Raw genomic sequence first — 72,089 nt, forward strand, 5'->3', positions numbered from 1 at the left:
AGAATTTTTCTGAATTATTAAAGTCAAGTTGACCTTAGTCCAAACATTTTTTCTTTCATGTTATGATACCCATTTTTAAGTGAAATCACTTAATTATAAGGATAATACGACTTCATTGAAAAGTTTATTGACTTTTGGACAAGGAAAAAAACTTTATGGTAGAGAATTGCGTCTTCCGTGCTAAGCAAAATTTGTATTTTAAAGACATGAAATCTTTGACCTCACGACAATATTTTTTTCAGTGTACGAAGCCAGTTCGGAAACTTCTTAGCCTACCACAAAAAGCGCGGTATAAACAAAATAAAGTTGTGTTATGAACACATGTTGAATTTTGTTTCGATCTGGCAACTCCTTTATATAGAAACAGGTGTTCAAAAAAGACACATCCAAAGTTTTTTTACAATGGAAAAATTAGAAATGCGTGCTGTCATTAAATATTTACATAAAAAAGATTTATCGGGACAAGAAATTCATAATGACATGGTGAATGTGTTAGGTGAAAGTGCTCCTTCATATGCAACAGTAAAAAATTGGGTTACTGAATTCAAACGTGGTCGTACAAGCATTGAAAATGAACCACGTACTGGACGTACAAAAACAGCAACAACAACAGAAATTGTAGCTAAAGTGGATGATATGGTATTAAATGATCGACGAATAAAAGTGCGTGAAATTACTAAAATCATGGGCATCTCAAATGATCGAGTCCATTTAATTTGAAAAAGATGAAAAAGCTTCCTGCAAGATGGGTGCCGCATTTGTTAACAGTACAATCCAAACAATGAACTGAAGCTGGAGGAAGTCCCCAAAGAAGGCAAAAACAATTCAATCGGCTGGTAAGGTTATGGCAACGGTTTTTTGGGACTTCAAAGGTATTTTATTGATTGACTATCTGCAAAAGGATAAAACAATAAATTCAGAGTACTATTGCAACCTTTTGGATCAATTAAATGTACAAATTCGAGAAAAACGAGAAAAAAAACACAAAAAAAAAATAATTTTTCATCAAGAGTGTTTTAACAATGGCTAAAGAGTGTTTTAACAATGGCTAAAGTCAACGAATTAAAGTACGAGTTGCTTGACCAAGGGATAGAATTGCTAGAAACGCGTTAGACTAAGTGTATTGAAGTTTCAGGAGATTATATTGAAAAATAAAAATATTTTTGAAAAACTTACTATTCTCTTTCATTGATAGGCTAAGAAGTTTCCGAACCGCCCTCGTAGTATTGTTGGATTTTGCATCTTGAGTATAAAACTAAAAAGCGTTTAAAAATATATGACCATATAGAAAATAATTTATTTATTATTGCTAGAAGTGTTCTTTAACTTTTCTGCATATGAGGGATATATTTTAACACTTTATTTTAAAGTCGTTTTTTATTTGAAACATAAAATAATCTTCCCTTGTAGTCGACAAGAGCAAAGACAAAATCTATGGAACCGTGAATGTTTTTTTTCCAGTGTGGGTTTAGATACCATTTCAATCACAGAAAATCGAATGAAAATTTCGCGTTGTAGGTCTTGGGTCAGGTTTTATTTTTTTTGGACAATTTTAACCCCAATACTCGAATGTGCACAAGAAGTGGGATATTAGGATTGAGCTATATAATAATATGGGCCGATATGGACCACATTTTCCGCCATTTTGGTCCGATCGGACCAAAATTGGTCCAAAATATTTCTAATTTTTAAATTTGGTTCGATGGTCGGACCAAACGGAAATTGGTCCGTTTTGGTCCATTTGCATAAATTTGGTCAAAATTATAAATTTTTTAAATTAAAATTTTTTATTACATATTCAATAGTATCTACGCACTGAAAAAAATATTGTCGTGATGCCGAATATTTCATGTTATTAAATACGAATGCGAATTTTGCTTAGCACAGAAGACTCATTTCTCTGATATAAAGTTTTTTCCTTGTCGAAAAGTCGATAAACTTTCCAATGAAGTCGTTTTGTCTTTATAGTTAAACGATTCGACTTAAAATTGGGTATCCTAACATGAAAGAAAATTTCGTTTTACTTAGTTAAGTCAACTTGGCTTTAATACTTCTGAAAAAAATCTGCAAAATTAATGAAATCATCTATACACTGAAAAAAAGCATGCCCGGTTCCAAAGATTTTGTCTTTACTTTAAAAATTTTGGTATTGATTCCGAGCCAAAGAAGCGGAGAATACAAGTAAGGATACTTTTAAGACACAATTCTCTTTTAAATTTGGGTTTTGTGTACTTGCTTCTAGGAAGCAAATTTTAATTTTTCGCTTTTTCAGCTTTTTTTCTTCATATGCTATCAAAGTCCTTTAAAAACGAGTTAACGACAACTTTATTTTCCAAATTAAGACTTGACTTCCAGTAGAAATTATGATATGTTTCAAGTAATAAACGTCTTTAAAATGAAGTGTTGAAAAGTATGTCCTATATTTGAACGATTTTTTGCTTTGTAGTCAAGATGCCAAAAGGCAACAAATTTAAAGACAATTTCATTAAATTTAAAGAATTTTTCTGAATTATTAAAGTCAAGTTGACCTTAGTCCAAACATTTTTTCTTTCATGTTATGATACCCATTTTTAAGTGAAATCACTTAATTATAAGGATAATACGACTTCATTGAAAAGTTTATTGACTTTTGGACAAGGAAAAAACTTTATGGTAGAGAATTGCGTCTTCCGTGCTAAGCAAAATTTGTATTTTAAAGACATGAAATCTTTGACCTCACGACAATATTTTTTTCAGTGTACGAAGCCAGTTCGGAAACTTCTTAGCCTACCACAAAAAGCGCGGTATAAACAAAATAAAGTTGTGTTATGAACACATGTTGAATTTTGTTTCGATCTGGCAACTCCTTTATATAGAAACAGGTGTTCAAAAAAGACACATCCAAAGTTTTTTTACAATGGAAAAATTAGAAATGCGTGCTGTCATTAAATATTTACATAAAAAAGATTTATCGGGACAAGAAATTCATAATGACATGGTGAATGTGTTAGGTGAAAGTGCTCCTTCATATGCAACAGTAAAAAATTGGGTTACTGAATTCAAACGTGGTCGTACAAGCATTGAAAATGAACCACGTACTGGACGTACAAAAACAGCAACAACAACAGAAATTGTAGCTAAAGTGGATGATATGGTATTAAATGATCGACGAATAAAAGTGCGTGAAATTACTAAAATCATGGGCATCTCAAATGATCGAGTCCATTTAATTTGAAAAAGATGAAAAAGCTTCCTGCAAGATGGGTGCCGCATTTGTTAACAGTACAATCCAAACAATGAACTGAAGCTGGAGGAAGTCCCCAAAGAAGGCAAAAACAATTCAATCGGCTGGTAAGGTTATGGCAACGGTTTTTTGGGACTTCAAAGGTATTTTATTGATTGACTATCTGCAAAAGGATAAAACAATAAATTCAGAGTACTATTGCAACCTTTTGGATCAATTAAATGTACAAATTCGAGAAAAACGAGAAAAAAAACACAAAAAAAAAATAATTTTTCATCAAGAGTGTTTTAACAATGGCTAAAGAGTGTTTTAACAATGGCTAAAGTCAACGAATTAAAGTACGAGTTGCTTGACCAAGGGATAGAATTGCTAGAAACGTGTTAGACTAAGTGTATTGAAGTTTCAGGAGATTATATTGAAAAATAAAAATATTTTTGAAAAACTTACTATTCTCTTTCATTGATAGGCTAAGAAGTTTCCGAACCGCCCTCGTAGTATTGTTGGATTTTGCATCTTGAGTATAAAACTAAAAAGCGTTTAAAAATATATGACCATATAGAAAATAATTTATTTATTATTGCTAGAAGTGTTCTTTAACTTTTCTGCATATGAGGGATATATTTTAACACTTTATTTTAAAGTCGTTTTTTATTTGAAACATAAAATAATCTTCCCTTGTAGTCGACAAGAGCAAAGACAAAATCTATGGAACCGTGAATGTTTTTTTTCCAGTGTGGGTTTAGATACCATTTCAATCACAGAAAATCGAATGAAAATTTCGCGTTGTAGGTCTTGGGTCAGGTTTTATTTTTTTTGGACAATTTTAACCCCAATACTCGAATGTGCACAAGAAGTGGGATATTAGGATTGAGCTATATAATAATATGGGCCGATATGGACCACATTTTCCGCATAAAATTATGGGTGCGAAGCAACACTACAGCAAATTCGGAAACCTATTGTATTCTCTCAAGTAGGGTCTACATGGGGCAAAGGCAATATAAACCAAATGCGTGACTGTTGTGGTCTTTAATTTCCTCTAAGTCGGAAGCTTAAATCAACTTTTTGTAATATTGAATTTCGACTTTTGATGTCAACTAAAATTGACTTTAAAATTCGACCTTGTCAAAAAGTCTATTTTTTCAAATTTAAAAAAACATTGATAAGTCGACGTTTTGATTACTATGTCAGCCGCTAAATCATATCAGTCCTTTCTGGTTTACTTTACTTTTTTTTAATAAAAGTACTATATACAACAATAAAATAAGTTTTAAGGCATTTTTCTACGAAATTGGAAATTTGGTCCGTTGGAGGGAATTTTGGTCCGATTTTGGAAAAAATTTGGTCCAAAATAAAATTTCGTTGTGGCAACGCTGTATGGGAAACATTTAAATCTGAAGCAATTTTAAGGAAACTTCGCAAAAGTTTATTTATGATTTATCGCTCGATATATATGTATTAGAAATTTAGGAAAATTAGAGTCATTTTTACAACTTTTCGACTAAGCAGTGGCGATTTAAAGAGGAAAATGTTGGTATTTTGACCCTTTTTGTCGAAATCAGAAAAACCTATATATGGGAGCTATATCTAAATCTGAAGCGATGTCAACCAAATTTGGCACGCATAGCTACAATGCTAATTCTACTCCCTGTGCAAAATTTCAACTAAATCGGAGTTAAAAACTGGCCTCTGTGGTCATATGAGTGTAAATCGGGCGAAAGCTATATATGGGAGATATATCCAAATCTGAACCGATTTCAACCAAATTTGGTACGCATAATTACAATGCTAATTCTACTCCCTATGCAAAATTTCAACTAAATCGGAGCAAAAAAATTGGCCTCTGTGGGCAAATGAGTGTAAATCGGGCGAAATCTATATATGGGAGCTATATCTCAATCTGAACCGATTTGGCTGATATTTTGCAAGTTTTTCGAGACTCATAAAATATTCGGATGTACGGAATTTGAGGAAGATCGGTTGATATACACGCCAATTATGACCAGATCGGTGAAAAATATATATGGCAGCTATATCTAAATCTGAACCGACTTTTTCCAAAATCAATAGGGATCGTCTTCGAGCCGAAACAGGACCCTATACCAAACTTTAGGACAATCGGACTAAAACTGCGAGCTGTACTTTGCACACAAAAATACACCAACAGACAGACAGACAGACAGACAGACAGACGGTCAGTCAGAGAGACAGACAGACAGACAGACGGACATCGCTAAATCGACTCAGAATTTAATTCTAAGCCAAACCGTATACTAAAAGGTTGGTCTATGATTACTCCTTCTTGGCGTTACATACAAATGCACAAACTTATTATACCCTGTACCACAGTAGTGGTGAAGGGTATAAAAATCATACAATTGGATAATTTCTTCTACAATGTTTGTATTACAGAAAAAGGTGCTAAGAACTAAAAAATCTCGTGGAAGTGAGAAAGATGTGGGGGAATATACAATTGGGCAGAAACAAAATTTTGAGCAATCAGGTCGAAAACCTATGTTGTTAGCACCTATATTACCTGTCTATTTTCATAATTCATTATGATTGTAAATATATAAATAAATAAATAAAATTTTGAGCACAATATTGTTTGGGAGAATTTTTTTAAGCATATAATATTTTTGGGTGCAAAATGCTTCCAAACATATTATATGTTCACATAATAACATATTGTTTTTTGGAAGACAACATTATTGAATTTGGATGCAAAAATACAAAATGTTTGGAACTTAGACTACCCAAACATATATTGTTTAGACCAATATGCTTTCAAACATATTATATATTGGAAGAGATCAAACATATAAATGTTTGGGCAATACCCAAAAATGTATATGCTTGAAGCAAAATATGTTTGGGAGTATATGTTACAGAAGCGATTTTTTTGTGAGCGTGTAGACAAGGCTGTAAATAAATATGAACCGATTTGAACCAACATCGGTTAAAAATTGCAGAGTTGGCAGCTAAAACAAAATCTCATACCCCCGAGGTGACCAACTTTCAACGCCTACAAGTTCACTCACAGAAAACATTATGTTGATACCTTTATCCGTTCAAAAGTTAGAGAATTATTTCCAAAAAAAGCGATTTGGAACCATGACCCAGAACATGTATACGTTATGGCGTCTGGAAAGAATATTTTGATGTGTATGGGATATGAATAACATATTAGAACAGTTTTTGATTTTTACTCAAGGTCACTTTTTGTGTTTTCTAATTTAGTTGTTTGAAATGTATTGAATTAGGTCGGGACGGCGCGAACGCCATTCCCGGCTATCAAAAATTGCACGCACGAGTTATTCACATTAGGAATAATCGCAGGGGTCAACTCAATCGAAAGTGCAATGATCAAGTCTCGCCCTGGAGGAACCGCCTTCGTGATCACGGTTAACCTCTACGCCAGGTAAGTATGCTTTCCTCAACACAGATCAGACTATTCATACGATATACGCCATGAAGCCAATGAGACTTATTAGGATGTATGATTTGTTTTCCCAACGTACATTTCATATTGAAATACACATTTTCATAGTAAAACAAGTAAGGAAAGTCTAAAGTCGGGCGGGGCCGACTTTATTATACCCTTCGCCACTTTGTAAGTCCACATTTTCGATACCATATCAAATCCGTCCAATGTGTTGGATGCTATATGAATCCATACACATATATTCTGTATATCTGGGCAGATCTGTACAGAGTTCTGCAATACTTATAGATTTTACATTTAAGTCGGCTAATGCGCTGAGGTGGAACATAATGTTAGTAAAAAAATATGGGAATTTAAATATGAACCAATTTTGAGGCAACTTCGCAAAAGTGTATTTATGATTTATCGGTCGATAGATGTTTGATAAGTTTTCGACTTAGCAGTGGCGATTTGATAAGGAAAATGTAGGTATTTCGGCCAGTTTTGCCTAAATCGGAAAAACATATATATGGAATCTATATCAAAATCTGAACCGACTGCAATCAAATTTCACATGCATAGTTACTATGTTGAATCTACTCCCTGTGCAAAATTTCACGTAAATCGCATAACTTTGACCTCTGTGGTCATATGACGGAAAATCGGGCGAAAGATATATATGGGAGCTATATCAAAATCTGAACCGATTTCAACCAAAATAATCACGCATATGCAGAACCTTAATTCTACTGCCTGTGCAAAGTTTCAAGTTCAATTATACTTCCTCTGCAAAATTTCACGTAAATCAGAGTAGCACTTTTGCTTCTGTGGGCATATTAGTCCAAATCGGGCGAATGATATATATGGGAGCTATATCTAAATCTGAACCGACTTCAACTAAATTTTGCACACTTAACGATGCTATAAAACGTACTCCTTGTGCAAAATTTCAAGCAACTCAGGGCAAAACTCTGGCTTTTGAGGCCATATAAATCCAAATCGGAAGAAAGATATATATGGGAGCTATATCTAAATCGGAACCGATTTTAACGAAATTAAGCACACTTAACGATACTATTAAACGTACTTGTTGTGCAAAATTTGAAGCAAATCAGGGCAAAACTCCGGCTTTTGGAGCCATATAAGTCCAAATCGGTCGAAAGATATATATGGGAGCTATATCTAAATCTGAACCGATTTCAACTAAATTTGGCACAATTAACGATACTATTAAACGTACTCCTTGTACAAAATTTTAATCAAAACAGGACAAAACTCTGGCTTTTGAAGCCATATAAGTCAAAATCGGACGAAAGATATATAGGGGAGCTATATCTAAATCTGAACCGATTTCAACTAAATTTGGCACAATTAACGATACTATCAAACGTACTCGTTGTGCAAAATTTTAAGCAAATCGAGCAAAACTCTCGCTTTTGGGGCCATATAAGTCCAAATCGGACGAAAGATATATATGGGAGCTATATATAAATCTGAATCGATTTAGGTGATATTTTGCAGTTTTTACGGGACTGACAAAATATTCAGATGTACAAAATTTGAAGAACGTCGGTTCATAAATACGTGAAATATGATCAAATCGGTGATAACTATATATGGCAGCTATATCTAAATCTGAACCGATTTTTTCCAAAATCAATAGCGATTGTCTTCTACCCGAAGAAAGACGTTATGTCAAATTTGAGGACGATCGGACTTAAACTGCGACCTGTACTTTGTGCACAAAATTACATATACAGACAGCGGACGGACGGACAGACAGACAGACGGACATCGCTAAATCGACTCAGAATTTAATTCTAAGCCGATCGGTATACCAAAAGATGGGTCTATGACAATTATTTCTTGGCGTTACATACAAATGCACAAACTTATTATACCCTGTACCACAGTAGTGGTGAAGGGTATAATTATTCACAAAATCAAAAACTTCACCAGGCATATGACCCAATAAGAAATCTCACGATTTGTGCCATTTTATGGGGGATGAAGTGCATGAGCCTTTGAATGAGGGTTGGTGATCGAAGAAGCAATCTTGTCGATTTATGCCGTTTAGGTGAATACGAGTATTCATTTAATTCGGATTGACGTCGACAATAGTATGCATTTGTATATGTTATCTAGCCATGCCTGGAATATCATCGGTGCACAACTCATGAGAGTTCAAAGATTTTTTGTCTCGTACACACCGACAGCAAATAATGTATGGTTCAACAATTTTGCTCTTCGATGCCATACTCGCTTGTTCATTTATAGATATGTTGACCAGATATGTTCTGCTTATAGTCTTATGAGGTACTTTTGATGGGTACGAGTATGTGAAGTATATGACACTAGGTTAGGTTAGGTTAGGTTAAAGTGGCAGCCCGATTAAGATTCAGGCTCACTTAGACTATTCAGTCCATTGTGATACCACATTAACTAAAAGTACCTATTACATATGGGCACTTCTAGTTTTAACCGCTGAACCTTCTTGATTATTTTTCTTTGTTGAACCAACCAGATTGTTCCAAAAACAGTAGCAGACTGCTTAAGTTAACGTTTTCCAGATCCGCCAGTAATCTGAAGCTATATGCTCCTAAAAGTTGCTTGCGCTTTACACAAAATGCAGGACACTCACACAAGAGGTGTTTAATTGATTCTTTTTCCTCCGCATCATGACAGCTCATACAATAGTCATTATACTTCGCGCCAATAGTTTTTGCAAAATCGCCTATCAGGCAGCGACCCGTTATAGCAGATATCAGGAGTGATATCTGACGTCTCGAGAACATTAGCATATCTAGTGTGCGGTTTAAGTTGAAATGGGGCCATATTTGCTTGGTGTCGTTACAACCCTTGCAATTCTCCCATCGAACATTTGCCATCATAACAGCCTTCTCACGCAGCATGAGCTTGCAGGTAGCTAGGGGCATACCAACAAATTCTAGTTCCCCTGGAATATGTAAGGTAGTCCCTAGCCTTGCCAACTCATCCGCTTCGCAGTTCCCCGGTATGTTCCTATGGCCAGGCACCCATATTAGGTGAATATTGTACTGCTCAGCCATCTCATTGAGAGATTTGCGGCAGTCGATGGCCGTTTTCGAGTTGAGGAACACAGAGTCCAAGGATTTTATTGCAGGTTGACTGTCTGAGTATATATTAATGCCCACATTTTTTGGAACATTACTTCTCAGCCAATTCGCCACCTCTCTTATTGCTAATATTTCAGCCTGAAAAACACTACAGTGATTAGGTAATCTTTTCGCTATTCGAAGTTCCAGATCATTAGAATATACTCCGAACCCCACTTGTCCATCCAATTTGGAGCCATCAGTGTAGAAATCTATATATTCTTTATTCCCCGGGGTCTGTGTGCACCACGCCTCACTGTTGGGGATTAGAGTCTCAAACTTTTTGTCGAAAAGTGGACTCGCCAAAGTGTAATCCACTACGTTAGGCACATCTGGCATTGTTTTGAGGACAGAACTGTGACCGTAACCTTTTTCCGACCACAGCGATAGTTCGCGCAACCGCACAGCCGTTGTTGCAGCTGACTGTTTGGCCAAAATGTCTAAAGGCAATAGATGCAGCACGACATTAAGGGAATTTGTTCCTGTCTTGCTGAATGCGCCTGAAATACACAAACACGCCATACGCTGAACTTTATCTAAACAAGTCGGTTTCTGAAGTGCCGGCCACCAGACTACAACACCATATAGCATTATAGGTCTAACCACTGCCGTGTATAGCCAATGCACAATTTTTGGTTTCAGTCCCCACTTTTTTCCTATTGCCTTTTTGCACGAGTACAAAGCTACAGTTGCCTTTCTCGCCCTTTCTTCAATATTAAGCTTAAAGTTCAGCTTCCTGTCCAAAATAACGCCAAGGTATTTTGCACATTCACCAAAGGGAATTTCAATACCCCCTAAGGAAATAGGCCTAACCGTGGGAGTTTTGCGATCGTTGCAGTACATGACTAATTCTGTCTTTGCAGGATTTACCCCAAGACCATTGTCTTTCGCCCATTTCTCAGTCATCCGGAGGGCCCTCTGAATAATATCTCTGATTGTGGATGGGAATTTTCCCCTGACTGCCAGAGCCACATCATCTGCGTATGCCACCACTTTTATCCTTTCTTTTTCTAGAGTAACCAGAAGGCTATTTATAGCAACATTCCAAAGAAGAGGTGATAGGACTCCTCCTTGGGGAGTGCCTCTGTTCACATACCTTTGTATGTTTGCTTGTCCTAGTGTGGCTGAAATACGTCTCTTCATTAGCAGTTCGTCTAACAGCCTGAGTATACATGGATCAACATTCAGAGTTGTCAGTCCATTTAATATCGAGCTCGGATGGACATTATTGAACGCCCCTTCGATGTCTAGAAACGCCACGATTGTGTATTCTTTGACAGATAGTGAGCTTTCAATAAAGCTGACTAGTTCATGTAGTGCGGTCTCAGTAGACCTGCCCTTCGAGTATGCATGCTGTCGTTTCGAGAACAAACTTGAATCGATGCTAGTTCTAAGATAAATATCTATCATCCTCTCCAGAGTCTTAAGTAGGAATGAGGATAAGCTGATTGGTCGGAAATCCTTCGCCCTCGAGTGAGAGGCTTTTCCCGCTTTAGGTATGAAAACGACTTTTGTTTCCCTCCACTTTCCTGGGATATATGATAAGTTGATACATCCTTTATATATCACCGACAACCAGGGGATAATTTTGTCAGTTACAGCTTGTAACTCCGCCGGAGTAATTCCATCAGGTCCAGGGGATTTGAATGGTCCAAAGCTATTTAGCGCCCATCTTATTCTAGTTTCCGATACAATTTCCTCGACAGGAAACGACCGCTGAGCAACTGTGGCACCGCCAGTACATGGTTCAACCGTCTGATTTCCAGGAAAATGTGTGTCCAATAGTACCTCCAGCGTCTCCTTACTGGACGTTGTCCAATTGCCCTCCGATGTTTTAATGAAACCTGGAGCGGAGTTGGTGGATGCTAGAACCTTCCGTAGTCTGGAAGCCTCGGACGTATTCTCAATACTGCTGCAGTAAGCATTCCAAGAGTTATGCTGAGCCTTTCTCAGTTCTCGCTTGTATCCTCTCAGATTCTTCTTGTAAGCGTCCCAGTCCTCAGGGGCTCTGGTGGACTTTGCCTTGTTAAAGAGCTTCCTGCAGGATTTCCTCATATTACTTAATTCCGTAGACCACCATGGTGGTCGATGTTTCCCCCTTGGCTTTCCTCTAGGGCATGCAGCTTTCAGTGAGATGTTGAAGGCCTTAGTAATCCGCTCCACTGCGTGTTCGATATCTTGCACATTTCTCATATTTGTCTCTGTTATTTCCGGTATCATCATATTGAACGATTCCCTATACCTATTCCAGTCAGCTTTCCTAACATTTGGCGGAAATATGATCTTGGTGATATGAACATCAAATTTGAAACTGATGTAGCGATGATCTGAGAAGCTGTGTTCACTTAAAACCTGCCACTCAGATATCATTTCATTCAGTTCTTGCGAGGCCAAGGTGATGTCCAAAACCTCTTGCCTGTTTTTAGTGACAAAGGTTGGGACATCTCCCTTGTTGCAAACTACCAGATTAGTACGCAAAATAAACTCTATTAGCGACTCTCCCCTTGCATTAGTATCACTACTTCCCCATATACTATGATGTGCATTCGCATCGCATCCCATAATGAGTTTCGTCCCTGTTTTCAGTGACTCCTCCACTAAGGTCTTAACGGCATATGGAGGCATCTCCCTGTCATGTCCCATGTAGACCGAAGATACCCAATATTTGCATTTGGCTATTTCTAAACTTGCAACGACAGTGTCTGTATTGCACATTAAAGGAAGCAGAAACAAGTTGAGCTCGTTTTTAGCAATTATACAGGCTCGATTTACATCATTACCAGTATACTGCAATAGTTTGAACCCCGGAGTACTTAATTCACATATTTTGTTTTTATAAACATATGGTTCTTGAATAAGAACTATATCTATGTCCCCTTTCATCAGGAGAACTTTTAAGGCAGCACATGCAGCCTTACAATGATGAAGATTTATCTGGAGGATCCGTAGGACCATCGAGATTTTCAACAACCGTCACATCAGCCGCTTCGATCGAGTCATCAAGAATGTCCTCTTCAGAGATATCGGTGACTCTCGCAATAACCATAGGTTCGACTTTGGTGAGTTCTGAGGCAATAGAAGCCTCCTCACGCATACGGTATCTATCCATGTCTTCAACTTTGGTATCTCCCTCGACTTCGCAAGAGGATCCGCTTACTTCTGATTCAGACAGAGGCTTGTCCATTTCTGAATCCTTTAGCTGATCGTTTTTATACACCTTCATTTGGATATAATGAAAGCCATAACATACACGGCCCTGGGACTTTGCCAGATGTGGCAAAGACTGAGTGTTCAATATAAACACTGCATGCCGTCTTGGTCCATCCACTTCATCCAAACGGCCAACCTTCCAATCAGCTGTTGGAAGATCTGGATTGCATCGTTTCAGTCTATTTAAAATAGATTCAGGGTCAGAAGGGTTTGCAGGTATCCAGGCATGTGCTCTAGGTCTAGCCGGTATGTCTTTCTTCTCGACTAACTCTAGAGCAGCTCCTTCCCAAACTTCACCAATTAGTATCAGAGCAGCTTTAAAACATTCTATAGACCTCTGGTCCTCAAATGCGACTAGCTTAAATCGTCCTTGATACCAACCAGCCTCTTGGTGTCGAGGATCTGGGCCGGGAAACTTTTCCAGTACCTGTGAGTAGACGACAGATAGAGCATTCTCAATTTCCCCCCATGTTTGCTTTGGAACCATACCGTCCAATGCTCCTTTATTAATGATAGCCATCACAAGGCTATCTTTAGCAACTGAGGCAAACGATCTTTGATCCCTTTTGGAGGATGGCAGCTCATCCGGCGATCGTTCCCTTTTTCCAGTCTCAAGAATTCCTTGAGCCCATTTTAAGGAATCGCTTTGTTTAGCCGACAACGTGCTTGGGTCGACTGATCCTAACTTCTTTAGGATAAACAAAGCATTTCTGCGTTCCTTGAATCTCTTTCGTGAGGGATTACCTCCTTTTGATGTCGTTACCTTAGAAAAAGTTCGACTTGTCAGTGTGTCGCCACCTGTCGACCCGTCTACAGGTCGACTAATTGGGCCTAACTCTTGGTCATTGCCCAGATTTATAACTCCAGTCGATACCCGTCCACTGGGCCCTGAAGTTAGCAACCCAGTGGATGACTTGGAATTTCGCTGCATGGTGGCTTAATATCCGTGTAGAAATCTATATATTCTTTATTCCCCGGGGTCTGTGTGCACCACGCCTCACTGTTGGGGATTAGAGTCTCAAACTTTTTGTCGAAAAGTGGACTCGCCAAAGTGTAATCCACTACGTTAGGCACATCTGGCATTGTTTTGAGGACAGAACTGTGACCGTAACCTTTTTCCGACCACAGCGATAGTTCGCGCAACCGCACAGCCGTTGTTGCAGCTGACTGTTTGGCCAAAATGTCTAAAGGCAATAGATGCAGCACGACATTAAGGGAATTTGTTCCTGTCTTGCTGAATGCGCCTGAAATACACAAACACGCCATACGCTGAACTTTATCTAAACAAGTCGGTTTCTGAAGTGCCGGCCACCAGACTACAACACCATATAGCATTATAGGTCTAACCACTGCCGTGTATAGCCAATGCACAATTTTTGGTTTCAGTCCCCACTTTTTTCCTATTGCCTTTTTGCACGAGTACAAAGCTACAGTTGCCTTTCTCGCCCTTTCTTCAATATTAAGCTTAAAGTTCAGCTTCCTGTCCAAAATAACGCCAAGGTATTTTGCACATTCACCAAAGGGAATTTCAATACCCCCTAAGGAAATAGGCCTAACCGTGGGAGTTTTGCGATCGTTGCAGTACATGACTAATTCTGTCTTTGCAGGATTTACCCCAAGACCATTGTCTTTCGCCCATTTCTCAGTCATCCGGAGGGCCCTCTGAATAATATCTCTGATTGTGGATGGGAATTTTCCCCTGACTGCCAGAGCCACATCATCTGCGTATGCCACCACTTTTATCCTTTCTTTTTCTAGAGTAACCAGAAGGCTATTTATAGCAACATTCCAAAGAAGAGGTGATAGGACTCCTCCTTGGGGAGTGCCTCTGTTCACATACCTTTGTATGTTTGCTTGTCCTAGTGTGGCTGAAATACGTCTCTTCATTAGCAGTTCGTCTAACAGCCTGAGTATACATGGATCAACATTCAGAGTTGTCAGTCCATTTAATATCGAGCTCGGATGGACATTATTGAACGCCCCTTCGATGTCTAGAAACGCCACGATTGTGTATTCTTTGACAGATAGTGAGCTTTCAATAAAGCTGACTAGTTCATGTAGTGCGGTCTCAGTAGACCTGCCCTTCGAGTATGCATGCTGTCGTTTCGAGAACAAACTTGAATCGATGCTAGTTCTAAGATAAATATCTATCATCCTCTCCAGAGTCTTAAGTAGGAATGAGGATAAGCTGATTGGTCGGAAATCCTTCGCCCTCGAGTGAGAGGCTTTTCCCGCTTTAGGTATGAAAACGACTTTTGTTTCCCTCCACTTTCCTGGGATATATGATAAGTTGATACATCCTTTATATATCACCGACAACCAGGGGATAATTTTGTCAGTTACAGCTTGTAACTCCGCCGGAGTAATTCCATCAGGTCCAGGGGATTTGAATGGTCCAAAGCTATTTAGCGCCCATCTTATTCTAGTTTCCGATACAATTTCCTCGACAGGAAACGACCGCTGAGCAACTGTGGCACCGCCAGTACATGGTTCAACCGTCTGATTTCCAGGAAAATGTGTGTCCAATAGTACCTCCAGCGTCTCCTTACTGGACGTTGTCCAATTGCCCTCCGATGTTTTAATGAAACCTGGAGCGGAGTTGGTGGATGCTAGAACCTTCCGTAGTCTGGAAGCCTCGGACGTATTCTCAATACTGCTGCAGTAAGCATTCCAAGAGTTATGCTGAGCCTTTCTCAGTTCTCGCTTGTATCCTCTCAGATTCTTCTTGTAAGCGTCCCAGTCCTCAGGGGCTCTGGTGGACTTTGCCTTGTTAAAGAGCTTCCTGCAGGATTTCCTCATATTACTTAATTCCGTAGACCACCATGGTGGTCGATGTTTCCCCCTTGGCTTTCCTCTAGGGCATGCAGCTTTCAGTGAGATGTTGAAGGCCTTAGTAATCCGCTCCACTGCGTGTTCGATATCTTGCACATTTCTCATATTTGTCTCTGTTATTTCCGGTATCATCATATTGAACGATTCCCTATACCTATTCCAGTCAGCTTTCCTAACATTTGGCGGAAATATGATCTTGGTGATATGAACATCAAATTTGAAACTGATGTAGCGATGATCTGAGAAGCTGTGTTCACTTAAAACCTGCCACTCAGATATCATTTCATTCAGTTCTTGCGAGGCCAAGGTGATGTCCAAAACCTCTTGCCTGTTTTTAGTGACAAAGGTTGGGACATCTCCCTTGTTGCAAACTACCAGATTAGTACGCAAAATAAACTCTATTAGCGACTCTCCCCTTGCATTAGTATCACTACTTCCCCATATACTATGATGTGCATTCGCATCGCATCCCATAATGAGTTTCGTCCCTGTTTTCAGTGACTCCTCCACTAAGGTCTTAACGGCATATGGAGGCATCTCCCTGTCATGTCCCATGTAGACCGAAGATACCCAATATTTGCATTTGGCTATTTCTAAACTTGCAACGACAGTGTCTGTATTGCACATTAAAGGAAGCAGAAACAAGTTGAGCTCGTTTTTAGCAATTATACAGGCTCGATTTACATCATTACCAGTATACTGCAATAGTTTGAACCCCGGAGTACTTAATTCACATATTTTGTTTTTATAAACATATGGTTCTTGAATAAGAACTATATCTATGTCCCCTTTCATCAGGAGAACTTTTAAGGCAGCACATGCAGCCTTACAATGATGAAGATTTATCTGGAGGATCCGTAGGACCATCGAGATTTTCAACAACCGTCACATCAGCCGCTTCGATCGAGTCATCAAGAATGTCCTCTTCAGAGATATCGGTGACTCTCGCAATAACCATAGGTTCGACTTTGGTGAGTTCTGAGGCAATAGAAGCCTCCTCACGCATACGGTATCTATCCATGTCTTCAACTTTGGTATCTCCCTCGACTTCGCAAGAGGATCCGCTTACTTCTGATTCAGACAGAGGCTTGTCCATTTCTGAATCCTTTAGCTGATCGTTTTTATACACCTTCATTTGGATATAATGAAAGCCATAACATACACGGCCCTGGGACTTTGCCAGATGTGGCAAAGACTGAGTGTTCAATATAAACACTGCATGCCGTCTTGGTCCATCCACTTCATCCAAACGGCCAACCTTCCAATCAGCTGTTGGAAGATCTGGATTGCATCGTTTCAGTCTATTTAAAATAGATTCAGGGTCAGAAGGGTTTGCAGGTATCCAGGCATGTGCTCTAGGTCTAGCCGGTATGTCTTTCTTCTCGACTAACTCTAGAGCAGCTCCTTCCCAAACTTCACCAATTAGTATCAGAGCAGCTTTAAAACATTCTATAGACCTCTGGTCCTCAAATGCGACTAGCTTAAATCGTCCTTGATACCAACCAGCCTCTTGGTGTCGAGGATCTGGGCCGGGAAACTTTTCCAGTACCTGTGAGTAGACGACAGATAGAGCATTCTCAATTTCCCCCCATTTTTGCTTTGGAACCATACCGTCCAATGCTCCTTTATTAATGATAGCCATCACAAGGCTATCTTTAGCAACTGAGGCAAACGATCTTTGATCCCTTTTGGAGGATGGCAGCTCATCCGGCGATCGTTCCCTTTTTCCAGTCTCAAGAATTCCTTGAGCCCATTTTAAGGAATCGCTTTGTTTAGCCGACAACGTGCTTGGGTCGACTGATCCTAACTTCTTTAGGATAAACAAAGCATTTCTGCGTTCCTTGAATCTCTTTCGTGAGGGATTACCTCCTTTTGATGTCGTTACCTTAGAAAAAGTTCGACTTGTCAGTGTGTCGCCACCTGTCGACCCGTCTACAGGTCGACTAATTGGGCCTAACTCTTGGTCATTGCCCAGATTTATAACTCCAGTCGATACCCGTCCACTGGGCCCTGAAGTTAGCAACCCAGTGGATGACTTGGAATTTCGCTGCATGGTGGCTTAATATCCCACCACACTTGAAATTCGTAGTAGGTACCTATTACTATGAGTTTATCCGCTATTGAAAAAACACGTCCGTTCCGTTCGACGGTTGACACTAAATATAACCGTTAAACAAGTATATACAGCAGTCAGTTCGGCTCAGAATGGTATGACAGTTGTCTTCTTTTCGGTGTCCCTTTAACCGAATAAAGAACCAATCCCGGGTTTTCCAACAAAAAGAGCCTAAAATAAAAGAGTGTTTCTCCTTTAAAAGACTGTTAAAACGGAATTTAAAACATAATACATTAGAAGGTAGAATTGGAATTTGTTACTACAATTCCATTTAGTTTAACCGAAAATCTTTTATTCTTTTAAATTTGAAGTTCAATTATTTCATATCACATTAAACCTTTCACTTTTTGTTATTTAGAGTAGTTACCAGAATCTTTGATTTCCATATTATTTATATTTGTAATAAAGTTTTACTTCACTGGCACATGTTGAGGACAGTTTGAAAATCCCAGCAACTAACTACTACTAAGTTTTCTGAGATATGAAAGTATTTTTATGGCATGACGGTAATAAGTATACAATTTTAAATTTTGACCAAAAGAAACAACCAAAATAGACCATATATGCCAACTACGAATAGGCACATTCATTGTAATGTTTTTACCGTTCCTGGTCTATAACTATGCGTATAAAAAGGAAGCCACTGTGAGAAGTCATCACCAGCTACCTGGCTGTATGTCTTATCTGGGTATTTAACACAAAGGCTACAAGAAACGTTCGGTATATTTGTTTGCACTGACATCCGAAGGTTATTCAACATGCAATGACATTCACTCAACATCTCTTTTAAAGACGGATGCATTTCAACCCTCACCCAACCCTCGTCATCTATTGTCCAGTCATTCAGAATTTGAATGTTTACATTTTTTCTTTCTTTCACAGCGCAAATGTGTGTTTCAATGTCAAATTTACGTTGAAAAAATAAGTCGAACTTCCTTATAATTCTCATTGGGTTCGTAGCATACGTGGTATAAATAGTTTGGTTTGTGTTGAGGAAAGCATACTTACCTGGCGTAGAGGTTAACCGTGATCACGAAGGCGGTTCCTCCAGGGCGAGACTTGATCATTGCACTTTCGATTGAGTTGACCTCTGCGATTATTCCTAATGTGAATAACTCGTGCGTGCAATTTTTGATAGCCGGGAATGGCGTTCGCGCCGTCCCGACCTAAGTAATACATTTCAAATAATCGAGATAGACTGTTAATGTACATAAGTAATGAACTTGTGCATGCTGAAACTATTAAGTTTGAAGTATTACAATCAATTGATAGCACTTGATTGATCAAGATTTTATAAATTTTGATCATGTGTGAAAGGAATCTCTTATTTTGGTACGGATTTCGAATAAAGTGTTGTACTATTTTCTCAAGTCCATAATACTGAAAATATTTAATACTACATCCAGTTACGCTTGACTTTCAGATAAGTTTCGTTAATAACATTTTTACACAATTTTTGTATAAAATTTTGATCAACCACACTGAAAAAAATATTGTCGTGAGGTCAAAGATTTCATGTCTTTAAAATACGAATACAAATTTTGCTTAGCATAGAAGACGCATTTCTCTAAAATAAAGTTATTTTCCTTGTCCAAAAGTCGATACACTTTTCAATGAAGTCGTATTGTCCTTATAATTAAGTTATTTGACTTAAAAATGGGTATCTTAACATGAAAGAAAAAATTTATAGGCTAAGGTCAACTTGACTTTAATAATTCAGAAAAAATCTTTAAATTTAATGAAATTGTCTTTAAATTTGTTATCTTTTTGCATCATGACTACAAAGCAAAAAATCGTTCAAATATAGGACATGTTTTTCAAAACTTTATTTTAAAGAAGTTTTTTACTTCAAACATAGCATAATTTCTACTGGAAGTCGAGTCCCAATTTGGAAAATAAAGTTGGCGTTAGCTCGTTTTTAAAGGACTTTGATAGCATATGAAGGAAAAAGCTGAGAAAGCGAACAATTAAAATTTGCTTCTTAGAAGCAAGTACACAAAACCTAAATTTAAAAGAGAATTGTGTCTTAAAAGTATCCTTACTTGTATTCTCCGCTTCTTTGGCTCGGAATCAATACCAAATTTTTTAAAGTAAAGACAAAATCTTTGGAACCGAGTATGCTTTTTTTTTCAGTGCAGGGGGCTAATCACGGCATTCGATATCGAATTCATAATCGTATCGAAAAAATGTCAATACGAGTTTGGATCACGGTATTCGATCGAAATTTGATGCAATTTCTCTAGCATTGCCAACAGCAAAAAAACGAAGCGGAACAAAATGAAACAAGTATATACGGCCGTAAGTTCGGCCAGGCCGAATCTTATGTACCCTCCACCATGGATTGCGTAGAAACTTCTACGAAAGACTGTCATCCACAATCGAATTACTTGGGTTGTGGTATCTTAAAACTTCTTAACATCGTTTTCTAAATTGTGAGTTAGTCCATACGTGTTATATAAATATTAGACAAAAAAGGTATGTATAGGTAAGTCTACAAATAATTACGAATCAATATGGATCGGTTTATATGGGGGCTATATATGATTATGGACTGATATGGATCACTTTTGGCATGGTTGTTAAATATCATGTACTAGGTTAGGTTAGGTTAGGTTAAAGTGGCAGCCCGATTAAGATTCAGGCTCACTTAGACTATTCAGTCCATTGTGATACCACATTAACTAAAAGTACCTATTACATATGGGCACTTCTAGTTTTAACCGTTGAACCTTCTCGATTATTTTCTTCTGTTGAACCAACCAGATTGTTCCAAAAACATTAGCAGACTGCTTAAGTTAAGGTTTTCCAGGTCCGCTAGTAATCTGAAGCTATATGCCCCTAAAATTTGTTTACGCCTTACACAAAATGCAGGACACTCACACAAGAGGTGTTTAATTGATTCTTTTTCCTCCGCATCATGACAGCTCATACAATAGTCATTATACTTCGCGCCAATAGTTTTTGCAAAGTCGCCTATCAGGCAGCGACCCATTATAGCAGATATCAGGAGTGATATCAGACGTCTCGAGAACATTAGCATATCTAGTGTGCGGTTTAAGTTGAAATGGGGCCATATTTGCTTGGTGTCGTTACAACCCTTGCAATTCTCCCATCGAACATTTGCCATCATAACAGCCTTCTCACGCAGCATGAGCTTGCAGGTAGCTAGGGGCATACCAACAAATACTAGTTCCCCTGGAATATGTAAGGTAGTCCCTAGCCTTGCCAACTCATCCGCTTCGCAGTTCCCCGGTATGTTCCTATGGCCAGGCACCCATATTAGGTGAATATTGTACTGCTCAGCCATCTCATTGAGAGATTTGCGGCAGTCGATGACCGTTTTCGAGTTGAGGAACACAGAGTCCACGGATTTTATTGCAGGTTGACTGTCTGAGTATATATTAATGCCCAAATTTTTTGGAACATTACTTCTCAGCCAAATCGCCACCTCTTTTTTTAGTGTAGATTATTTGAAATGTATTCACTTAGGTCGGGACGGCGCGAACGCCATTCCCGGCTATCAAACATTGCACGCACGAGTTATTCACATTAGGAATAATCGCAGAGGTCAACTCAATCGGAAGTGCAATGATCAAGTCTCGCCCTGGAGGAACCGCCTTCGTGATCACGGTTAACCTCTACGCCAGGTAAGTATGCTTTCCTCAACACAAACCAAACTATTTATACCACGTATGCTACGAACCCAATGAGAATTATAAGGAAGTTCGACTTATTTTGTCAACGAAAATTTGACATTGAAACACACGTTTGCGCTGTGAAAGAAACGCAAAAATATAAACATTCAAATTCTGAATGAGTGGACAATAGAGCCGAGAGTTGGTTGAGGGTTGAAATGCATCCGTCTTTAAAAGAGATGTTGAGTGAATGTTCATTGCATGTTCAATAACCTTCGGATGTCAGTGCAAACAAATATACCGCACGTTTCTTGTAGCCTTTGTGTTAACTACACAGGTAAGACATACAATCAGGTAACTGGGGATGACATTTCACAGTGACTTCCTTTGTATACTTACAGTTGCAGAATGGTATAAATATTACAATGATTGTGCCTGTTCGTAGTTGACACACATTGCACTATGGTCTTTTTTAGGTTGTATCTTTTGGTCAAAATTTAAATTTTTAAGTTTAATATTTATTACCGTCATGCGATAATAAATAATTTTTAATTTTTGTTTTTTTTTTTTGCTTGAAAACCTGTGATTGGCTCTTTATTAGCTTAATGGCACACCGAAAAGATGACAAATTTCATAACCATATAACTGGAAATTATGGAAATCTCCAATTTCACCAGAATATCGTAACTATAGTGAGGCAAAAGTGCGATGTTATTGCACAAAATTATGGTGATTTCGATTGGTAAAAAATATGTTGCATATTTTACACCTTACCCCATAAATCGAAAAATTTTGTTCGATGGGAAAATTCGGTGCAGCCTACCCAAAATGTGCACGTTCGATTGACGGGGTGTTACGCATCGCAAGAGCAAAAGTGTAACCCATTTTACACCGTAGATGGTTTACGGTGCAGACGGTTACACCATAGACCAAGGAAGTGCGGCGACAACAAAATTCGATATTAAATATGTTATTTTTAACGTAATAGCAAAATGCAAAAAGCAAATGCGCAAATGGCCAACACCATTGTAGATGCGCTATTGTAGAGTAGTTCTTCTGACGACGATGAAGAAGTTACAACATCATTGATTGGACGTAATGACCAACGGCGAGTTAAAAACTTTGTTGAGCGTGTAATTAATTTGTACTCTGAAGTAGAAGTAAGCAAAGATAATAAAAGAGGAAGATGGGAGATTGGCTTGCGTCATACCAAATGTTGCATTTACCACATTAGTTTAATACATGTTTGTAACCTTTTAGTTGTTTTTAGTTTTTAAATGAAAAATGTAATATTCTTAATGAAACAATGATAAATTTTAGACAACAAAAAAAAAATACATTTTCTCCTTTATGGAAATTTATTTCGTGCTCTTAATTTCTTTTTATGTGCATTTTAATGCTATGTCAATACTTGTCGTATACGCGTTTGGTTCGAGTATTAAACTAATGCGGTAAATGGTTTGATGTGCTCAGTAGCCAATCTCCCATCTTCCTCTTTTATTATCTTTGGAAGTAAGATCATTAAAAATATATAAAATCAAAAGTTTTAACAATTTCCCTTAGTTCAAGAAAAATTTGCGTTTTGTTTGTTTTGATTTTATATCAGTGTTGCAACTTTTTTGTTCGTTTTCACACGCAAACGGTGTTGTCATTGCAAGGGGTTTCGGCAACACTGTGGTAACACCATAAAATGTTGTACCATTTGTATGCAAGACTTTTTTTCCAAACGAAAAAACGGAGCACAAATAACTGTACCGAATGTGGTTCGTATCGGTCCATGTTTTAGTATAGCGTCCATAGTTTGTTCGATTTTCCTGAAATTAGAAATCTAGAGGTATTTTAGGCCAAACAAGACCTATGAGGGGATGAACTCTTTATTTGTATCGATAGTACCGATTATTTCATGCAAATGTTGACCGCGACTGCGCCTCAAATGATTCATACGCTTAGTCCAATTTTGGCTTACTGTTTCCAACATTTCGGCCGGCATTTCAAAAATAAATGCTTCAATGTTGTCTGCCAAATATAGAGGGCTTGTCTGTGTAGACATGCGTTTCAACAGAGTCTAACAAAATCGACAATTCTGCTTATTTACGTACCCATTGACCCAAAGTTGTGTTTCGTCGCTAAACATAGAAGAGCGCGATGAACTTTCTTAACCCAGTACATATTTTGATAATAAAATTAAATAATTTGCAAACTTCATATGATTATTAGATTCGTGATTAAATTATAGACCAAACTAATGATGTAAGACAGTAAAACAGGACACTAAACGTACGTCGCCTGTTCAAGCCAGTGCTGCCGAAAATATAACAGCTAAAAAATCACCCTTTATTATAAAGTATTCCGCTATAACAAAGGGCTATCAGATGAAACTATTATATTTGCCTCATGGTGGTGGGCATTCAATATTCGGCCCGGCCAAACATACTACTGTATATACTTGTTTAACGGTCGTATAATCGTATACTTCACATACTTATCAGACTATAAGCTGAACAAATCTAGTCAACATCGATTACATACAGAAAAATTGTTGAACCATACATTTTTTGCTGACTAGTGTACAAGACACAAAATCTTGGAACTCTCACGAGTTATGCTCCGATGATATTCCAGGCATGACAAACGGCATAGATCGATAAGATTGCATCTTCGATCATCTACCTTCATTCAAAGGCTCATGCACTTCATCCCCCACAGAACGGCACAAATCGTAGAGATATTTTAGGTAGGAGATAGGTAGATACCTGGTGAAGTTTTTGATTGTGTAAATTATTTTACTGTGCAAATGTGTGTTTCAATATCAAATGTTCGTTGGCAAAGCAAGTCGTACTTCCTAATAATTCTCATTCGCTTCATGGCGTATATCGTATGAATAGTCTGATCTGTGTTGAGGAAAGCATACTTACCTGGCGTAGAGGTTAACCGTGATCACGAAGGCGGTTCCTCCAGGGCGAGACTTGATCATTGCACTTTCGATTGAGTTGACCCCTGCGATTATTCCTAATGTGAATAACTCGTGCGTGCAATTTTTGATAGCCGGGAATGGCGTTCGCGCCGTCCCGACCTAATTCAATACATTTCAAACAACTAAATTAGAAATTACAAAAAATTGCCTTGAGACTTGAGTAAAAATCAATAATTATTTGGCCGATATTTTTGAGAAGCATTTTATGTCTTGAAGTCGTGATAGTTTATGGGTGTTTTCTTACGAAGCAACGTAGACAATATATATGTTAATTTTTTCTACCGCACACATAGTGACTCAGTGTAACAGTTTGGCTGATAAGTCCCCGGTCTAACAAAGAAAAACACATTTTTTTGTCAACATAGTTCCCTTCAAGAGCGATACAACGATTATAATGACCTTCCAATTTTTTGATACCATTTTGGTAGTACTCCTTCGGTTTTGCCTCAAAATATTCCTCAGTTTCGGCGATCATCTCTTCATTGCAGTCAAATTTTTTCCCTGCGAGCATTCTTTTGAGGTCTCAGAACAAGAAAAAGTCGGTGGGATCTGGAGAATACGGTGGGTGGGGAAGCAATTCGAAGCCCAATTCATGAATTTTTGCCATTGTTCTCAATGACTTGTGGAACGGTGCGTTGTCTGGGTGGAACAACACTTTTTTCTTCTTCATATGGGGCCGTTTTTCCGCGATTTCGACCTTAAAACGCTCCAGTAACGCCATATAATAGTCACTGTTTATGTTTTTTCCCTTTTCAAGATAATCGATAAAAATTATTCCATGCGCATCCCAAAAAACCGAGGCCATTACTTTGCCAGCGGCCTTTTGAGTCTCTCCACGCTTCGGAGACGGTTCACCGGTCGCTGTGCACTCAGCCGACTGTCGATTGGACTCAGGAGTGTAGTGATGGAGCCATGTTTCATCCATTGTCACATATCGACGGAAAAACTCGGGTGTATTACGAGTTAACAGCTGCAAACACCGCTCAGAATCATCAACACGTTGTTGTTTTTGGTCAAATGTGAGCTCGCGCGGCACCCATTTTGCACAGAGCTTCTGCATATCCAAATATTGATGAATGATATGACCAACACGTTCCTTTGATATCTTTAAGGCCTCTGCTATCTCGATCAACATCATTTTATGGCCATTCAAACTCATTTTGTGGATTTTTTTGATGTTTTCGTTGGTAACCACCTCTTTCGGGCGTCCACTGCGTTCACCGCCCTCCTTGCTCATTTCACCACGCTTGAATTTTGCATACCAATCAATTATTGTTGATTTGCCTGGGGCAGAGTCCGGAAACTCATTATCAAGCCAAGTTTTTGCTTTCACCGTATTTTTTCCCTTCAGAAAACAGTATTTTATCAAAACACGAAATTCCTTTTTTTCAATTTTTTTCACAATAACAAAAGACGCCCTATCTCACAAACTAATTGACTTACAGACGTCAAATTTTGACACGAATCATTTGAAGGTTGGTACTATATAAAAATAATATGCATTTAATACTAGCGACGCCATCTATGTATCAGACCGGGGACTTATCAGCCAACCTGTTATAACAATAATATGATTTGAATGAAGATGCATCTATTAGAGATATTGTCGATAGACACAGAATAACGACACTTTAATTTCCAGAGTTAAAATACATCCAATAACGGGGCATCAAAGCCAATTTAACTTTATTTTAGTTTCTGGAAATTATTATACTTTCGTTAAAGTGACTTCAATTTTATTATACCCTCCACCATAGGATGGGGGTATATTAACTTTGTCATTCCGTTTGTAACACATCGAAATATTGCTCTAAGACCCCATAAAGTATATATATTCTGGGTCGTGGTGAAATTCTGAGTCGATCTAAGCATGTCCGTCCGTCTGTCCGGCTGTCCGTCCGTCTGTGGAAATCACGCTAACTTCCGAACGAAACAAGCTATCGACTTGAAACTTGGCACAAGTAGTTGTTATTGATGTAGGTCGGATGGTATTGAAAATGGGCCATATCGGACCACGTTTACGTATAGCCCCCATATAAACCGATCCCCAAATTTGGCTTGGGGAGCCTCCCGGAGCAGCAAAATTCATCCGATCCGGTTGAAATTTGGTACGTGGTCTTAGTATACGGTCTCTAACAACCATGCAAAAATTGGTCCATATCGGTCCATAATTATATATAGCCCCCATATAAACCGATCCCCAGATTTGAACTCCGGAGCCTCTTGGAGGGGCAAAATTCATCCGATCCGATTGATATTTGGTACCTGATGTTAGTATATGGTATCTAACAACCATGCAAAAATTGGTCCATATCGGTCCATAATTATATATAGCCCCCATATAAACCGATCCCCAGATTTGACCTCCGGATACTTTTGGAGGGGCAAAATTCATCCGATCCGGTTGAAATCTGGTACCTGATGTTAGTATACGGTCTCTAACAACCATGCAAAAATTGGTCCATATCGGTCCATAATTATATATAGCCCCCATATAAACCGATCCCCAGATTTGAACTCCGGAGCCTCTTGGAGGGGCAAAATTCATCCGATCCGATTGATATTTGGTACCTGATGTTAGTATATGGTATCTAACAACCATGCAAAAATTGGTCCATATCGGTCCATAATTATATATAGCCCCCATATAAACCGATCCCCAGATTTGACCTCCGGATACTTTTGGAGGGGCAAAATTCATCCGATCCGGTTGAAATTTGGTACCTGATGTTAGTATACGGCCTCTAACAACCATGCAAAAATTGGTCCATATCGGTCCATAATTATATATAGCTCCCATATAAACCGATCCCCAGATTTGACCACCGGAGCCTCTTGGAGGAGCAAAATTCATCCGATTCGGTTGAAATTTAGTACGTGGTCTTAGTATACGGTTTTTAACAACCATGCAAAAATTGGTCCATATCGGTCCATAATTATATATAGCCCCCATATAAACCGATCCCCAGATTTGAACTCCGGAGCCTCTTGGAAGAGCAAAATTCATCCGATCCAGTTGAAATTTGGTACATGGTGTTAGTATATGGTCTCTAACAACCATGCAAAAATTGGTCCATATCGGTCCATAATTATATATAGTTCCCATATAAACCGTCCCCAGATTTGACGTCCGGAACCTCTTGGAGGAGCAAAAGTCATCCGATCCAGTTGAAATTTGGTACATTTTGTCAATATATGGCCTCTAACAGCCATGTAAAAATTGGTCCATATCGGTCTTTAGTTATATATAGCCGATGACTTATTACACAAAAATTGGTCCATATCGCCAAAAATAATCTACCAAAACTTTATTTCCATAGAAAATTTTGTCAAATTTTATTACTATAGAAAGTTTTGTCAAAATTTCATTTCTATAGAAAGTTTTGTCAAAAGTTTATTTCTATACAAATGTTTGTCAAAATTTTATTTCCATAGAAAATTTTGTCAAAATTTTATTTCTATAGAAAATTTTGTAATCTACCTAAACCTTATTTCCATAGAAAATTTTGTCAAATTTTATTACTATAGAAAGTTTTGTTAAAATTTCATTTCTATAGAAAGTTTTGTCAAAAGTTTATTTCTATAGAAATGTTTGTCAAAATTTTATTTCTATAGAAAATTTTGTAAAAAATTTATTTCTGTGGAAAATTTTGTCAACAATTTATTTCTATACAAAATTTTGTCAAAATTTTATTTCTATACAATATTTTGTCAACATTTTATTTCTATAGAAATTTTTGTCAAAATTGTATTGCTATAGAAAATTTTGTCAACATTTTACTTCCATAGAAAATTTTGTCAACATTTTATTTCTATAGAAAATTTTGTCTAGTTTTTATTTCTATAGAAAATTTTGTCAAATTTTTATTTCTATAGAAAATTTTGTCAAAATTTTATTTCTATAGAAAATTTTGTCAAGGTTTCATTTCTATAGAAAATTTTGTCAAAATTTTATTTCTATAGAAAATTTTGTCAAACTAGATTATATACGTATTTAATCGGCCTTTTTTTGTTTAATATATACCCCGTGTGGGCTAACTTACAATTTAGAAGACAGTGTTAAAGTTTTACGATACCTTGCCATCGGCAAGTAATATCGCAACCCAAGTAATTCGATTGTGGATGACAGCCTTTAGTAGAAGTTCCTACGCAATCCATGGTTACGGTCACAGTTCTGTCCTCAAAATAATGTCAGATGTGCCTAACGTAGTGGATTACACTTTGGCGAGTCCACTTTTCGACAAAAAGTTTGAGACTCTAATCCCCAACAGTGAGGCGTGGTGCACACAGACCCCGGGGAATAAAGAATATATAGATTTCTACACTGATGGCTCCAAATTGGATGGACAAGTGGGTTTCGGAGTATATTCTAATGATCTGGAACTTCAAATAGCGAAAAGATTACCTAATCACTGTAGTGTTTTTCAGGCTGAAATATTAGCAATAAGAGAGGTGGCGAATTGGCTGAGAAGTAATGTTCCAAAAAATGTGGGCATTAATATATACTCAGACAGTCAACCTGCAATAAAATCCTTGGACTCTGTGTTCCTCAACTCGAAAACGGCCATCGATTGCCGCAAATCTCTCAATGAGATGGCTGAGCAGTACAATATTCACCTAATATGGGTGCCTGGCCATAGGAACATACCGGGGAACTGCGAAGCGGATGAGTTGGCAAGGCTAGGGACTACCTTACATATTCCAGGGGAACTAGAATTTGTTGGTATGCCCCTAGCTACCTGCAAGCTCATGCTGCGTGAGAAGGCTGTTATGATGGCAAATGTTCGATGGGAGAATTGCAAGGGTTGTAACGACACCAAGCAAATATGGCCCCATTTCAACTTAAACCGCACACTAGATATGCTAATGTTCTCGAGACGTCAGGTATCACTCCTGATATCTGCTATAACGGGTCGCTGCCTGATAGGAGATTTTGCAAAAACTATTGGCGCGAAGTATAATGACTATTGTATGAGCTGTCATGATGCTGAGGAAAAAGAATCAATTAAACACCTCTTGTGTGAGTGTCCTGCATTTTGTGTAAAGCGCAAACAACTTTTAGGAGCATATAGCTTCAGATTACTGGCGGATCTGGAAAACGTTAACTTAAGCAGTCTGCTAATATTTTTGGAACAATCTGGTTGGTTCAACAAAGAAAAATAATCAAGAAGGTTCAGCGGTTAAAACTAGAAGTGCCCATATGTAATAGGTACTTTTAGTTAATGTGGTATCACAATGGACTGAATAGTCTAAGTGAGCCTGAATCTTAATGGGGCTGCCACTTTAACCTAACCTAACCTGTGGAGGGTACATAAGATTCGGCCTGGCCGAACTTACGGCCGTATATACTTATTATTAAATCTCGCACAACAAGAACATATTATTCTTATAATTACAGTACGAAGATAAACTCCGCAATGGTTGAAAGAAAAAGTAATATCTTAAAGCTAACAATGGAATATTATTAATTAATTGGGAGAAATTATGAAATAAGAAAAATGAAATAATTTAAAGGTACAATATATAAACAAACATATAAATAAATTAATTATTGCCTACGCAATTTTGAAGCAATAAAATAATGAAGAAAAAATAAACAAAAAATAATGAAAAAAAAATGAAAAAACTAACACGTGCATCGTGAGTTTTAACAAATTTTAATTATTTTCAAACAAACAATCATAATTGCTTAAAATATTCTAAAAGTTTGTCCTTAAAATTTAACGCGTTACTGGTGGTTTGCAGTTCATGTCTGTTGATGTATTTTTGTGTGCAAAGTACAGCTCCCAGTTTTAGTCCGATTGTCCTAAAATTTGGTATAGGGTCCTGTTTCGGCTCAAAGACGATCCCTATTGATTTTGGAAAAAATCGGTTCAGATTTAGATATAGCTGCCATATATATTTTTCACCGATCTGGTCATAATTGGCGTGTATATCAACCGATCTTCCTCAAATTCCGTACATCCGAATATTTTATGAGTCTAGAAAAACTTGCAAAATATCAGCCAAATCGGTTCAGATTTAGATATAGCTCCCATATATAGCTTTCGCCCGATTTACACTTATTTGCCCACATAGGCCAATTTTTTGCTCCGATTTAGTTGAAATTTTGCACAGGAAGTAGAACTAGCATTGTAGCTATGCGTGTCAAATTTGGTTGAAATCGGTTCAGATTTAGATATAGCTCCCATATATAGCTTTCGCCCGATTTACACTCAAATGACCACAGAGGCCAATTTTTTGCTCCGATTTAGTTGAAATTTTGCACAGGGAGTATAAGTAGAATTGTAGCTATGCGTGTCAAATTTGGTTGAAATCGGTTCAGAGTTAGATATAGCTCCCATATATAGCTTTCGCCCAATTTACACTCATATGACCACAGAGGCCAATTTTTAACTTCGATTTAGTTGAAATTTTGCACAGAGCGTAGAATTAGCATTGTAGCTATACGTGCCAAATTTGGTTGAAATCGGTTCAGATTTAGATATATCTCCCTTATATAGCTTTCGCCCGATTTACACTCATATGACCACAGAGGCCAATTATTAACTCCGATTTAGTTGAAATTTTGCAACAGGGAGTAGATTAGCATTGTAGCTATGCGTGCCAAATTTGGTTGAAATCGGTTCAGATTTAGATATATCTCCCATATATAGCTTTCGCCCGATTTACACTCATATGACCACAGAGGCCAATTATTAACTCCGATTTAGTTGAAATTTTGCACAGGGAGTAGAATTAGCATTGTAGCTATGCGTGCCAAATTTGGTTGACATCGGTTCAGATTTAGATATAGCTCCCATATATATGTTTTTCTGATTTCGACAAAAATGGTCAAAATATCAACATTTTGCTTGTTAAATCGCCACTGCTTAGTCGAAAAGTTGTAAAGATGACTCTAATTTTCCTAAACTTCTAATACATATATATCGAGCGATAAATCATAAATAACCTTTTGCGAAGTTTCCTTAAAATTGCTTCAGATTTAAATGTTTCCCATATTTTTTTTGTACTAACATTGTGTTCCACCCTAGTGCATTAGCCGACACAAATTTTGAGTCTATAGATTTTGTAGGAGTCTATCAAATTCTGTCCAGATCGAGTGGTATTTAAATGTATGTATTTGGGACAAACCTTTATATATAGCCCCCAACACGTTTGACGAATGTGATATGGTATCGAAAATTTAGATCTACTAAGTGGTGCAGGGTATAATATAGTCGGCCCCGCCCGACTTTAGACTTTCCTTACTTGTTTAATAATGGGCTCAATATTAGTGGCATACTAGCTCCGTAGGCGCAATATCAACACAGCCAGTGTTGCTAGAAGTAGGGGAAATTCCCTATATGTAGGGTTTTTCTAATATTTAGCGTCTTGTAGGGACGTAGGGCCACAATGTAGGACATTTTCACTCAACACAATTTGTAATAATTTTTACATTTTGGTGGCTCTAGAGGAGGAAATTAGAAGCCGGCAGGGCTTGATCTTTAACAATGTGTGGTAAACTTTATTCCTGTAGAAAATTTTGTCAACATTTTATTTCTTTAGAACATTTTGTCAAAATTGTATTTCTATAGAATTTTTTTTTTTTTCAACATATTATTTCTATAAAAAATTTTCCCAAAATTTTATTTCTGTGGAATTTTTTCTCAAAATTTTATTTCTATAGAATTTATTGTCAAAATTTTATTTCTATAGAAAAATTAATTACAAAAATTTGTTTATAGAAACTTTTTCCACAATTTTATTTTTATAGAGATTTAACAAAAAAGATTACTAATTTGGGTAAAATTCTACCAACTGTGGCAACCGTGGTGGTAATACAAATTTATATTCTAAGTTATATACGTTGAATATTCATGTTTTAAGATAATAAAGTACTTAGAACCATTTTTGTTTTGTAATTTTTTTTAAATTTAACGAAAAATATAGTAGGGAAAATTGTTTGGGAATGTATGGGAAAGTAGGGAACTTTTTTTGTCCTTGTAGGGTAAACCGAACATTTTCCCTGGCAACATTGACTATGAGCTATAGTTAGATTGACACAAAGCACCCATAGACATGTACCCCTTAATTTTCTTAAATATGCAACTGCGGTTTATCTCCCAGACCTATATGTTACCCCACAAATGCTTATGATTACTAATTCTGTAATGGTGGTTTAGGGTATGATATAGTCTTACTGTTTTTTTACTAACATTGTGTTCCACCCTAGTGCATTAGCCAACTTAAACTTTGAGTCTACAGATTTTGTAAAAGTCTATCAAATTCTGTCCACATCGAGTGATATTTAAATTTATGTATTTGGGACAAACCTTTATATATAGCACCCAACACATTTGACGGATGTGATATGGTATCGAAAATTTAGATCTAAAAAGTGGTGCAGGGTATAATATAGTCGGCCCCGCTCGACTTTCCTTACTTGTTTTTACTAACATTGTGGTCCACCCCATGGCATTAACCGACTTAAATTTTAAGTCAATAAACTTTCTAAGAAGTCTTAAATTTTATTTATTTATTCACTATAAATTTACAATTAAAACTGATAACTTCAAAAAGTGTAATGGCTATGACAACTACACACAAAGAAAATTTCATTAAAATTGAGCCAACGAAAATTTTTCATTGATACAACGAAACATTTCCATTAAGACAATGAAAATGTTCGTTAATAGTACGAAACGTTTCATAGACTAACAGAAAATTCGTTATAATAACGAAAAATTTCGTTTATCAATGAATTTGTTTCATTGGCTCAATTTTAATGACACATTTCATTAATATAACGAAAATTTTTCTACCAGTGTAAGGTCTTAAGCTCACTAGGTGTATTTTTTACATTTAGTCTTTGTAATTATAGATAATATTCTTTGTTTTATAGATAATTATACAATGATGTGTCTTTCAAAAATGTTAAGATTTTACTTATATTGTTAAATATAGGAATTGAAATTAATTCGAGTGGATCGCAATTGTGAAAATTTGTGTTTCTAATGAGATCAAATTTAGGACAATAACATAAAAGATGTTCCAATAGCAAAAGAACTCTCAAATATATATTGTCGGTTCCGGTTTAAATGTATGAATATGAGAACCTAAACCTTTATATAAAGCACCCAACAAATTTGAAGGATTACAGATGGTATCGAAAATGTATATCCACAAAGTGGTGCAGGAAATAATATAGACGGCCCGCCAGAATTTAGACTTTCCTTACTTGTTTTTATATGGTAGGTATGCCACGGGCTGACACGTTACGTTACACTGGTAGAAAAATGGTTCGTACTATTAACGAACAGGCTTCGTTTATTATTTTTCGTTAATATTACGAAATTTTTCATTATAAGAACGAAAGTGATCGTTAATACAACGAAATCAATCGTTAAAAGACAATTTTGTGTTTTGGTTTTTCGTTATATTAATGAAACACGTTTCTTTAATATTACGAATATTGACTTTGTAATTTTTTCAAGAATTAGAATAAAAAAATTTTCCAAGATGAAATTATTATAATCATTTGCACATAGAGAGTAACTTTTGGAAACTTTTAGCCTATAAAACAATAGTTTTATATACTTCGAAACTGGAATTGAATTAATTTATAAAACGAAAGCGATCGTTAATATAATGATATGGATCGTTAAAAAATAAATTTTCCCAGCAAAAACTGGGTAAGCACTAGTGATTCTTTCAGTAATACCGGTAATCAAAAAGTTACTACTTGCAGTATTACCTGGGATTTAAAAATAATAACTTACCTGTGTAGGAAAGAAGCGATTCTTTCTATTAATACCGGTAATCAAAATCATATCTTGAGGTCCGGGTTCGGCTCTACAGTGGACACCGTTGATAGTAGCGATAAATACGACAAAATACATTTCAGAAAAAAATTGTCAATAAACTATACCTTTGTTTTCTAAAGTTGTATAGTACATAATTTATATTACAAAATAACATCATTGAATAGATCCATGTCGTGGAGCGTGGTATAGTGTGTTGGATTACAAAACAACAGGGGTGACTTCACACTTTTTGGATATCTTTATGGTAAAGATATTATTTTTGGAGAGCTAGTATGCTTGCGAAGAAGTACTTATTTTTCGACTGCTGGTATGCTTGCACGGAAGTACTTTCCTCCAATGTCATGCCCGTGTAAAAGTATTACTACTGATATGTGTACGAGGAAGTTGTTACCAATTTGGCGCAGGTATACTTGTACTCATACCTGGTAATAGGAGTTTTTGCTGGGTTAAATTGTTATATTTCGTCATATTAATGAAATATGTTCATTAATAATACGAATGGGAGTTTGAGTATTTCTGCCTCTCCGTACTCCCTCTCTCTCTAAAACGTCTCTCCATACTCTCTCTAATACGTCTGTCTCTAATACGGCGTCTATGTAATTTGTACATACACATCTAAGCATGGTAATAAGGACATGTTTGCGTGTGCGTCTTGAAAAATAAACGGTAAAAAGTTCAAACGAAAACTTGTCTGATCGGCAAACCTTAACAACATTTACGTTCTTTTCGCTGAAGAGTGCACAGGCTCATTACAGTTTCGTTGTGAATAATAAATATAGATGGTGGGTGAGTTAAATTGGTGTTTTTTGTATATTCGCAAGAAATTTAGTGTAAATTTTTAATCTTTAGTGAAAATGCCACGGGGAAGTGAACTTTCAGATGAAGAAGCCGGAACAATTACCGTAATGAACCTTGGTTGCAAAAATAAATTGGATAAATAGACACGGCGATCCGATTATCATTTTTTGGTCTTAGAAATTAGAGGATTTTTTTCTTAAGTGAAAGTCACACCATATGATTATTAAATTACTTAATTTATCAATAAATATTATTTCCTACTGTACGAGTATATAAATCCTATTTCAAAGATCTTAACAAAAAATAATACACTACCAATGACTACATTTAAATGCAATAATTGGTTGGGTTTCATTAATATAACGTTTGTGTTCATTTATACAACGTTCGCCTTTCATTCATACAATGCAAAAACTACAATGCAAAAACAACGTATAAGCTGCATCCATGCAATGAATAAATTTCATATAATATTCGTTAATACAACGAAAAGGCTACGTAATAGCAACGTAATTATTTGCTAATACTACGAAATGTACTCCATAAAGGGTTTCGTAAATATAACGTAAAATTACGTTGTTACAACGAAATGCTACGCTGGCTGACTTTTAATGAAGAATTTCGTTAATACAACGTAGAAATTCATCGTATTAACGAAACTTTTTCTACCAGTGTAGACTCACATAGACTTTTCAGTCCATTGTGTTTAACTCAACGTATTAGGATAATATTCTTTTCAGTGTACTTTAACTGGGTTTCTGGCATACTAGTTGAAGGCCTATTCCTATAAAAGCAACCCAATCCATTTGCGATTACGAGCGATGGGTAACTATTTTGTTTTGTGAAATGGTAGTTCATTGACCGTGTTTTTCAAACTTTCGTATTTGGGTTGAATGCCTCTTGAATTGCATTCATGCTGTTCCAATCTGCATACAATAGTGCGCAAACTACGAGTCACGAGTTATTTTTTTTTGTGGATTCAAGCCTTTGCCTTTGTGTTACTCCTTCACAGCAGGACATTGTCATCCTCATACGTAGAACATTTTGTTTATCCTGACAACGGATGATTAGGGAAAGTTTTGTGTATGGAAATTTCAATGTATGCGTCTGTTTATCTGGCTATTAAATCATGAACTTTGGGCAAAAGCCATTATGCATCCGCTGTTAGCCAAGGGGCGACATTTTCCAATTTCGACAGCGTCTATTGTGACTTTGTACCAGAGATGGTCTGTGAAACTGTGACATATTTGAAATAAATTTACTATACGTTAAGGACGTCATAAACTAGGTAAAATACTTAGTTTAACATACGACACGTATTAACATAGAATTAAAATGCAAATAATTAAAATCGAAAGCCTAAAAAAATGTCTTTCGGACCATCTCTGCTTTGCATGCAAAAAATTAGATACAGCGATATTTATTGTCACCACAATAAGGGAAGGCCTGAATGAGCATTGAACTTATGTGCGGTTGAATCTCTGTGTGATGTTTAAAACAAAACTGCAGCTCCGAAAATGGATCAAATAAAAATAAAGTTGGGTAGGGGTGAACAGTGTTTTGAGGTTAAATACATTAGCTAAAAAATGGAAGTTCTTCCACAAACATTTCTGTTTATGATGTGTGATGTTTATGTTAAAACAAAACTGCAGCTCCGAAAATGGATCGAATACAATAAAGTTGAGTAGGGGTGAACAGTCTTTTGAGGTTACATTCGCTAAAAAAATGGAAGTTGTTCCACAATCATTTCTTTTTAAGAGCATCGCGGGATCCCCCATCAATTTTTTTTTCACTTCCGATGAAATTCTTTTGGACCAGCCTTAGAAAATACCCTATTTGGCGGTATAAAGTCAACATTTAAATTTTGAATAATTAAACGTCACAAACAATAAAAAATCAATAAAAAGTAACAAACCAATAAAAATAAAATAAAGAATGTAACCACAGCGGGTATTTGAACCTGGACCTGTTGATTTGTTCACTTCCATGGAAGGTCTTTTGAGAAGGTTTTGAAAATTACAGGAATTTTCAATTTTTTATTGAGTTTAAATGGAAAAAATATATTTCTAAAAAAATATACGTCGAAAGACAAACAAAATAAAAGATGATGTATAACATAACAATATTAGCAAAAAACAAGTAAGGAAAGTCTAAAGTCGGGCGGTAAGGAAAGTCTACCCTGCACCACTTTGTAGATCTAAATTTTCGATACCATATCACATCCGTCAAATGTATTGGGGGCTATATATAAAGGTTTGTCCCAAATACATACATTTAAATATCACTCGATCTGGACAGAATTTGATAGACTTCTACAAAATCTATAGACTCAAAATTTAAGTCGGCTAATGCACTAGGGTGGAACACAATGTTAGTAAAAAACAAGTAAGGAAAGTCTAAAGTCGGGCGGGGCCGACTATATTATACCCTGCACAACTTAGTAGATCTAAATTTTCGATACCATATCACATTCGTCAAACGTGTTGGGGGCTATATATAAAGGTTTGTATCAAATACATACATTTAAATACCACTCGATCTGGACAGAATTTGATAGACTTCTACAAAATCTATAGACTCAAAATTTGTGTCGGCTAATGCACTAGGGTGGAACACAATGTTAGTACAAAAAAAAATATGGGAAACATTTAAATCTGAAGCAATTTTAAGGAAACTTCGCAAAAGGTTATTTATGATTTATCGCTCGATATATATGTATTAGAAGTTTAGGAAAATTAGAGTCATTTTTAAAACTTTTCGACTAAGCAGTGGCGATTTAACAAGCAAAATGTTGGTATTTTGACCATTTTTGTCGAAATCAGAAAAATATATATATGGGAGCTATATCTAAATCTGAACCGATGTCAACCAAATTTGGCACGCATAGCTACAATGCTAATTCTACACCCTGTGCAAAATTTCAACTAAATCGGAGTTAATAATTGGCCTCTGTGGTCATATGAGTGTAAATCGGGCGAAAGCTATATATGGGAGATATATCTAAATCTGAACCGATTTCAACCAAATTTGGCACGTATAGCTACAATGCTAATTCTACTCTCTGTGCAAAATTTCAACTAAATCGGAGTTAAAAATTGGCCTCTATGGTCATATGAGTGTAAATCGGGCGAAAACTATATATGGGAGCTATATCTAAATCTGAACCGATTTCAACCAAATTTGACACGCATAGCTACAATGCTAATTCTACTCCCTGTGCAAAATTTCAACTAAATCGGAGCAAAAAATTGGCCTATGTGGGCAAATAAGTGTAAATCGGGCGAAAGCTATATATGGGAGCTATATCTAAATCTGAACCGATTTGGCTGATATTTTGCAAGTTTTTCGAGACTCCTTAAATATTCGGATGTACGGAATTTGAGGAAGATCGGTTGATATACACGCCAATTATGACAAGATCGGTGAAAAATATATATGGCAGCTATATCTAAATCTGAACCGATTTTTTCCAAAATCAATAAGGATCGTCTTTGAGCCGAAACAGGACCCTATACCAAATTTTAGGACAATCGGACTAAAACTGCGAGCTGTACTTTGCACACAAAAACACATCAACAGACAGACAGACGGACAGACAGACAGACAGACAGACAGACAGACAGACGACAGACAGTCAGACAGACGGACATCGCTAAATCGACTCAGAATTTAATTCTAAGACGATCGGTATACTAAACGATGGGTCTCAGACTTTTCCTTCTTGGCGTTACATACAAATGCACAAACTTATTATACCCTGTACCAGGGATCCGGAGCGGTCCATTTTTTCCGCTCCGCTCCGCTCCCGCTCCGGAGAAAAAAAAACCGCTCCGCTCCTCGCTCCGCTCCGAGAAAAAAAAAAATCGCTCCGCTCCTCTTCGAGAAAATTATAGTACAAACATTGTATTATTTGTTCAATTGAGTTTTATTTTATTTAGAAAAATCGGGCGGTACATATATGGGAGCTATAGCTAAATCTGAACCGATTTCGATGATTTTTTGCACATATAGTTAGTGCTATAGAAGATTACATTTCGCCAACTTTGAGTAAGATCGGTTGATAAATAAGGGTTTTATGACCTAATTTGACAAAATCGGGCGATACATATATATGGGACCTATATCTAAATCTGAACCGATTTCGATGAAATTTTCAGACTTAAAGGGTGATACAGAAGATTATTTTGTGCTAAATTTGACGACGATCGGTTAGTAAAAAAGTGCAACGTGACCCCATTTGTCGAAATCGGGCAATACATATATATGGGAGATATATCTAAATTTGATCCGATTTCTTCCAAATTCAATAACGTTCGTCCTTGTGCCCAAAAAAACTCCCTGTACAAAATTTCATCAAAATCGGTTAATAATTGCGACCGAAATCCTGTGAACAACAAATACATGGACAGACGGACGGATGGACGGACGGACGCCAAGCGCTAGATCGACTCAGGAGGTGATTCTGAGTCGATCGGTATATATTTTATGGGGTCTAAAATCAATATTTCTTGTAGGCACATTTTTTGACAGATCAAACTTATTATACCCTAACCACTATGTGGTTTAGGGTATAATGACTTTAAAACAATGTGTTGAAATATTTTATTAATTTCGAAGATTTTTTCAGAAATATTAAATCCATTTTGACTTCATTAAAACGAAATTTGCATTCATGTTAGGATACACGTTTTTATGTCGAATCATTTAGCTATAAGGATAAACAGACTTCATTGAAAAGTTTAGAGACTTTTAGACAAGGAAAAACTTTTTTTCAGAGAAATAAAGCAAAATTCGTATTCGTATTTTAAGCATGTGAAATATTTGGCCTCCCGACAATATTCTTTGCGGTGCACCATCTACTATTTAATATGTGATAGAAACCAAATTTATGAAAATGGACCAAAATGGACCAAATTCTGTTTGGTCTGACCATCGGACTAAATTTAAAAATTAGAAATCTTTTGGACCAATTTTGGTCCGATCGGACCAAAACGGCAACGCTGATTGGAATTGAAAGTCTATACACAGAGTATAAGTAACTACTCTCCGAAAGTTTTTTTTTGTTTTGCAACAGACGTAGAGAAGAGGTTTTGTTATATTTGTAATGTGTGTGTGTATGTTTATGTTTGCAACAACCTCCATCGACATCAGTCCGTGGTATACCTACGAATATTCTTACTCAGATCTAGTGTTACCTAATTTCGCTTTTTTCCCCTTTATTGTATAATAAATGTATATGCGCACATTTTTCAACCAAAATTTAAACTATCCATAATTTTAATTAAATTTTCGAGAACTAATATCAGAAATAAGAGAATGCTAGGATATAGTACAATAGTAAAGCAAATGTGAATGAAAACAAGTATATACGGCCGCAAGTTCGGCCAGGCCGAATCTTATGTACCCACCACCATGGATTGCGTAGAAACTTCTACGAAAGACTGTCATCCACAATCGAACTATTTGGGTTGTGGTATCTTAAAACTTCTTAACATCGTTTTCTAAATTGTGATTTAGTCCATACATGGTATATATTAGACAAAAAAGTTATGTATAGTTAAGTGAAATTTGCTTCTCTTAGAGGCCTCGCAAGCCAAATCGGGGGATCGGTTCATATGGAGACTATATATAATTATGGACCGATGTGAACCAATTTTTGCATGGTTGTTAGAGACCATATACTAACACCATGTACCAAATTTCAGCCGGATCAGATGAAATTTGCTTCTCTTAGGGGCGTCGCAAGCCAAATCGGGGGATCGGTTTATATGGGGGCTATATATAATTATAGACCGATGTGGACCAATTTTTGCATGGTTGTTAGAGACCATATACTAACACCATGTACCAAATTTCAGCCGGATCGGATGAAATTTGCTTCTCTTAGAGGCCTCGCAAGCCAAATATTGGGGTCCGTTTATATGGGGGCTATACGTAAAAGTGGACCGATATGGCCCATTTGCAATACCATCCGACCTACATCAATAGCAACTACTTGTGCCAAGTTTCAAGTCGATAGCTTGTTTCGTTCGGAAGTTAGCGTGATTTCAACAGACGGACGGACGGACGGACATGCTCAGATCGACTCAGAATTTCACCACGACCCAGAATATATATACTTTATGGGGTCTTAGAGCAATATTTCGATGTGTTACAAACGGAATGACAAAGTTAATATACCCCCCATCCTATGGTGGTGGGTATAAAAAGCATGCCCGGTTCCAAAGATTTTGTCTTTACTTTAACAGTTTGGGTATTAATTCCGAGCCAAAGAAGCGGAGAATACAAGTAAGCAGCGTTGCCAGAATTGTTTCACCAAAAACCGCTAGATGTGCCCAAAAAAATAGCTAAAAAAAGCTAAAAAATGCTAAAAAAAATAGCTAGAAAAAAAGCTAAATTTTTTTGTATCAAAAGTCACATTTTTGATTGAAATTTAACAAACTTAAAGGCTTTATTTCACTTACAATGCATATTATTTTCATTTTAATTCCACTTCTGTGAGACTGTAACAATATCTAAGGCATATTAGCTCTGTTTGCGTATTCGATACATTTTGATCACTATCACAAATTTTTTACTGGAAGTCCTTGGTTTTGTGGGAGCTACCTTCCCAACACCTCTATTTTATTTACTTGTTATTTTAAAATATTAAATGATCTAAGCATGCTTTGGATTTGGTAAAAAAAATGATTTGTCATTTTTTTAAATAAAATTTTAGTTTGGATTTGAAATTGTGAAAAATTCGAAATACATTACTTTTATTTAAATTGTAGAAAATACCTATAGTTTACATTTCCCAGTAAAAACATTTTCCTTTTCTTCATGACCTATCAAAGTGCTTTAAAAACGTGCTAACGCCAACTTAAATTTCCAAATTCAGACTCGACTTCAAGTAGAAATTATTGTATATATACGTTTTTAAAATAAAGTGTTGAAAAACATCTTCTATTTTTGAACGCTATTTTGGTTTGTGGTTAAGATGCAAAAACTCCTCACATTTAAAGACTATTTCATTAATTCTTCCTTCTTTCATGAAAACATACCCATTTTTAAGTTGAATCACTTAATTATAAGGACAAAACGACTTTATCGTCTTTTGGACAAGGAAAACAGTTTATATAAAAGAAATTCACAAATGGTATTATAACCAAAATTCGCGTTCGTATTTTAAGGAGACGACAAGAGTATCTAACAAATTTGTATGGTAATAGTAGATTTAAAGTTTACGATAACTTTTATGTATATAATGAAAAAACTTTACAACAAGGTGTATTTGCTACAAAAATGCCCGCATAATGGCTGGACTCATTATTAATGTTTCAACTGAGCTTTGAAATATGTGGAAACCCTTATACTTGCAGCAAGGCTTAGATAAAAACGCCGATTTATCCATATTTCAATAGAAACATGTCGAAAATAAAAAAAGCCAAAAATAGCTAAAAGGGTCATGAAAAAAAGCCAGAAAAAAAGCTAAAAGCTAAATGCATTTTTTCCCCGCTAAACGTCTTCAAAAAAAGCCAAATCTAGCGGGAAAAAAGCTAAATTGGCAACGCTGCAAGTAAGGATACTTTAAAGACGTAATTCTCTTTTAAATTTGGGGGTTATGTGCTTGCTTCTAGGAAGCAAATGTTAATTTTTAATTTTTTTTAGATTTTTTTTCGTCAGTTGTTATCAAAATCCTTTAAAAACGAGTTAACGAGTTATTTTTTTTCCATATTTAGACTCGACTTCCAGTAGAAATTATGCTATGTTTCAAGTAAAAAGCGTCTTTAAAATAAAGTGTTGAAAAACATGTCTTATTTTTTAACGATTTTTTGCTTTGTAGGCAAGATGCAAAAAGGAAACAAATTTAAAGACAATTTTATTAATTTTAAAGAATTTTTCTTAATGATTAAAGTCATGTTGACCTTACCTCAAAAATTGTATCTTTCATGTTATGATACACATTTTTAAGTAAAATCACTTAATTATAAGGACATTACAACTTCATTCAAAAGTTTATTGCCTTTTGGACAAGAAAAAAAACTTTATTTTAGAGAAATGCGTCTTCCATGTTAAGCAAAATTTGCATTCTTATTCTAAGGACATGGAATCTTTGACTTCACGACAATATTTTTTTCAGTGTAGAAAACTAAAAAATTAAATATAAATAAGATTGTTTAATTGCATTTATGTGACGTTCATTACAAACATCTTTGTAGTAATACGGGATGAAATTGATCGAAAGTACTGTTGTTACTTTTACAACACATACTAGATATATATTTTGACATTTGCCGTTTTTGACAACAATTACTAAAAAACACGTTGTGTTTTCCCCAATGTACGTACGTACAAAAATACATATCGTACATTTTAAACGTTTACTCACACTACGCTAAGTACTAGCTAAATTTGAAATTACATTTCAAAGTTACACATTTCATTCAAATTATATTTTATTCGGAGCGGAGCGGTTTTTCATTTGGAAACCGCTCCGCTCCCGCTCCGCTCCGGATTTTAGAAATGCCGCTACCGCTCCGGCAAAAAAAGGGCTTGCTCCGCTCCGCTCCGCTCCGGATCCCTGCCCTGTACCACAGTAGTGGTGAAGGGTATAAATATGGGAAACATTTAAATTAGAAGCAATTTTAAGGAAACTTCGCAAAAGGTTATTTATGATTTATCGCTCGATGTATATGTATTAGAAGTTTAGGAAAATTAGAGTAATTTCTACAACTTTTCGACTAAGCAGTGGCGATTTTACAAGGAAAATGTTGGTATTTTGAAAATTTTTGTCGAAATCAGAAAAACATATATATGGGAGCTATATCTAAATCTGAACCGATTTCAATAAAATTTGGCACACTTGACTACAGTACTAATTGTACTCCTAGTGCTAAATTTCAACCAAATTGGGGTAAAACTCTGGCTTCTGGGACCATATTAGTCCATATCGGGCGAAAGATATATATGGGAGCTATATCTAAATCTGAACCGATTTCAATAAAATTTGGCACACTTGACTATAGTACTAATTGTTCTTCTTGTGCTAAATTTTAAGCAAATCAGGGTAAAACTCTGGCTTCTGGGGCCATATAAGTCCATATCTGGCGAAATATAACAGGTTGGATGATAAGTCCCCTGTCTAACAAAGAAGAACACATTTTTTTTGTCAAAATTCGTTTTTATTATACAACATAGTTCCCTTCAAGAGCGATACAACGATTATAACAACCTTTCAATTTTTTGATACCATTTTGGTAGTACTCCTTCGGTTTTGCCTCAAAATATTCCTCAGTTTCGGCGATCATCTCTTCATTGCAGTCAAATTTTTTCCCTGCGAGCATCCTTTTGAAGTCTGAGAACAAGAAAAGGTCGCTCGGATCTGGAGAATACGGTGGGTGGGGAAGCAATTCGAAGCCCAATTCATGAATTTTTGCCATCGTTCTCAATGACTTGTGGCACGGTGCGTTGTCTTGGTGGAACAACACTTTTTTATACCCTCCACCATAGGATGGGGGGTATATTAACTTTGTCATTCCGTTTGTAACACATCGAAATATTGCTCTAAGACCCCATAAAGTATATATATTCTGGGTCGTAGTGAAATTCTGAGTCGATCTGAGCATGTCCGTCCGTCCGTCCGTCCGTCTGTTGAAATCACGCTAACTTCCGAACGAAACAAGCTATCGACTTGAAACTTGGCGCAAGTAGTTGTTATTGATGTAGGTCGGATGGTATTGCAAATGGGCCATATCGGTCCACTTTTACGTATAGCCCCCATATAAACGGACCCCCAAATTTGGCCTCTAAGAGAAGCAAATTTCATCCGATCTGGCTGAAATTTGCTACATGGTGTTAGTATATGGTCTCTAACAACCATGCAAAAATTGGTCCACATCGGTCAATAATTATATATAGCCCCCATATAAACCGATCCCCCGATTTGGTTTGCGAGGCCTCTAAGTGAAGCAAATTTCATCCAATCCGGCTGAAATTTGGTACATGGTGTTAGTATATGGTCTCTAACAACCATGCAAAAATTGGTCCACATCGGTCCATGATTATATATAGTCCCCATATAAACCGATCACCAGATTTGACCTCTGGAGCCTCTTGGAAGACCAAAATTCATCTGATTCAGTTCAAATTTGGTAAGTGGTGTTAATATATGGCCTCAAACTCCCATGCGAAAATTGGTCCACATCGGTCCATGATTATATATAGTCCCCATATAAACCGATCACCAGATTTGACCTCTGGAGCCTCTTGGAAGACCAAAATTCATCTGATTCAGTTCAAATTTGGTAAGTGGTGTTAATATATGGCCTCAAACTCCCATGCGAAAATTGGTCGAAATCGGTCCATAATTATATATAGCCTCCATATAAACCGATCCCCAGATTTGACCTCCGGAGCCACTTGGAAGAGCAAAATTCATCCGATTCGGTTGAAATTTGGTACATGATGTTAGTATATGGTATCCAACAACCATGCACCCATAGAAACCGATCCCCAGATTTGGCCTCCGGTGCCTTTTGGAGAAGCAAAATTCATCCGATCTGATTGAAATTTGGTACGCGGTTTTACTATATGATATTTAACAACCATGCCAAAAGTGGTCCATATCAGTCCATAATCACATATAGCCCCCATATAAACCGATCCCGAGATTTGGAGGAGCAAATTTCATCCGAGTCTGTTGAAATTTGGTACATTGTGCTAGTACATGACCGTTAACAACCATGCCTAACTAGGTCCATATCGGTCTATAATTATATATAGACCTCAGATCCATATCAATAATTGTATATGGCCCCCATATAAGCGACCCCCATATTTCAATTCTGGCTCCCTACGTACCGTGCAAAAGTCTAACTCACAATTTAGAAAACGATTTAAGATACCACAACCCATGTAATTCGATTGTGGATGACAGTCTTTCGTAGAAGTTTCTACGCAATCCATGGTGGAGGGTACATAAGATTCGGCCTGGCCGAACTTACGGCCGTTTATACTTGTTCTTCTTCATATGGGGCCGTTTTGCCGCGATTTCGACCTTCAAACGCTCCAATAACGCCATATAATAGTCACTGTTGGCGGTTTTTCCCTTCTCAAGATAATCAAAATTATTCCATGCGCATCCCAAAAAACAGAGGCCATTACTTTGCCAGCGGACTTTTGAGTCTTTCCACGCTTCGGAGACGGTTCACCGGTCGCTGTCCACTCAGCCGACTGTCGATTGGACTCAGTAGTGTAGTGGTCGAGCCATGTTTTATCCATTGTCACATATCGACGCAAAAACTCGGGTGTATTACGAGTTAACAGCTGCAAACACCGCTCAGAATCATCAACACGTTGTTGTTTTTTGGTCAAATGTGAGCTCGCGAGTTACATATGCAAACCCCCAGACCTACATAAAAAATGAGTTACCTGATAAAATTGATGAATTGCTTAAAGAAATTCAAAAGCCAGACAGTAACCCAATACCGTATCCGGTATTGGGCAAACCATAATATTTCCATTTAATTCAAATAATAAGCAGAAATAATATTTAAGTCAAACGTTAGCATAGTAAGCAAAATTGTAAAATTAAGAAGTAAGTTCATTGAATGAAAACAAATAAAGAGAGAGTCTGATCTGGGCATTTGATCGAAACACAACGTATACCTTTATTTAATTTTTTTTAAAAAACCCCGGAACTCGGTAAAACACAAAATTGGCGCAGTCGGTAGGATCCTTAATAAAACGTATTTAAGGATCCAGTGATACGAATCGGGTTAATAAAAAAAAAAAATAAATAAATAAATTGTGAAAAAAAAATGTATAAAACTTTTTACAGTGAACTCTAAAAAATAATTAAAGTGGACACCACTCAAAAAGAAGTGCAGTGAACATTTATAATTAAGAGAACACTAAAAAGAAAATAAAGAAAGAAAGCTTTTTACAGTGAACTCTACTAAATAATTAAAGTGAACACCACTCGAAAAAGAAGTGCAGTGAACATTTATAATTAAAGAGAACGCTAAAAAGAAAATAAAATTGGTGAAGTGAAAACTTAAGAATATCAACTGAAGCCACAGAAGAAAAAGATCTCTGTGCAGTACCACCAAAGAAACTAAAGTCACAGAAAACAAATTTTCTGTGCAGTGAACAATAAATTGTTAGAAAACAAACAAAATTTTCACAAAAAATAAAAGGCAACGAGCTTTCGATCAAAACAGGATGACCGAAGGACAGACTCAATTACCACCAGTAGAGCTAGTGGAGGAGCTAGCCAGGAAGGATCAACAACTGGAGCAAATGCGACAGGCATATCTAGAACTTCGTAACAACGTAGATGGAGGCCAAAGGGAAAGCATCCTAAAACTGATAAATAGCCTTCCCACATTTACCGGAGTTGGAGAAATCACCATAAATTCATTCTTTAGCAACATAGAGTACTTGCTGTCAACAATCACCAACCATGAAACTAGAAAAGAGGCAGTCAGGACTATATTCTACAGAGTTATTCAAGGACCAGCAAAAAATGTAATAATCAACATCCCCGAACCGGATAACTGGTTGCTGATCAAGGAAACCCTGAAGCTGAGGTACCGACCAGATGTAGAGCCCCATCAACTTTACAAAAAAGTAGCAAATCTTAAAGTAAATACGGTGAGTGAACTCATGATTGAAATTCAAGACATTAAATATAAGGCGGACGAACTGACTGTATACTATGCGGACGACCACTATCTTGACCTATCAAATATGGACAGTATATTAGTAAACACAATAAAGGAAATGACGCAGGGAATATTGTTGGATAAAATTTACAATGAAGTTAATTTGAATAATATATTGAAAATCATGACAAGTAGGCGATTTGAAGACAGTTGTATTCGGACAGAATATAGGAAATTTAAAACAAAAGAAAATAGATTAGAATTTGCAGGGAATAGAAAAAATCAATTTCATGAAGATTATAGAAACAGAAACCAGTATCAACGGTATAACAATGAATCAGGACAATATAGGCAAAATAATTATCGCGAATATAATAATAATAACCATGGCCAAAATTACTACAAAGGAAATAATAATAATTGGCATAATAACTATAGGGATAATAATAATTATAAAGGAAATTTATACAATCATAGGCCCAATAATTCTGGAAAATTCCATAGACCAATGACAGGAAACCCTGGACAGAATTCTGGCCAATATCGCCAGAATGCGTTCAGGCAAGGTCAGGTTGAACCAATGGAAGTTGATAATATTCAGAGTAGTAGAAGTAATTTCCAACAGGCAGGACACCCTGACCCGCAGACTGGCCAAAATCGCTTAGTCTCAGTCAGGCAAAGCCAGGAAAGAACTTTTCAAAATAATGAAGGAAGGGAAATAAATAATTGCGTTTTTTTTACGAAACCACATCGGAGTGGTTGCCTAAAATAATTATGATAATTGACGGTAAAAAATATAATGCTCTTATAGATACCGGAGCAAGCTTTAGTTTAATAAATAATGAAGTTAGTAATTTTCCTAAAACAAAACTAAGAAATCCAATAATATTTAGTACAATTACAAATGAAGATTCAATAAAATACGAAGTCATTACAAAAGCACCACAAGAATTTAATTTGCCAAACAATGCCAGAGTGAGATGGAAATCAGCTCCACTCATTGGACGAAATTATGATTTCATCATCGGAATGGATATATTAAAATTTTTGAACGCGAAAATAAATATTGAAGAAAGAAAAATTATTTTAAATGACAATGAAATTCAATTTATAAATAAACCTTTTAATTTTGAGCAAATTTATACGTTAGAGGGATCAGATTTAGAAAGATTAAAGCTAGATCATCTAAACGAGGAAGAATACAAGGAAATCTCACTTTTAATAAAACAATTCAAAAATCTACTCTATAAAGAAGGTGACCAATTAACAAATACTACTGAAATTCAACATGAAATTAAAACAACAACACAACAACAAATTAATTCCAAATTATACAGATATCCGCCTCAACATGAAATGGAAGTAAGAAAACAAATACAAGAAATGGAAGAACAAGGGATTATTCAAAAAAGCTATTCTAGATACTCAAGCCCATTAATTGTAGTGCCGAAGAAAATAGATAATTCTGGACAAAAGAAATTCCGATTGGTAGTAGACTATAGAAAATTAAACGAAGTTACAATTGATGACAAATATCCTCTCCCGAATATTGATTCAATCCTGGATAAATTAGGACGAGCTCAGTATTTTACAACATTAGATTTAGCAAAAGGTTATCACCAAATTTTAGTAAAACAGGAAGATAGAGAAAAAACTGCGTTTGTAACACCTCATGGTTTATATGAATTCGTAAGAATGCCGTTTGGATTAAAAAATGCGCCCGCAACATTTCAACGGCTCATGAACGAAATTTTGAGGGATTTTATAAATAAAACATGCGTAGTTTATTTAGACGATATTCTTATTTTTAGCACCACATTGCAAGAACATGTAAAAGCTATTAGAAATATATTCAAGGTTTTAGAAAGTAAAAATTTAAAAATCCAAATTGACAAATGTAATTTTATGCGGAAAGAAACGGAATTTTTAGGACTCATTTTAACGAAAGACGGAATGAAACCAAATCCCAACAAAATTAAAGTTATTCAAAATTTAGAGTTACCAAAAACAGAGAAACAGATAAAAAGCTTCTTAGGACTAACAGGTTATTATCGTAAATTTGTAAAAAATTATGCTAAAGTAGCACAACCAATCACTAAATATTTGAAAAAAGGTGTTAAAATTAATCTAAAAGACCCCACTTATATAGAAGCGTTTCAAAAATTAAAAATATTAATAAGCTCGCATCCAATTTTACGTTATCCGAATTATGATAAACAATTTACAGTCACAACGGACGCATCAAATTACGCTATAGGTGCCGTATTATCTCAGGAAGGACATCCTGTATGTTTTGCTTCGAGGACGTTAAATAATCACGAAAGAAATTATTCGGCAACAGATAAAGAATTTTTAGCGATTTTATGGAGTGTAAATTATTTCAGACCTTATGTTTATGGAAGAAAATTCAAAATTCTAACAGACCACCAGCCAATTAAATTTTTGCATTCGAAATATAAAGGAAAAGATATGTCACCTAGACATCAAAGATGGTTACTAAAATTAGGGGAATATCAATTTGACATAGAATATTTGAAAGGCAAAGAAAATAGGGTAGCAGATTTTCTAAGCAGGATACAAAACAACGACGATAACAATGTGGAAGAAATAGACAGTGACAATAGCGATATATTAAATCTTGCAGTTAATAACATAGAAGACAATGAATCCTTACAAACAGTACACTCAGCGGAAGAAAATTTAAATGATCATTTTCCAATTAAAGAAGAAATAGTTAATAAATATAAAACACAAATAATTTTAACAAATAATAAAGTCGAAGAATTTAAAACAGTACATGGAAAAAGAATAATATTTATAGCCGAATGTGATTTCCAAGAAATGGGAGACATATTCAGAAGGTATATTATAAAAGGAAAAATTGGCATTTATTCGGAAATTTCGGAACACAGTTATAACATAGTCCAAGAAAAACTTATTGCAATGTTTTCAAATGATACGCAAATTGAATTTATAAAGTGTACAATGAGGACACAGGACATTGAAACAGAAGTAGAAGCCGTTAAACAAATTTCGTTGTATCACGTAAGAGAAAGCATGCATTCAGGTATATTAGAAACGTATAATCAAATAAAAAATAAAATATATTATCCAAAATTACTGGAATTGATTCAAATCGTAATTAATCAATGTGAAATTTGTCAAGAATCTAAATATGATAGAAGGCCTATTAAACCAAAATTTAATTTTACAGAAACTCCCTATAGGAAAAATGAAATTATACATATAGACACATATGTCATGAAAGGACACCATTTCTTAACAATTATTGACAAATTTTCGAAATTTGGTGCAGCTTATCCGTTAAATGTCAGAAATCATGTCACAACTATAGAACAGTTAGAAGATCATTTTACTAAATTAGGAATACCAAATAAAATAGTAGCAGATAATGAATTTAAAGCTGCAAGGATAAAAGAATTTTTGGATACTCAAAACATTGAATTACATTTGACTAAACCAAATAGCCATACAGGTAACGGAGACATTGAAAGATTCCATAATACAATTGCGGAAAAATTTAGGATTTTATATAAAACTGAAAAAGGTTTACCAATCAGACAATTAATCCAGAAAGCTATTAGAAATTACAATGAAAGATTTCACTCCACAATCAAATATACTCCAAATGAAGTGCATAACAATAAAGTGGACCCGGCAATAGTAAAAAATAATATAGAGGCAACAAAATATAAAATCATAAGCAAATTAAATAAAAACAGAGAGGATTATGAAGAAACCAGATCTGAAGGTTTTATTAAAAATTACAAAGCAGTTAGGCATAAAGAACAGCCAAAATTTAGGAAAGGGAAATTACAAAATATTCATCCCATTAATATTAAAAAACCTTTAAAATTTTCAGATATTAATAACGATACTAATGATGATAATGACTCGACAGACTGAAACAGCAATGACATTGACAGAATTAGTGGACCAAACAGGATTTATTGACTTGGAATTGAAAAATCAGGATATAGTTTTGGACAGTGACATAGTACTACACATAATTGACGTTAAAGAAATAGAAAATATCATTAATGAAATGACAGACGATATTATATTAATGAAGGCTAGTAACAAAGACATATTACAATCAGAATTATTAGAAGCTCGTAATAAACTAATGACGCTTATACCTAGACAAATTAGACAAAAAAGAGGACTAATAAATGCTATAGGAACATTATCAAAATGGACATTTGGTACAATGGACGATTACGACAGACAGACTATACAAAAACATTTTCTACAGACGGACGACACAGTAAATAAACAAATATCTATAAATAATCATTTTAATATAGCTATAGAACAAATTAAAAATATTGTAAAAAATGATCGAATGGAAATTGAAAAAAGTTTTAATGCAATAAATAAATTTGAAAATCAAGAATATCAAGAGCATATGTATTTACAACAAATTACAAAAATTCAATTGATAAAAAGTAAAATAGAACAAATACAAGATAATGTAGTTTCTGCTAAGTACGGATTAATACACCCAAATATTTTAACAAATAATGAAATAACCAAATACAATATTGATTTTAATAAATTAAAATATTTACAACTCGGTATAGCAACTTTTAATAATACTTATTTAATTTTGGGTATAAAAATTCCAAAAATATTTATACAAGCTAAAATAAGAAAAATTATACCATTACCAAATAAAGAACAAAAAGAAATAGATGCTCAAATAGAAGAAGTTTTTACATATAAAAATAAAACTATGAGATTTGAAGAAAATAAACATTTTAGACAATTAAAACCGAGCACTCATTGTATAATAACACAAAATTGTAAACTTGTTACAAATAAAGACTTGGAAATTATACTTTTAGATGAAAAAACAATAATGGTTAAAAATTCAGTAAATTTATTTGTAAACAATACATGTAATAAAAATAATACTATTTTAAGTGGAAATTATATCATTCAATTTAATAATTGTTCAATAAAAATAAATGATTATTATTATTCAAACTTAATTGAAAATGTACAAGGAAATATTATGAGTTTGCGATACGATGATATACAAAATTTTACAGAAAAATTAACATTTGAACAAATAAATGAAGAAAATAAAATTAATTTTCAAAATATTTCAAACCTAAAAATTCATAATAAAATCATATACACATGTAATATTTTTCTCATAGTTATAATTGTCTTAATAATCATTTTGTGGAAAACAAAATTTAATAAAATTAAAATTAACTTGAATAATAGAATTCAGGAGAATTCTGGTCTAAAGGGGAGGGTAGTTACATATGCAAACCCCCAGACCTACATAAAAAATGAGTTACCTGATAAAATTGATGAATTGCTTAAAGAAATTCAAAAGCCAGACAGTAACCCAATACCGTATCCGGTATTGGGCAAACCATAATATTTCCATTTAATTCAAATAATAAGCAGAAATAATATTTAAGTCAAACGTTAGCATAGTAAGCAAAATTGTAAAATTAAGAAGTAAGTTCATTGAATGAAAACAAATAAAGAGAGAGTCTGATCTGGGCATTTGATCGAAACACAACGTATACCTTTATTTAATTTTTTTTTAAAAAACCCCGGAACTCGGTAAAACACAAAATTCGCGCGACACCCATTTTGCACAGAGCTTTCGCATATCCAAATATTGATGAATGATATGACCAACACGTTCCTTTGATATCTTTAAGGCCTCTGCTATCTCGATCAACATCATTTTATGGCCATTCAAACTCATTTTGTGGATTTTTTTGATGTTTTCGTCGGTAACCACCTCTTTTGGGCGTCCACTGCGTTTACCGTCCTCCGTGCTCATTTCACCACGCTTGAATTTTGCATACCAATCAATTATTTTTGATTTCCCTGGGGCAGAGTCCGGAAACTCATCATCAAGCCAAGTTTTTGCTTGCACCGTATTTTTTCCCTTCAGAAAACAGTATTTTATCAAAACACGAAATTCCTTTTTTTCCATTTTTTTTCACAATAACAAAAGTTGCTTCACAAAAGATGCTCTATCTCGCAAACTAATTGACTTACAGACGTCAAATTTTGACACGAATCATTTGAAGGTTGGTATTTATTTTATTTATTAATAATAGCGACGCCATCTTTGTGTCAGACCGGGGACTTATCAGCCAACCTGTTATATATGGGAGCTACATCTAAATCTGAACCGATTTCTTCCAAAATCAATAGGGTTCTATTCTGAGCCAAAAGACATTTTTGTGCCAAATTTGAAGTCCATTGGACTAAAACTGCGACCTAAACTTTGATTACAAAAATGTGTTCACGGACAGACGGACATGGCTATATCGACTCAGGAGCCCATCCTGAGCATTTTTGCCAAAGACACCATGTGTCTATCTCGTCTCCTTCTGGGTGTTGTAAACATATGCACTAACTTATAATACCCTGTTCCACAGTGTGGCGCAGGGTGGATATATTAGACAAAAAAGGTATGTGTAGATAAGTCTACAAATAATTACCAATCGATATGGACTTTTGCACGGTACGTAGAGAGCCAGAATTGAAATATGGGGGTCGCTTATATGGGGGCTATATACAATTATGAACTTGATATGGACCAGTTTTTGTGTGATTGGGGTTCTATTTATCTAAGGGCTATATATAACTATAGACCGATATGGACTTAGTTAGGCATGGTTGTTAACGGCCACACGCAAAGAAAAAAAACGTTTGGAAAACGTGTACCGAAAACGTTTTTCTTTTGTTAGAGTTTTTTGAATTGCTTCGAAAATTTTAAACTTTTATCACCAAAAAAATTCGTTTGTTACAAAGTTTTTATTTTTTCAATAAAAAAAGTTATTTTTGAAACAACAACAGAGTCCATTTCGTTTATATCAAACACTGTTCTTTTCTGACTTTTGGTCTTTAATAAAACACATTTTACAGTTCAAAATTTAATATAGTACAATGTAATGTTGAACATTTTTTTCGGAATCTTCCGAACATATGTAGAATGTATGTACAAAACAAGTATATAAGGCCGTAAGTTCGGCCAGGCCGAAGCTTATGTACCCTCCATCATGGATTGCGTAGAAACTTCTTCTAAACACTGCCACCCACAATCGAATTACTTAAGTTGAGGTAACGCTTGCCGATGGCAAGGTATCTTAAAACCTCCTAACACCATCTTCTAAATTGTATGTAAGTCCATACGTGGTATATATTAAATCAAAAAAGATCGATCCAATACGTATACAATTCAGTTTGACAAAGTAGACATAAAATTTTGACAAAATTTTCTACAGAAATAAAATTTTAACAAAATTTTCTATAGAAATAAAATTTTCACAAAATTTTCTATAGAAATAAAAATTTTCACAAAATTTTCTATAGAAAGAAAATTTTGACAAAAATGTATACAGAAATAAAATTTTAACAAAATTTTCTACAAAAATAAACTTTTGACAAAATTTTCTATAGAAATAAAATCTTTGTAGTTTATTTTTGGCTCGAGTGGCAACCATGATTATGAACCGAATAAAATTTGAACTAAATTTTCTATAGAAATAAAATTTTGACAATGATGAAAATTTTATTATGAACCGAATAAAATTTTAACAAAATTTTATCTAGAAATAAAATTTTGACAACATTTTCTATAGAAATAAAATTTTGACAAAATTTTCTATAGAAATAAAATTTTGGTAGATTATTTTTAGCTCTAGTGGCAACCATGATTATGAACCGATATGGACCAATTTTTGTGTGATTGGACCAATTTTGGTATGGTTGTTAGCGACCATATACTAACACCACGTTCCTAATTTGAACCGGATCGGATGAATGGAGCCTCTTGGAGGAGCAAAATTCATCCGATCCGGTTCAAATTAGGAACGTGGTGTCAAATCTGGAGAACGTTTTATATGGGGGCTATATATAATTATGGACCGATATAGACCAAATTTTGCACGGTTGCTAGAGACCATATACCAATACCATGTACCAAATTTCAGCCGGATCGGATGAAATTTGCTTCTCTTAGAGGCTCCGCAACCCAAATCTGGGGATCGGAGAGACCATATACCAATACCATGTACCAAATTTCAGCCGGATCGGATGAAATTTGCTTCTCTTAGAGGCTCCGCAACCCAAATCTGGGGATCGGTTTATATGTGCGCTATATATAATTATGGACCGATGTGGACCAAATTTTGCACGGTTGCTAGAGACCATATACCAATACCATGTACCAAATTTCAGCCGGATCGGATGAAATATGCTTCTCTTAGAGGCTCCACAAGCCAAATCTGGGGATCGGTTTATATTAAGGCTATATATAATTATGGACCGATATCGACCAATTTTTGCATGATTGTTAGAGACCATATACTAACATCATGTACCAAATTTCAGCCGGATCGGATAAAATTTGCTTCTCTTTGAGGCTCCGCAAGCCAAATCTGGGGATCGGTTTATATGGGGGCTATATATAATTATGGACCGATATCGACCAATTTTTGCATGATTGTTAGAGACCATATACTAACACCATGTACCAAATTTCAGCCAGATCAGATGAAATATGCTTCTCTTAGAGGCTCCACAAGCCAAATCTGGGGATCGGTTTATATGGGGGCTATATATAATTATGGACCGATGTTGACCAATTTTCGCATGGTTGTTAGAGACCATATACCAACACCATGTACCAAATTTCAGCCGGATCGGATGAAATATGCTTCTCTTAGAGGCTCCACAAGCCAAATCTGGGGATCGGTTTATATGGGGGCTATATATAATTATGAACCGATGTGGACCAATTTTTGCATGGTTGTTAGAGACCATATACTCACACCATGTACCAAATTTCAGCCAGATCGGATGAAATATGCTTCTCTTAGAGGCTCCACAAGCCAAATCTGGGGATCGGTTTATATGGGGGCTATATATAATTATGGACCGATGTGGACCAATTTCTGCATCGTTATTAGAGACCATATACCAACACCATGTACCAAATTTCAGCCGGATCGGATGAAATATGCTTCTGTTAGAGGCTCCACAAGCCAAATCTGAGGGTCCCTTTATATGGGGGCTATACGTAAAAGTGGACCGATATGGCCCATTTTCAATACCATCCGACCTACATCGATAACAACTACTTGTGCCAAGTTTCAAGTTGATAGCTTGTTTCGTTCGGAAGTTAGCGTGATTTCAACAGACGGACGGACGGACGGACGGACATGCTCAGATCGACTCAGAATTTCACCACGACCCAGAATATATATACTTTATGGGGTCTTAGAGCATTATTTCGATGTGTTACAAACGGAATGACAAAGTTAATATACCCCCATCCTATGATGGAGGGTATAAAAAAAAAAAAAAAAACTTTGGTCGAAGCAGGGATCGAACCCACGACCCTTGGCATGAGAGTCAGACGTAGCAACCACTGCTCCACGGTGCCAAACTAAATGTTTGTTTCTGTTAAATAAACTTTGTTTATTCGGTTCGTGGGCGCCGCAAGCTATGCTATATAAATATAACTTATATGGATATTTATCTATTGATGACCATAACAGGTACATAGCTCAGTGGTTAGTGTGTTGGCTTACAAAGTGCATGGTCCGCGGTTCGATTCTCCGTCCAGGCGAAAGGTAAAAAAATTTTAAAAATTTATAAAATCGTATAATTTCTTCTACATTGTTTGTATTACAGAAAAAGGTGCTAAGAACTAAAAATCTTCGTGGAAGTGAGAAAGATGTGAGGGAAAATGCAATTAGCCAGAAAAAAATTTTTTTGAGTTAGTCTTTATGAAATGGTTTTTACATCCTGGAAAAGAATAAACGTTTATCACAAAAAGTATATACTTTTCTTCCAAATACACTTCCTTACAGCGAAAAGCAAATGAAAAACGAACTTTGTTTGTCTAAAATTTCGTTTGGGAGGAAAGAATTATTTTTTTGCGTGCATATACTAGCACAATGACTCGGATGAAATTTGCTCCTCCAAGAGGCTCCAAAACTAATTCTCGGTATCGGTTTATATGGGGGCTATATATGATTATGGACTGATATGGATCACTTTTGGCATGGTTGTCAAATATCATATACTACCACCAACCGAATCGGATGGATTTTGCTCTTCCAAGGGTTTCGAAGGTCAAATCTGGGGATTGGTTTATATGGGGGCTATATATAATTATGGACCGATTTCAACCAATTTTTGCATGGGTGTTTGAGGCCATATATTAACACCACGTTCCAAATTTCAACTGTATCAGATGAATTTTGGTCTTCCAAGAGGCTCCGAAGGTCAAATCTGCTGATCGGTTTATATGGGGCTATATATAATTATGGACCGATGTGGACCAATTTTTGCATGGTCATTAGAGACCATATATCAACACCAGGTACCAAATGTCAGCCGGATCGGGTGAAATTTGCTTCTCTTAGAGGCTCCGCAAGCCAAATCGAAGGATTGGTTTATATGGGGCTATATATAATTATTGACCGATCTGGACCAATTTTTGCATGGCTGTTAGAGACCATATACTAACACCATGTACCAAATTTCAGCCGCATCGGATGAAATTTGCTTCTCTTAGAGGATTCGCAAGCCAAATTTGGGGGTCCGTTTATATGGGGGCTATACGTAAAAGTGGACCGATATGGCGGACGGACGGACATGCTCAGATCGACTCAGAATTTCACCTCGACTCAGAATATATATACTTTATGGGGTCTTAGAGCAATATTTCGATGTGTTACAAACGGAATGACAAAGTTAATATACCCCCATGCTACGGTGGATGGGGGTATATTTGTCGCTGGTAAGATTTGAACCTGTGTTCTTTATTTTTTCGTTCATACTAATATATAACATCTCGAGTAGTAGTTATAATGTCATGTCTTGGTGTCAATTTACGATATCACAAACGTTTGAATTTACGTTTCGAAGCTTCGTATTCAATGGCGTTTATGGCGGAGTGTGCTAATTCATTCTGTTATGGTGCCAACAAACCCAGGTTCAACCCCCGGTCGGAGCGCAAAAGTTTTTCTAATTGCAAAAAGTATATAATTAAAATATAAAAGTGTAATAAAAAATATTGACAAAAATAAAGAGTGAAATTTGTTTAAAATTTCTTCATTCAAATGAACTTCCAAGGCACAACCGGGAGCCACCGTCGTGCAATTGGTTAGCATGCCCGTCTTGCATACACAGGGTCATGGGTTCGAACCCACTTTCGACCGAACACCAAAAATTTTTTCAGCGGTGGAATGTCCCAACTCAGTAATGCTAGTGACATTTCTAAGTGTTTCAAAGCTTCTCAAAGTGGTTTCACTGCAATGTTGAACGCCGTTCGGACTCGGCTATTAAAATGAGGTCCCCTGTCATTGAGCTTAACATAGAATCGGGCCGCACTCAGTGATAAGGCACCCACTGTGGTATCACAATGAACTGAATAGTCTAAGTGAGCCTGCAATATCGGACAGCCACTATACCTAACCTATCCTAACCTTACACCCTCAAAAAAATCGCTTCTTTAACATATGTTCCAAACATATTTTGCAGGAAGCACATATATTATTGGATACTGTCGAAACATTAATATGTTTGTTTTATGAGAACATATTATATGTTTGGAAGCATTTTGAGCCCAAAAATATTATATGCTTGGAAGAATTTTTCGCAAACACGATTGTGCTCATTCCCTAACATACACGTAATTTTCACTTCCACGAAATATTTTAGTTCTTGGCACCTTTTTCTGTAATACAAGTAATGTTGAAGAAATTATTCACTTTTATAAATTTTTTAAATTTTAACTTTCGCCAGCACGGAGAATCGAACCGAGGACCATACAGTTTGTAAGCCAACACACTATCCACTGGGCTACGTAGCTGTTATAGTCACCAGTAGATAATTATCGTTATAAGTTACATTTATATAGCATAGTTTGCAGCGCCCACGAGCCCATGCAAACATAACATTATTTAACAGAAACATACATTTGTTTGCCACGTGGAGCAGTGGTTAGCATGTCTGCCTTGCATGCAAAGGGTCGTGGGTTCAATCCCTGCTCCGACCGAACACTTTATTTACACCCTCCACCATAGGATGGGGGGTATATTAACTTTGTCATTCCGTTTGTAACACATCGAAATATTGCTCTAAGACCCCATAAAGTATATATATTCTGGGTCGTGGTGAAATTCTGAGTCAATCTGAGCATGTCCGTCCGTCCGTCTGTTGAAATCACGCTAACTTCCGAACGAAACAAGCTATCGACTTGAAACTTGGCACAAGTAGTTGCTATTGATGTAGGTCGGATGGTATTGTAAATGGGCCATATCGGTCCACTTTTACGTATAGCCCCCATATAAACGGACCCCCAAATTTGGCTTGCAGACCCTCTAAGAGAAGCAAATTTCATCCGATCCGGCTGAAATTTGGTACATGGTGTTAGTATATCGTCTCTAACAACAATGCAAAAATTGGTCCACATCGGTCCATAATTATATATAGCCCCCATATAAACCGATCCCCCGATTTGGCTTTCGGAGCCCCTAAGAGAAGCAAATTTCATCCGATCCGGCTGAAATTTGGTACATTGTGTTCGCATATGGTCTTTAACAACCATGCAAAAATTGGTCCACATCGGTCCATAATTATATATAGCCCCCATATAAACCGATCCCCAGATTTGGCTTGCGGAGCATCTAAGAGAAGAAAATTTCATCCGAGCCGGCTGAAATTTGGTACATGGTGTTAGTATATGGTCTCTAAAAACTATGCAAAAATTGGTCTACATCGGTCAATAATTATATAAAGCCCCTATATAAACCGATCCCCAGATATTGCTTGCGGAGCCTCTAAGAGAAGCAAATTTCATCCGATCCGGCTGAAATTTGGTACATTGTGTTCGTATATGGTCTCTATGACCATGCAAAAATTGGTCCACATCGGTGCATAATTATATATAGCTCCATATAAACCGATCGCCAGATTTGACCTCCGGAGCCTCTTGGAAGACCAAAATTCATCTTATTCAGTTGATATTTGGTACGTGGTGTTAATATATGGCCTCAAACACCCATGCAAAAATTGGTTGAAATCGGTCCATAATTATGTATAGCCCCCATATAAACCGATCCCCAGATTTGACCTCCGGAGCCCCTTGGAAGAGCAAAATTCATCGGATTCGGTTGAAATTTGGTACGTGATGTTTCTATATGGTATCCAACAACCATGCATGAATTGGTTCATATCAGTCCATAATTATATATAGCCCCCATATAAACCGATCCTCAGATTTGACCTCCGGTGCCTTGTGGAGAAGCAAAATTCATCCGATCTGGTTGAAATTTGGTACGTGGTGGTAGTATATGATATTTAACAACCATGCCAAAAGTGGTCCATATCAGTCCATAATCATATATATCCCCCATATAAACCGATCCCGAGATTGGTTTTTGGTCCATATCAAGTTCATAATTGTATACAGCCCCCATATAAGCAACCCCTATATTTCAATTCTGGCTCCCTACGTACCGTGCAAAAGTCCATATCGATTCGTAATTATTTGTAGACTTACATACCTTTTTGTCTAATAAATACCACGTGTGGACTAACTCACAATTTAGAAAACGATTTAAGATACCACAACCCAAGTAATTCGATTGTGTATAACAGTCTTTCGTAGAAGTTTCTACGCAATCCATGGTGGAGGGTACATAAGATTCGGCCTGGCCGAACTTACGGCCGTTTATACTTGTTTTTTTTTTTTAATTTACACATTTATATTTATACTATATTAAATTTTTATAATGAAACTTCGAAATGTGGGTTATTAAAGATTCATAGTCAGTAACAGTGCTTGATATAAACGAAATTGACTGATTTTTTGATAAAATATTTTTTTATTGCAAAAATAACAATTTTGTAACAAAAACCTGTTTTTGGTACAAAACTTTAAAATATGGAAGGAATTCAAAAACTCTAACAAAAGAAGAACGTGGAGTCGAGTATAAACATACATAAATAATTTTATAATATAAACATAAATTTATTTAGGCGTGAACAGTTTTTTACTAGCATTTAACACCATCGCTCTAAAATGCCTCTTATTTTTCTTTAATAATTCATTTTAAAGAAAATAAACTTTTTAAATTGTTTTAGCTGCAAAACTCGAACTTAATGTCCGCTTTTATATTTGAAGGTGTCCGTCAACTCCTAGTGGACTACTTATTATTAAAGAGGAACTAAACTTTGTTTTTATACATTTTACTGTGTAATTTTTCACTATTTCCTCCTTATTTCATTTTACTGTCCCAACTCTAAAAAGAGTATAGTGCCCTTTCGTTATTTTTATGAAGACCCCTGATTTCCTTTAACGAACTAAGAAAAAAATTGTGCCCATAATGACAAAATGATAAACAAAACACATGCCCACACATACATAACATAAAATGCTGCTCTCAGAGCGAAAACATATGCTATTTGTTTTTCAAATGTCTATTCTCTTGGTTCCGAATGTCTATTCTCTTTGTTCAAATTAAATAATATTTAGACTTAAGCATATCAAATTTTTGCCCTTATCATAAAACAGTTTTCCGAAACAACATACAAGCGGTTTCACAGAAATTTTTCTCTTTTGATTCTTTCGCTGTGTTATGTTGATATCTTTCGTCAACTCTCCCGGTTTCCATCTCTATTTCTTTCTCTATACTCTCTCTCTATCGCTTTGAATAAAATATCACAACATATGTATGTTTAGTCGAAATTTGTAAATTTATATATGTTTGCATTCACACATATGATTTTTATGAAACATCCATGCCCCAAACATAATATACACGCACAGAAAAAACATGTTTGGACATGGTTGCCGCATCCATTTAATGCTTATCTAGAGTAGGTAATTGTCGCGAAAACCATGTATTTTGTCTTTGTAAAAATAATTTTCCAGCGGAGAAAAATATATGTTGCCAATAAGCATTTAAATGGTTCTCAAATGCCGCAAACATGTTCTATTATTTAAATGATAGAATTTGAGACCATTACATGGTCGGGAAAATCATGTATATGACCATTCAATTTTTTTACTTTTTTGCAGAGAAAAAAGTATTTTTATAGGTTACGTATAGACATGTCTAGAACCATTACATGACCTTAAAGACCATGTACATTGTTTTCGTCACCATTTAATTTTTTAACTTGTTTGCAGCGAAAAGAATTTTATAAAAACATTGAGCAGGTACACACGATTTTCATTTTGAGCGTCAGTCGTGTGTTGATTGTTTCTTGGAATGGACGGAGAATACGGAATTATTGTGTTTTGTGTTAATTTATTTATTCAGAAGTGGCACGTGGTTTTATGTAACACAAAAAAGGAAAGTGTAATTGAAAAAAATGTACCTGTTTTTTGTTATTTGCAGTTACATGATGTCTGCGTTGATACATTTGATGGGCACGAGGTAAATATGGAATGAATACTTATTGTTGAAATTGAACCAAAATAGAGTGTGTAAAAATATGTGATGTTTGCTTGCACGACATTATAAATACAAATAAACAATGAATTATTTTATATATAAATAAATAAAGTTAATTTTGTGTTTTCTTTTCTCAAGCGGCGTCCTTTTTTCGACGAGGAAAAAAGTTTTTTCATAAAGATCAAAACATTTTAGGTTGTCACCATGTTCTTTTAACTGGAAGAAAAACATTTTTGACAAATACCATAACATTTTAGATCGTGACCATTGTCTTTTAATGGAAACAAAATTCTTTTTATCAATATAATAACATTTTAGATGAGGACAATTTCATTTTTCTTAGAACCATGTTCACTGAGCCAACATGGTTGCAGGTGAAAATGTTACATAGTCGCCGCAAAAATAGCTCCTATCATATTATTTTGCTCTTCGAATATGATTGTGACAATCATGTTTCTTCTCTGCGTGTATTCTAACATATTAACCCTCTAATGCCCCAACTTTTTTTGCCAGCTAATTAAATATTCAATGTTAACGATATAAAAGCAAGAAAACTAAACAAGAAAAATTTATATGGTAAAATTCAGTATATCCTGCAAAGCCTCATGAACAGTTTTAACTAAGCTTTCTTGTTATTTTACCCACTTTTGTTGTCTTAAGGTGTGTTTTACTAAAAGCTTCCTGATTTAATGAAGCCCGTCTAAAGGCGGGATTGGGCATTAGAGGGTTAACATAGATGTCCCAAACATTTAGTTTTAGTTTAGGAACATTACATGTTTGCACTTAAATATATTGTGTTTTAAAATTTTTCCCGAAACATATTTTGTTTATATCGGAACATATGAAAAACATATTTTTCTAACAGTGAAGGCATAACTTCTAAATCAAGGCAAAGGATCCAAAAACGAAGTACTAACGGACAAATGATCGAGGGAAATCCTCCAAAGAAAAAACGAGCAAGGTGCAGCAAAGAAAGTATAGTCTCATAATCACGCACCCAGAGAAGGAATATGATCACCTCAACCATGTTTCAAGAGCAAAATGTTATTTTTGAATGGTGACCCTGTAACATGATTGTCGCAACCATGTTATTTTCTCGGAGATTATGTGTCTGATTTCGGCAAGCATATTATTTTTGGCGAGAAAAGAACATTTTTGCATAAACATGTTACATGGTCACCATCAAAAAATAACATTTTGCTCTTGAAACATGGTTGAGGTGATCATATTCCTTCTCTGCGTGCGGAAGGAATCTCTTCTCTTTAAAAGGCTTTAATGAAGTTAAACAGAAGCTACTCGTATTGTGGTCACTATTGATAAATGGACTAGGAAAGGCCCTGTAAAATTGTAAACGAAAGCTCAAAATAATGCATTTTCTGTATGCAGCAGTTGTTAGACCTATAATCCTACTACTATTTTAGGTATAAAATAACAATTACGAAGTTCTTATTTCTTGTGTTCGCAGGTCTCATAAACTGATATATACACTGAAAAAACAGTGAACCCTTTTCCATTGCAAAATGAACTAAATTCTCTTAAATTTTAGTTCATCTATAACATTGTATTTTAGTTCATTTTTACAACACCATAAGATATATATACACCTAAAAAGTCAGTATTATTTTGGTTTACTTGCTTATTTTTTGGAAAACCCCCATAATAAAAATTTGATTAGCAGTCTCTTTAAAATGTCGACGACTAAACTATTTTTAAATCAATCATTCCACAGTACAGAGAAATTAAATAATTAAAGGAACAACAAACCGTTTAATTTTTTCACATATCTTGCTGCCGTAGGTAATTTTTTCACATATATTGCTGGAAAAATGGAAGCAATAATGAAAATTGTTAAAAATTAACACCATGTAATGAAATATAATTTTTATACCCTTTACCATAGGATGGGGGGTATATTAACTTTGTCATTCCGTTTGTAACACATCGAAATATTGCTCTAAGACCCCATAAAGTATATATATTCTGGGTCGTGGTGAAATTCTGAGTCGATCTGAGCATGTCCGTCCGTCCGTCCGTCCGTCTGTTGAAATCACGCTAACTTCCGAACGAAACAAGCTATCGACTTGAAACTTGGCACAAGTAGTTGTTATTGATGTAGGTCGGATGGTATTGCAAATGGGCCATATCGGTCCACTTTTACGTACAGCCCCCATATAAACGGACCCCCAAATTTGGCTTGCGAGGCCTCTAAGAGAAGCAAATTTCATCCGATCCGGCTGAAATTTGGTACATGGTGTTAGTATATGGTCTCTAACAACCATGCAAAAATTGGTCCACATCGGTCCATAATTATATATAGCCCCCATATAAACCGATCCCCCGATTTGGCTTGCAGAGCCTCTAAGAGAAACAATTTTCATCCGATCCGGCTGAAATTTGGTACATGGTGTTAGTATATGGTCTCTAACAACCGTGCAGGAATTGGTTCATATCAGTCCTTAATTATATATAACACCCATATAAACCGATCCCCAGATTTGGCCTCCGGTGCCTTTTGGAGAAGCAAAATTCATCCGATCTGGTTGAAATTTGGTACGTGGTGGTAGTATACGATATTTAACAACAGTGCCAAAAGTAGTCCATATCAGTCCATAATCATATATAGCCCCCATATAAACCGATCCCGAGATTTGGTTTTGGGGCCTCTTGGTACGTTTAGAAGAAGTTTCTACGCAATGGTGGAGGGTACATAAGCTTCGGCCTGGCCGAACTTACGGCCGTATATACTTGTTTAATTCTTTATTTTAGCTTGTAACTTACAATATTTGGGGCATTTTATCAAATGGTGTAAGGAATTCAACTTTTCTTTTTCTCATATAAAATGTGTACCTGAAACAATTAGAGAAATGATGAAGTATTCTATATAAACTCATAAAACTGTGTTGTTATCGATGTGAAGGATATAATATAACATAATAAATATTCTAGTTGAAAGAAAGCCAAAGTTTTAATATAAAACTTACCAATTCTCTATTAAATTGTACGCTGAGGGGATATGTAAAAAGTTGTCCAAATTTATTTGGATTACTCTGAAATTAAATATTTATTTTTTACATTAAATAAAATTATTAAATTGGTTTCCAAAAAATATAATGAAAAAAGTAGTAATATGCATAAAAAAACCATATATTCTGATTAATCCTACACTGAAAAAAAGCATGCCCGGTTCCAAAGATTTTGTCTTTACTTTAAAAATTTTGGTATTGAGTCCGAGCCAAAGAAGCGGAGGATACAAGTAAGGATACTTTTAAGACACAATTCTCTTTTAAATTTGGGTTTTGTGTACTTGCTTCTAGGAAGCAAATTTTAATTTTTCGCTTTTTCAGCTTCTTTTCTTCATATGATATCAAAGACCTTTAAAAACGAGTTAACAACAACTTTATTTTCCAAATTAAGACTCGACTTCTAGTAAAAATTATCCTATGTTTCAAGTAAAAAACGTCTTTAAAATAAAGTGTTGAAAAACATGTCCTATATCTGAACGATTTTTTGCTTTGTAGTCAAGATGCAAAAAGACAACAAACTTAAAGACAATTTCATTAAATTTAAAGAATTTTTCTGAATTATTAAAGTCAAGTTGACCTTAGTCGAAACATTTTTTCTTGCATGTTATGGTACCCATTTTTAATTAAAATCACTTAATTATATGGACAATACGACTTCATTGGAAAGTTTATCGACTTTTGGACAAGGAAAAAATCTCTATATTATCTCTAATATTCGCATTCGTATTTTAAAGACATGAAATCTTTGACCTCACGACAATATTTTTTTCAGTGTAGACTGTCATCATTCGTCAAAATGACGACACGCAATTTCATTTTCGATTTAAAATTCATTTTAGTCTATTGGGAAATGGTCAATTTAAGTTATACTAATTCGACCGTTTTATGAATTTTTGTTTTATACTAATTAAAACCAAATTGAATAAGAAAATAAATTTAAGTTTGGTTCACTTTTTCGCTCACGATGAAAATTATAGCGTCTTGAAATGAGCCGTAGTCAAAATGACGAAGGATGACGTTAATGTACAAAAAATGAGGATGACTGTCCAGGGTTAAAAGAAAGTTAAAGCATCCTTACCAATTCACTATTAAATTCTGAAATTGAATATTTTTTTACATTAAAAATATTACATTGGTTTCCAAAAAAATTGATTAAAGAAATACTAAAATAAGGTATTAAAAACCATGTAATTTTGATGATAAAATGGTCATAAAAACATAAATATTCTAGTTGAAAGAATGTCAAATTTTAAAAGAAAACTTACCAATTCTTTTTTAAATTTGTTCGAATCCATCTGGAGTTGCTCTGAAATTAAATATCGCTTTTACGACAAAGAAAACCATTAAACTGGTTTCCCCAAAAAAAGAATACTTTATGACTAAACTATACGCTGAGATATAACAAAAATTTTCCAAATTCATCTGGATTTCAATACACTTTCAATTTCAACATATTTTCCGAAATATTCTTAATAACTTTTTTCTAAGCTACCGATAAAATATTAATAACTTTCATTTAAAAGGTTTAATAAACAAACACCAATATATGTATGTCTCAAAAATCCAAAAGATGCAACAGCCCACGCCAACGCCAACTATACAACTGAAGCATGCCAAACAAAACCAAGCAAATCCGAAACATTCCTATAACAACAAAAACACATGTGCCTTTATGGAAAACAACACCTCATCCAGCCAAATAAACCATCCGCGAATAACAAACACACACACAAACCACTAAATGAACAAAAATAAAAACAAATACACAACATACCCAGCCAGGGCTGCCAATAAAATTTTAAGAAAAATCGTCACTTTTTCCCGAAAAAATCGTCATAATCGGCACTTGCTTTTTAAAAATCGTCAAAAATCGGGAATTTAAATAATATTTAAATAAAACATATGTTTTGGTTAAAAGCGAAGGTATTCATTTCATATAAAGACACACAAATCTACTATATTTAGTAAATTTTTGTGTTACGGATTCTGAGTAAGTCATAACCGAAAAGTACGGGAACACCATCCACTAACTATTTGCATATTCTAAATTTCAGCTTCTAAACATTAAAAACCATAAATACATCCAGATTTTATATCCTATCCCACATAGTGGTTACTTTGATCTGTAAAAAATGTGCCTGCCAGAAATATTGATTATAGACTCCATAAAACATACTGATCGACTCGGAATCACCTCCTCGTCCCTTCATCGGTCGGTCTGTCTATGTATTCTTCGCAGGATTCCGGTCGCAATTATTTTGATGAAACTTGGTTCAGTGTTTTTTTGGCACAAGGACGAACGCTTTTGAATTTGGAAAAAATCGGATCAAATTTAGATATAGCCCCCACACACATGTATCGCCCGATTTCAACAAATGGGGTCGTATTGAGCCTATTTAATAACCGGTCGTCTTCAAATTTAATACAAGATAATTAAGCATCCTTAAAGTAAGTATCATTTAATTGAAATCGGTTCAGATTTCGAAATCGCTCGATTTTCCCAAATTTTTGAACGGAGTAAATATCGGAAACTGCTATTTTTTGAGCCAAAAATCGTCAAAATGATGATAAATCGGCAAAATTGGCAGGCCTGTACCCAGCCCTCGCTAGCATTTCTCATTAATGCATTACTCTCACTCAAACAAAACTTAAGTAACATCATCTTTAAATTAAAGACATTCCACTAACATATGCCGATAAAGATCTCTGTACTATGCATTATTTCATCGCATCTGCTGACAATTTACTCTTAGAATAATATTCGTAAAGGTAGGCTGTCCATTACATTTCTTTTAAAGAGAACATGTTCTCTTTTTGTGTTCGTATCTTTTTGTTCACTCTCTTTTTTGGTGCCGGATTTTATATGTCAACCAGTGCTCTTTGTGTACTCTATTAAAAAAAATCCTAGATTGATGGAATTTTATTTATTTAGTAGGAATTCGCCACAATTGTTCGCCACTAATTGTTTACTGGGTTAAATCTGTTGACAAATTAAAGGCCGGAACACAATTGCGACGTTTCGACGTACCGCGTAAAAATTAGAAATATATGTAATTGAACGTACGACGTAAATATGCCAATACGTTGTCGTCGTCAATTGTGGGCGAGATCATAGGAACATGTGTGTTTTATTTTTGACAGCGTATTTTTGAATTTATTCTGTTTATTTTTTAAGAAAATGTGATTCTTTTTGTTTTTTATTGTTTTATTATATATTTATTTCGTTGTTTCTATCATTGGAAACTATTATTATTTTAATTTTAACATCACGTTTAACTTAAAATTTGCAAAAACTTCTTGAAATGTTATCTACCATTTTTGACGAAAATGTCTATAAATTTAATTACATGTGAACTAAAAATATTTCATTGGGAAATTTTTTACCAACAATTATTAACCATAGGAATTGTCAGTAAAAAATTGCTATCTACTTTCAAGTTCATTTTTCGTAAAAAAATATTTTCTCATACAAAAAAATCTTATGGTAAATTGCTCTTATTATTTAGAAAATACTTTACATTTCACAAGTAATTTTATAGCATGACAAACGAATTTTTAACTACCAGTTAAATTTTTTTAAGGAAATTTCCATCGTATTTTTTAGGCCATGAACTAAACGATTGCTACTTAGAATTTGTAAAATTTCCTTTCTAGTAGTTAATTTTCGTTGAAGATACGAAAAATGAACCAAAATTCTGGAAAATTCTTGTAATAAATTATTGTAAAAATCTTCTTCAATTTACGAGACACTTTTTTCTGTGTAGGCTAAATAACTTGTCAATAGGTTTTTTTTTCCTTCTTAATACTTGCTTTATAAAATTACAAAGAAAAATTATTGATAACACTAGTTTACTGAAAAGTTACATTTGATGAGAGTTGGCTTTTGATCTGCTGAATTCGAAAAAAAAAATTAAAAATTTTTTGTGGAACAGTTTTTGAGATATCCCGTTATTTTTAGGTCTTCTCTCTTTTTCACTAAACAAATTATATCTCGAGTTATAAATGTCCTATTATATCGTTGTTGATACTTAAATGAAAGATATTGAGATGACAAACAATCGTGTATAATTGAATCTGTGATATGTTAAGTGGTTAAAAAAAATCGATGCAAAAAACAAAAAAAATCATGTTTAACAGTGAAATTGGAATTCTAAAGGGTTTCAGGACCACAGAAAGGTGTGCCGAAAATGGTGAGTATCTGTCCATGTTTTGGTATAGCCCCATATCGACCTATCTCCCGAATTTACTTCTTGGGCTTCTAGAATACATGGTTAGGTTAGGTTATGTGGCAGCCCGATGTATCAGGCTCACTTAGACTATTCAGTCCATTGTGATACCACAGTGGTGAACTTCTCTCTTATCACTGAGTGCTGCCCGATTCCATGTTAAGCTCAATGACAAGGGACCTCCTTTTTATAGCCGAGTGCGAACGGCGTTCCACATTCCAGTGAAACCACTTAGAGAAGCTTTGAAACCCTCAGAAATGTCACCAGCATTACTGAGGTGGGATAATCCACCGCTGAAAATTTCTTGGTGTTCGGTCGTAGCAGGAATCGAACCCACGACCTTGTGTATGCAAGGCGGGCATGCTAACCATTGCACCACGGTGGCTCCCTTCTAGAATACATAGATTTTATCCAACTTGGCTGAAAACGGAAATCGAGAGATATTTTAGGACCACAAATAGGTGAGCCGAATATGCTATGTATCGGCCCATGTTTTAGTATATAGACCCTATATAGACCGATATCCCGATATCACTTCTTGGGCTTCTGGAAACCTTAGTTTTTATCCGAATATACTGCTATTTTAGACCCTCAAAACTTGTATCGGATTTAAGTTTTATCGGCCATTTGGTAAGGCCTCCATATAGACCGATTTCACTTCTTGTGGGTATAGCAGGCGGACTGATCATGAAAATTACTTGAAACTGAAAGCAAAATTTCCAGATTTTACTTCTCGTAATCATTTAAGTAATGACGGTGAAAATCTACAGATTTTAGATTTCAAATCTAGGCTTTATTTCATCATTTTCTTGCACACTCAAACAATATTGGTTCTTATAAATCCAGAATGTGATCTAGTCTTCATAGATAGAATCTTTGAATTAGTCTTCCGGAAGCGTACTAGTTAAACTGATCCGCTTCAATTTTGAAAAAATCGCCGTTCGACTACCCACCGTTTACAAAAGCTGTCTTTTCCCAAAAGCCGACTTTTAGACGTCTAGTTCGATTAGTCGAAGACGGTTTGTCTCAATTTTTAAACATCTACAGGGTTGCGTAGATAAATTCGTCACACAAATGTTGCTCAAAGTACTGTGCAGTCTGCGGGAATGTGCTTGAAAAGAATCCTGTCATTGTCATTTATTTTCTTACTACTATCACAAAGGCAACAGAATGGATAACACATCAACCGACAAATTGTGACGTCCGTGGGAAACTTAATTGATAATTAAATTTAATCTGCATACTAATTTATTTAATTTGCACATTTATTGTTATCTGGGAGTTTGTGACGAACTTTCCTCAATGCCTTCGCCTACAAATCCGTGTTCGCCAATTTTGTGAATGTAGCGATAAAATCTCCTTGAGTCAGTAGATGACGTAAGTCATCTCTGTGCTTACACAATTTGATGGTCTAATGAATGTAAATATATTTGTAAATTAAAAATTCGAATCTCGTTCATATTTACATCACATACAATGATGTCCGTTGGGATGTAAAGCCATTTACGGGCCCAATTGGAAGCGTCAAAATTGAAGAAGAACAATTGAAGTCAATGTTTGTG

At 35.5% G+C, this 72,089-nt stretch overlaps 4 non-coding genes across 4 annotated transcripts; 2 read left to right on the top strand and 2 right to left on the bottom strand.

Moving 5' to 3' along the window:
* Positions 1–6,486: 6,486 nt before the first annotated feature.
* Positions 6,487–6,652, bottom strand: LOC142237301 (U1 spliceosomal RNA). Its single transcript, XR_012722438.1, has one exon. It is a non-coding gene; the product is annotated as a U1 spliceosomal RNA (small nuclear RNA).
* Positions 6,653–18,936: 12,284 nt separating this feature from the next.
* LOC142237309 (U1 spliceosomal RNA) lies at positions 18,937–19,102 on the top strand. Its single transcript, XR_012722445.1, has one exon. It is a non-coding gene; the product is annotated as a U1 spliceosomal RNA (small nuclear RNA).
* A 2,323-nt stretch (positions 19,103–21,425) lies between these two features.
* Positions 21,426–21,591, bottom strand: LOC142237311 (U1 spliceosomal RNA). The gene has a single exon (XR_012722447.1). It is a non-coding gene; the product is annotated as a U1 spliceosomal RNA (small nuclear RNA).
* A 2,887-nt stretch (positions 21,592–24,478) lies between these two features.
* Positions 24,479–24,644, top strand: LOC142237302 (U1 spliceosomal RNA). The gene has a single exon (XR_012722439.1). It is a non-coding gene; the product is annotated as a U1 spliceosomal RNA (small nuclear RNA).
* Positions 24,645–72,089: the final 47,445 nt, after the last annotated feature.

Source organism: Haematobia irritans, chromosome 4, assembly GCF_050003625.1.
Source record: "Haematobia irritans isolate KBUSLIRL chromosome 4, ASM5000362v1, whole genome shotgun sequence".
Lineage (NCBI taxonomy): Eukaryota > Metazoa > Arthropoda > Insecta > Diptera > Muscidae > Haematobia > Haematobia irritans.